Raw genomic sequence first — 72,089 nt, forward strand, 5'->3', positions numbered from 1 at the left:
CTCTTTGCAATACTGAAGAAAGGAGTATGTTCTGAGTGGTGTTTGGCATTTAAGTCTCATTTTGGATTTCTTTTGTTTTTGCATCTGTAGATTCTATGCAGCAAACTTTGTTGAAATTCAGAAGTGTTTGTAATGGCGTGGGACTCTATGTTGTATAAGACAGCAGTTGCAGAAAGTGGTTTTTATGGTAAAAAGTGCTCTGGATACGTGCTCGTTTCGAGGTCAGCCATTGCAAGTTTTTTAAGAGCGCAATCAACGTCAAGTTGCAGAAATGCCTCCGTTAGCGTTTGTTGGCAGGTGCGTGACTTTTTCATTGGACGTCAGCTCTGTGTCGTTTATGAAGGTTCTGTATTGCTCTTGTCGATATGGAAGAAAGGGGTATGATCTGAGCGTTGTTAGACATTTGTGCCTTTTGACAAAGTGGATTGTTTCAGGAGCTTTTCTGGAATGCCTTGTGGCAATCCAATAATGGAAAGATGAGCCCAGGACCAATGGAGCAGGTCCCGGCTAGGAAAAGTCATCAAATGTCACGTAAACGTTAAAGCCCACAGAATTCAACTACACAAAACCATTATAGAGAAGAGGCGCAGCAGAATGGAATGCAGATTGAGTTTCGATAAATAGTTAAGACTATATTTTCAGGGATCATTTTTATAGTTCTTTGCTTGGAAATGTGTTTCGAAAGTGCTTGTCTCCCAACCCACGATGAAGAATCATGATGCTCTTTTCTGGGTGTGAATTGGGCGCAGAGCAGCGACTTTGGTTGTGAGCTCTGTGTTGTTGATGAACGTTCTGTATTGCTCTTTGCAATACTGAAGAAAGGAGTATGTTCTGAGTGGTGTTTGGCATTTAAGTCTCATTTTGGATTTCTTTTGTTTTTGCATCTGTAGATTCTATGCAGCAAACTTTGTTGAAATTCAGAAGTGTTTGTAATGGCGTGGGACTCTATGTTGTATAAGACAGCAGTTGCAGAAAGTGGGTTTTATGGTAAAAAGTGCTCTGGATACGTGCTCGTTTCGAGGTCAGCCATTGCAAGTTTTTTAAGAGCGCAATCAACGTCAAGTTGCAGAAATGCCTCCGTTAGCGTTTGTTGGCAGGTGCGTGACTTTTTCATTGGACGTCAGCTCTGTCGTTTATGAAGGTTCTGTATTGCTCTTGTCGATATGGAAGAAAGGGGTATGATCTGAGCGTTGTTAGACATTTGTGCCTTTTGAGAAAGTGGATTGTTTCAGGAGCTTTTCTGGAATGCCTTGTGGCAATCCAATAATGGAAAGAGGAGCCCAGGACCAATGGAGCAGGTCCCGGCTAGGAAAAGTCATCAAATGTCACGTAAATGTTAAAGCCCACAGAATTCAACTACACAAAACCATTTTAGAGAAGAGGCGCAGCAGAATGGAATGCAGATTGAGTTTCAATAAATCGTTAAGACTATATTTTCAGGGATCATTTCTATAGTTCTTTGCTTGGAAATGTGTTTCGAAAGTGCTTGTCTCCCAACCCACGATGAAGAATCATGATGCTCTTTTCTGGGTGTGAATTGGGCGCAGAGCAGCGACTTTGGTTGTGAGCTCTGTGTTGTTGATGAACGTTCTGTGTTGCTCTTTGCAATACTGAAGGAAGGAGCATGTTCTGAGTGGTGTTTGGCATTTAAGTCTCATTTTGGATTTCTTTTGTTGTTGCATCTGTAGATCCTATGCAGCAAACTTTGTTGAAATTCAGAACTGTTTGCAATGACGTGGGACTGTATTTTGTGTAAGACAGCAGTTGCAGAAAGTGGGGTTTATGGTAAAAAGTGCTCTGAATACGTGCTCGTTTCGAGGTCAGCCATTGCAAGTTTTTTAAGAGCGCAATCAACGTCAAGTTGCAGAAATGCCTCCGTTAGCATTTGTTGGCAGGTGCGTGACTTTTTCATTGGACGTCAGCTCTGTGTCGTTTATGAAGGTTCTGTATTGCTCTTGTCGATATGGAAGAAAGGGGTATGATCTGAGCGTTGTTAGACATTTGTGCCTTTTGAGAAAGTGGATTGTTTCAGGAGCTTTTCTGGAATGCCTTGTGGCAATCCAATAATGGAAAGAGGAGCCCAGGACCAATGGAGCAGGTCCCGGCTAGGAAAAGTCATCAAATGTCACGTAAATGTTAAAGCCCACAGAATTCAACTACACAAAACCATTTTAGAGAAGAGGCGCAGCAGAATGGAATGCAGATTGAGTTTCGATAAATCGTTAAGACTATATTTTCAGGGATCATTTCTGTAGTTCTTTGCTTGGAAATGTGTTTCGAAAGTGCTTGTCTCCCAACCCACGATGAAGAATCATGATGCTCTTTTCTGGGTGTGAATTGGGCGCAGAGCAGCGACTTTGGTTGTGAGCTCTGTGTTGTTGATGAACGTTCTGTGTTGCTCTTTGCAATACTGAAAGAAGGAGCATGTTCTGAGTGGTGTTTGGCATTTAAGTCTCATTTTGGAATTCTTTTGTTGTTGCATCTGTAGATCCTATGCAGCAGACTTTGTTGAAATTCAGAACTGTTTGCAATGACGTGGGACTGTATTTTGTGTAAGACAGCAGTTGCAGAAAGTGGGGTTTATGGTAAAAAGTGCTCTGAATACGTGCTCGTTTCGAGGTCAGCCATTGCAAGTTTTATAAGAGCGCAATCAACGTCAAGTTGCAGAAATGCCTCCGTTAGCGTTTGTTGGCAGGTGCGTGACTTTTTCATTGGACGTCAGCTCTGTGTCGTTTATGAAGGTTCTGTATTGCTCTTGTCGATATGGAAGAAAGGGGTATGATCTGAGCGTTGTTAGACATTTGTGCCTTTTGAGAAAGTGGATTGTTTCAGGAGCTTTTCTGGAATGCCTTGTGGCAATCCAATAATGGAAAGAGGAGCCCAGGACCAATGGAGCAGGTCCCGGCTAGGAAAAGTCATCAAATGTCACGTAAATGTTAAAGCCCACAGAATTCAACTACACAAAACCATTTTAGAGAAGAGGCGCAGCAGAATGGAATGCAGATTGAGTTTCAATAAATCGTTAAGACTATATTTTCAGGAATCATTTCTATAGTTCTTTGTTTGAAAATGTGTTTCGAAAGTGCTTGTCTCCCAACCCACGATGAAGAATCATGATGCTCTTTTCTGGGTGTGAATTGGGCGCAGAGCAGCGACTTTGGTTGTGAGCTCTGTGTTGTTGATGAACGTTCTGTGTTGCTCTTTGCAATACTGAAGAAAGGAGCATGTTCTGAGTGGTGTTTGGCATTTAAGTCTCATTTTGGAATTCTTTTGTTGTTGCATCTGTAGATCCTATGCAGCAAACTTTGTTGAAATTCAGAACTGTTTGCAATGACGTGGGACTGTATTTTGTGTAAGACAGCAGTTGCAGAAAGTGGGGTTTATGGTAAAAAGTGCTCTGAATACGTGCTCGTTTCGAGGTCAGCCATTGCAAGTTTTATAAGAGCGCAATCAACGTCAAGTTGCAGAAATGCCTCCGTTAGCGTTTGTTGGCAGGTGCGTGACTTTTTCATTGGACGTCAGCTCTGTGTCGTTTATGAAGGTTCTGTATTGCTCTTGTCGATATGGAAGAAAGGGGTATGATCTGAGCGTTGTTAGACATTTGTGCCTTTTGAGAAAGTGGATTGTTTCAGGAGCTTTTCTGGAATGCCTTGTGGCAATCCAATAATGGAAAGAGGAGCCCAGGACCAATGGAGCAGGTCCCGGCTAGGAAAAGTCATCAAATGTCACGTAAACGTTAAAGCCCACAGAATTCAACTACACAAAACCATTTTAGAGAAGAGGCGCAGCAGAATGGAATGCAGATTGAGTTTCGATAAATCGTTAAGACTATATTTTCAGGGATCATTTCTATAGTTCTTTGCTTGGAAATGTGTTTCGAAAGTGCTTGTCTCCCAACCCACGATGAAGAATCATGATGCTCTTTTCTGGGTGTGAATTGGGCGCAGAGCAGCGACTTTGGTTGTGAGCTCTGCGTTGTTGATGAACGTTCTGTATTGCTCTTTGCAATACTGAAGAAAGGAGCATGTTCTGAGTGGTGTTTGGCATTTAAGTCTCATTTTGGAATTCTTTTGTTGTTGCATCTGTAGATCCTATGCAGCAAACTTTGTTGAAATTCAGAACTGTTTGCAATGACGTGGGACTGTATTTTGTGTAAGACAGCGGTTGCAGAAAGTGGGGTTTATGGTAAAAAGTGCTCTGAATACGTGCTCGTTTCGAGGTCAGCCATTGCAAGTTTTTTAAGAGCGCAATCAACGTCAAGTTGCAGAAATGCCTCCGTTAGCGTTTGTTGGCAGGTGCGTGACTTTTTCATTGGACGTCAGCTCTGTGTCGTTTATGAAGGTTCTGTATTGCTCTTGTCGATATGGAAGAAAGGGGTATGATCTGAGCGTTGTTAGACATTTGTGCCTTTTGAGAAAGTGGATTGTTTCAGGAGCTTTTCTGGAATGCCTTGTGGCAATCCAATAATGGAAAGAGGAGCCCAGGACCAATGGAGCAGGTCCCGGCTAGGAAAAGTCATCAAATGTCACGTAAACGTTAAAGCCCACAGAATTCAACTGCACAAAACCATTTTAGAGAAGAGGCGCAGCAGAATGGAATGCAGATTGAGTTTCGATAAATAGTTAAGACTATATTTTCAGGGATCATTTCTATAGTTCTTTGCTTGGAAATGTGTTTTGAAAGTGCTTGTCTCCCAACCCACGATGAAGAATCATGATGCTTTTTTTCTGGGTGTGAATTGGGCGCAGAGCAGCGACTTTGGTTGTGAGCTCTGCGTTGTTGATGAACGTTCTGTATTGCTCTTTGCAATACTGAAGGAAGGAGCATGTTCTGAGTGGTGTTTGGCATTTAAGTCTCATTTTGGATTTCTTTTGTTTTTGCATCTGTAGATTCTATGCAGCAAACTTTGTTGAAATTCAGAAGTGTTTGTAATGGCGTGGGACTGTATGTTGTATAAGACAGCAGTTGCAGAAAGTGGGTTTTATGGTAAAAAGTGCTCTGGATACGTGCTCGTTTCGAGGTCAGCCATTGCAAGTTTTTTAAGAGCGCAATCAACGTCAAGTTGCAGAAATGCCTCCGTTAGCGTTTGTTGGCAGGTGCGTGACTTTTTCATTGGACGTCAGCTCTGTGTCGTTTATGAAGGTTCTGTATTGCTCTTGTCGATATGGAAGAAAGGGGTATGATCTGAGCGTTGTTAGACATTTGTGCCTTTTGAGAAAGTGGATTGTTTCAGGAGCTTTTCTGGAATGCCTTGTGGCAATCCAATAATGGAAAGAGGAGCCCAGGACCAATGGAGCAGGTCCCGGCTAGGAAAAGTCATCAAATGTCACGTAAATGTTAAAGCCCACAGAATTCAACTACACAAAACCATTTTAGAGAAGAGGCGCAGCAGAATGGAATGCAGATTGAGTTTCGATAAATCGTTAAGACTATATTTTCAGGGATCATTTCTGTAGTTCTTTGCTTGGAAATGTGTTTCGAAAGTGCTTGTCTCCCAACCCACGATGAAGAATCATGATGCTCTTTTCTGGGTGTGAATTGGGTGCAGAGCAGCGACTTTGGTTGTGAGCTCTGTGTTGTTGATGAACGTTCTGTGTTGCTCTTTGCAATACTGAAAGAAGGAGCATGTTCTGAGTGGTGTTTGGCATTTAAGTCTCATTTTGGAATTCTTTTGTTGTTGCATCTGTAGATCCTATGCAGCAGACTTTGTTGAAATTCAGAACTGTTTGCAATGACGTGGGACTGTATTTTGTGTAAGACAGCAGTTGCAGAAAGTGGGGTTTATGGTAAAAAGTGCTCTGAATACGTGCTCGTTTCGAGGTCAGCCATTGCAAGTTTTATAAGAGCGCAATCAACGTCAAGTTGCAGAAATGCCTCCGTTAGCGTTTGTTGGCAGGTGCGTGACTTTTTCATTGGACGTCAGCTCTGTGTCGTTTATGAAGGTTCTGTATTGCTCTTGTCGATATGGAAGAAAGGGGTATGATCTGAGCGTTGTTAGACATTTGTGCCTTTTGAGAAAGTGGATTGTTTCAGGAGCTTTTCTGGAATGCCTTGTGGCAATCCAATAATGGAAAGAGGAGCCCAGGACCAATGGAGCAGGTCCCGGCTAGGAAAAGTCATCAAATGTCACGTAAACGTTAAAGCCCACAGAATTCAACTACACAAAACCATTTTAGAGAAGAGGCGCAGCAGAATGGAATGCAGATTGAGTTTCGATAAATCGTTAAGACTATATTTTCAGGGATCATTTCTATAGTTCTTTGCTTGGAAATGTGTTTCGAAAGTGCTTGTCTCCCAACCCACGATGAAGAATCATGATGCTCTTTTCTGGGTGTGAATTGGGCGCAGAGCAGCGACTTTGGTTGTGAGCTCTGCGTTGTTGATGAACGTTCTGTATTGCTCTTTGCAATACTGAAGAAAGGAGCATGTTCTGAGTGGTGTTTGGCATTTAATTCTCATTTTGGAATTCTTTTGTTGTTGCATCTGTAGATCCTATGCAGCAAACTTTGTTGAAATTCAGAACTGTTTGCAATGACGTGGGACTGTATTTTGTGTAAGACAGCAGTTGCAGAAAGTGGGGTTTATGGTAAAAAGTGCTCTGAATACGTGCTCGTTTCGAGGTCAGCCATTGCAAGTTTTTTAAGAGCGCAATCAACGTCAAGTTGCAGAAATGCCTCCGTTAGCGTTTGTTGGCAGGTGCGTGACTTTTTCATTGGACGTCAGCTCTGTGTCGTTTATGAAGGTTCTGTATTGCTCTTGTCGATATGGAAGAAAGGGGTATGATCTGAGCGTTGTTAGACATTTGTGCCTTTTGAGAAAGTGGATTGTTTCAGGAGCTTTTCTGGAATGCCTTGTGGCAATCCAATAATGGAAAGAGGAGCCCAGGACCAATGGAGCAGGTCCCGGCTAGGAAAAGTCATCAAATGTCACGTAAACGTTAAAGCCCACAGAATTCAACTACACAAAACCATTTTAGAGAAGAGGCGCAGCAGAATGGAATGCAGATTGAGTTTCGATAAATTGTTAAGACTATATTTTCAGGGATCATTTCTATAGTTCTTTGCTTGGAAATGTGTTTCGAAAGTGCTTGTCTCCCAACCCACGATGAAGAATCATGATGCTCTTTTCTGGGTGTGAATTGGGCGCAGAGCAGCGACTTTGGTTGTGAGCTCTGTGTTGTTGATGAACGTTCTGTATTGCTCTTCGCAATACTGAAGAAAGGAGTATGTTCTGAGTGGTGTTTGGCATTTAAGTCTCATTTTGGATTTCTTTTGTTTTTGCATCTATAGATTCTATGCAGCAAACTTTGTTGAAATTCAGAAGTGTTTGTAATGGCGTGGGACTCTATGTTGTATAAGACAGCAGTTGCAGAAAGTGGGTTTTATGGTAAAAAGTGCTCTGGATACGTGCTCGTTTCGAGGTCAGCCATTGCAAGTTTTTTAAGAGCGCAATCAACGTCAAGTTGCAGAAATGCCTCCGTTAGCGTTTGTTGGCAGGTGCGTGACTTTTTCATTGGACGTCAGCTCTGTGTCGTTTATGAAGGTTCTGTATTGCTCTTGTCGATATGGAAGAAAGGGGTATGATCTGAGCGTTGTTAGACATTTGTGCCTTTTGACAAAGTGGATTGTTTCAGGAGCTTTTCTGGAATGCCTTGTGGCAATCCAATAATGGAAAGAGGAGCCCAGGACCAATGGAGCAGGTCCCGGCTAGGAAAAGTCATCAAATGTCACGTAAATGTTAAAGCCCACAGAATTCAACTACACAAAACCATTTTAGAGAAGAGGCGCAGCAGAATGGAATGCAGATTGAGTTTCGATAAATCGTTAAGACTATATTTTCAGGGATCATTTCTATAGTTCTTTGCTTGGAAATGTGTTTTGAAAGTGCTTGTCTCCCAACCCACGATGAAGAATCATGATGCTCTTTTCTGGGTGTGAATTGGGCGCAGAGCAGCGACTTTGGTTGTGAGCTCTGTGTTGTTGATGAACGTTCTGTATTGCTCTTCGCAATACTGAAGAAAGGAGTATGTTCTGAGTGGTGTTTGGCATTTAAGTCTCATTTTGGATTTCTTTTGTTTTTGCATCTGTAGATTCTATGCAGCAAACTTTGTTGAAATTCAGAAGTGTTTGTAATGGCGTGGGACTCTATGTTGTATAAGACAGCAGTTGCAGAAAGTGGGTTTTATGGTAAAAAGTGCTCTGGATACGTGCTCGTTTCGAGGTCAGCCATTGCAAGTTTTTTAAGAGCGCAATCAACGTCAAGTTGCAGAAATGCCTCCGTTAGCGTTTGTTGGCAGGTGCGTGACTTTTTCATTGGACGTCAGCTCTGTGTCGTTTATGAAGGTTCTGTATTGCTCTTGTCGATATGGAAGAAAGGGGTATGATCTGAGCGTTGTTAGACATTTGTGCCTTTTGACAAAGTGGATTGTTTCAGGAGCTTTTCTGGAATGCCTTGTGGCAATCCAATAATGGAAAGAGGAGCCCAGGACCAATGGAGCAGGTCCCGGCTAGGAAAAGTCATCAAATGTCACGTAAATGTTAAAGCCCACAGAATTCAACTACACAAAACCATTTTAGAGAAGAGGCGCAGCAGAATGGAATGCAGATTGAGTTTCGATAAATCGTTAAGACTATATTTTCAGGGATCATTTCTATAGTTCTTTGCTTGGAAATGTGTTTTGAAAGTGCTTGTCTCCCAACCCACGATGAAGAATCATGATGCTCTTTTCTGGGTGTGAATTGGGCGCAGAGCAGCGACTTTGGTTGTGAGCTCTGTGTTGTTGATGAACGTTCTGTATTGCTCTTCGCAATACTGAAGAAAGGAGTATGTTCTGAGTGGTGTTTGGCATTTAAGTCTCATTTTGGATTTCTTTTGTTTTTGCATCTGTAGATTCTATGCAGCAAACTTTGTTGAAATTCAGAAGTGTTTGTAATGGCGTGGGACTCTATGTTGTATAAGACAGCAGTTGCAGAAAGTGGGTTTTATGGTAAAAAGTGCTCTGGATACGTGCTCGTTTCGAGGTCAGCCATTGCAAGTTTTTTAAGAGCGCAATCAACGTCAAGTTGCAGAAATGCCTCCGTTAGCGTTTGTTGGCAGGTGCGTGACTTTTTCATTGGACGTCAGCTCTGTGTCGTTTATGAAGGTTCTGTATTGCTCTTGTCGATATGGAAGAAAGGGGTATGATCTGAGCGTTGTTAGACATTTGTGCCTTTTGAGAAAGTGGATTGTTTCAGGAGCTTTTCTGGAATGCCTTGTGGCAATCCAATAATGGAAAGAGGAGCCCAGGACCAATGGAGCAGGTCCCGGCTAGGAAAAGTCATCAAATGTCACGTAAACGTTAAAGCCCACAGAATTCAACTACACAAAACCATTTTAGAGAAGAGGCGCAGCAGAATGGAATGCAGATTGAGTTTCGATAAATCGTTAAGACTATATTTTCAGGGATCGTTTTTATAGTTCTTTGCTTGGAAATGTGTTTCGAAAGTGCTTGTCTCCCAACCCACAATGAAGAATCATGATGCTCTTTTCTGGGTGTGAATTGGGCGCAGAGCAGCGACTTTGGTTGTGAGCTCTGCGTTGTTGATGAACGTTCTGTATTGCTCTTTGCAATACTGAAGAAAGGAGCATGTTCTGAGTGGTGTTTGGCATTTAAGTCTCATTTTGGAATTCTTTTGTTATTGCATCTGTAGATCCTATGCAGCAAACTTTGTTGAAATTCAGAACTGTTTGCAATGACGTGGGACTGTATTTTGTGTAAGACAGCAGTTGCAGAAAGTGGGGTTTATGGTAAAAAGTGCTCTGAATACGTGCTCGTTTCGAGGTCAGCCATTGCAAGTTTTTTAAGAGTGCAATCAAAGTCAAGTTGCAGAAATGCCTCCGTTAGCGTTTGTTGGCAGGTGCGTGACTTTTTCATTGGACGTCAGCTCTGTGTCGTTTATGAAGGTTCTGTATTGCTCTTGTCGATATGGAAGAAAGGGGTATGATCTGAGCGTTGTTAGACATTTGTGCCTTTTGAGAAAGTGGATTGTTTCAGGAGCTTTTCTGGAATGCCTTGTGGCAATCCAATAATGGAAAGAGGAGCCCAGGACCAATGGAGCAGGTCCCGGCTAGGAAAAGTCATCAAATGTCACGTAAACGTTAAAGCCCACAGAATTCAACTACACAAAACCATTTTAGAGAAGAGGCGCAGCAGAATGGAATGCAGATTGAGTTTCGATAAATCGTTAAGACTATATTTTCAGGGATCATTTCTATAGTTCTTTGCTTGGAAATGTGTTTCGAAAGTGCTTGTCTCCCAACCCACGATGAAGAATCATGATGCTCTTTTCTGGGTGTGAATTGGGCGCAGAGCAGCGACTTTGGTTGTGAGCTCTGCGTTGTTGATGAACGTTCTGTATTGCTCTTTGCAATACTGAAGAAAGGAGCATGTTCTGAGTGGTGTTTGGCATTTAAGTCTCATTTTGGATTTCTTTTGTTTTTGCATCTGTAGATTCTATGCAGCAAACTTTGTTGAAATTCAGAAGTGTTTGTAATGGCGTGGGACTCTATGTTGTATAAGACAGCAGTTGCAGAAAGTGGGTTTTATGGTAAAAAGTGCTCTGGATACGTGCTCGTTTCGAGGTCAGCCATTGCAAGTTTTTTAAGAGCGCAATCAACGTCAAGTTGCAGAAATGCCTCCGTTAGCGTTTGTTGGCAGGTGCGTGACTTTTTCATTGGACGTCAGCTCTGTGTCGTTTATGAAGGTTCTGTATTGCTCTTGTCGATATGGAAGAAAGGGGTATGATCTGAGCGTTGTTAGACATTTGTGCCTTTTGACAAAGTGGATTGTTTCAGGAGCTTTTCTGGAATGCCTTGTGGCAATCCAATAATGGAAAGATGAGCCCAGGACCAATGGAGCAGGTCCCGGCTAGGAAAAGTCATCAAATGTCACGTAAACGTTAAAGCCCACAGAATTCAACTACACAAAACCATTTTAGAGAAGAGGCGCAGCAGAATGGAATGCAGATTGAGTTTCGATAAATCGTTAAGACTATATTTTCAGGGATCATTTCTATAGTTCTTTGCTTGGAAATGTGTTTCGAAAGTGCTTGTCTCCCAACCCACGATGAAGAATCATGATGCTCTTTTCTGGGTGTGAATTGGGCGCAGAGCAGCGACTTTGGTTGTGAGCTCTGCGTTGTTGATGAACGTTCTGTATTGCTCTTTGCAATACTGAAGAAAGGAGCATGTTCTGAGTGGTGTTTGGCATTTAAGGCTCATTTTGGAATTCTTTTGTTGTTGCATCTGTAGATCCTATGCAGCAAACTTTGTTGAAATTCAGAACTGTTTGTAATGGCGTGGGACTGTATGTTGTGTAAGACAGCAGTTGCAGAAAGTGAGTTTTATGGCAAAAAGTGCTCTGGATACGTGCTCGTTTCGAGGTCAGCCATTGCAAGTTTTTTAAGAGCACAGTCAACGTCAAGTTGCAGAAATGCCTCCGTTAGCGTTTGTTGGCAGGTGCGTGACTTTTTCATTGGACGTCAGCTCTGTGTCTTTATGAAGGTTCTGTATTGCTCTTGTCGATATGGAAGAAAGGGGTATGATCTGAGCGTTGTTAGACATTTGTGCCTTTTGAGAAAGTGGATTGTTTCAGGAGCTTTTCTGAAGCACACGTTGTGAGCTCTGGGTTGTTGATGAATGTTTTGTATTGCTTTTTGCATTATTGAAGAATGATTAACTGGAACAAATGTTAACATAAGTTAACACAATTAGTTGATAAACTATCAGAATAGTAAAAAAAAATATATTAAATTCAGATTCTAACCATATATTTCTTTATGTAGGAGCATTAATTCAATCACTGTCACCACCACTTCAGACAACAGATTCCCCAGGCTCTCCTGACATTGACAATGGTAAGTTCAGTGTCAGATATAGTGCTAATTTAGTTCATTATACTGATATGTGCTTTTTGAAAGTATTTTGTGACTAAATATCTTCTGTATGTTTTTAGTACCATCAACCTTGCTGACATTGCAACAACAATAACCTGCTAATGATGGAAACACCACTCACTTCGTCCACATGCAGCAGTATTGATCTTGACAAAGGTACTACAAGTTTCCTATTGTCTGACGACGCTGCAAAATGGCCCAGGATTTTTAAAGATCATGAGCGCTGTGAATTTAAAAAAAAAAAGGCTCCTTCCAATTAACCGATGCAGCGTTTCCACAAAATGTAAAAAGTTCCTTGATGATTCACAAAAGACAATTATGAGGTTTTAATAAAAATTTGAGAGAAAATCAAGAGATATACTGTAGGTATACTCTAAGAGGTATACTCTATCAGGACATATGCAGTATTCTGCTATGCATGCACACTGTTTGGTAAATGTGAAAATGCTCTCAGCAAAGGTGGATTTCGCACATGGAAGAATTCAAAGGAAGTCATGGAAGTATTCAAAGGCACATGCTGATAATATGGAAAGCTGGCATAATCTTCAGAAGAGTTTGCTAACTAAAACAACCATTGATCAAGTCCATCAAGATTTAATGCAGCTTGAAGTGCAATTGCCATCACCTGCCATCTATCTGAGCGGTTCATGCGGCTGCAGTCCGATCTACCCGGTGCATGGGGTGAGTCTCTGTAAAAATTAGAGCACAACACTCCCTTACTTCCCGATGTGATGTAATCCTTGCTCTCAGCTCGTCTAGTTTATTTTCCAAAGACTGCACGTTAGCTAACAAAAGGCTGGGTAGTGGTGGCCGGTTAGCGCGGGCTTTTATCAATGTTATCACTAAACATGTTTAAAATGTTTTTAGAGAGTGTTATCCTACCTATTAGGAGAACATTCTGGTAACAAAAATAAAATTAGCAACAGAAAACATTACAAGAACAACATAATGCTCTCAAAACATTCATAGAACAATAACATTTCTAGCTGGGATGAGCTCATATTGTGGCCATAGTATGAGCACACAGTGAGTGCGCTGTGAGGTTACAGTTTTAGCTCACTGTGACCTCACATTGCTTACATTGTGACCACATGGTGAGATCACTGTGAGATCAAAGTGTTGACTGGGCAGATAAGGTCCAGTTCTGGTTTTCTTTGCTCTTGGCTGACATGTGGCATTGCTATGGCCTGCTTGTGGCCCAGATCTGGCAAACAGGAGCAGTCTGCCCAAGGGCCGTCATTCCACGCTGCATGTGGGCCAGATCATCTTTCCACGTGTGGCCGGATCTGGGCCGACACAATGTTGCTATGTGGGACAATGATTGTAAAAATCGATTTACAGCTCATTGAATATAATGTTGGTGTATTTTCAATATATAAGTAAGGCAAATTTCAAACTGTAAGGATAAAGATGTAATGATGTAAAAAAAAAAGAAGAAAAAAAAAGATTAGTAAGTAGGTTGTTTTGTTAAGTCTGTAAAAAGACTGGGTGATGCAGGTAGTGGAGTGAAGTGTCCTTTGCAATGTTACCTATTTTATTCATTGTTGTAACAAACCTCCGACAGAAGAGGGCGAGATTTCACTAAAAACGGCCATGTGGCTCTGAGCACTGTCCAGTTGTTCTGAATCAGCTGCTGGTTATTATTGGCTGCTGGGACGCCGCTTTATAACGCATGTTCCCCGACCATCTGCCGACCTCACTCATGTTGCGCCAGGCTTTCAGCTCCTCCCGTGTCGCGCGCGCGCAGCAGCGGATCATCGCTCCTCTGTTATTAGCTGATGGACTTGGACTCAGTGGGTGAACCCAGAACACTCTTCTCTTCAGACACACTCAAAATAAAAGTGTCTTCTAACGAGAACACGTGAGACTCTTACGTTTTCTAATTACTTCTTCTTAGGTCAAGAAAGCGCTGGTGTTTCCTTCACGCGGTCTCGGGGAAGAGATTAGAGGCCATCTGTCGCTTGACAAAGAGTAACACAAAATACTTGCTTTCAAAAATGCGTTTACATGTCGAACCTGTCCGAAACACGCGGGATAGTGATGCTGATACTGGAACACACCGAGCCATCATCGTGCTTACACTGGATAGCCGTGTCCCAAGAACGATACGAACAGGTATTGTTGCATGTTTTCTGGTAAATCAAGCCCATGACTAATTTGAACAATCATTGTCAGAGGGGACAGAGACAGAAAATGGCACTATTCCAAATGAATGAATGAGTCATATACCATTACATTTGTTGATTAAAGGATCGGACTACAAGTTCATTTTGTACTTAAATAATTTCAGATACAAAATTATGATTATGCTTTATTTCAAATGCTGCCAAAATGATAATCAATCAAAATGAGATTGTCATATGTACACTGTAAAAATTGCCAGGAATTTACAGGATTAAAGAGTGTTATTTTACAATGAATTACTGTAGTAATTTACTGTGAAATCAATGCATGCTGGGACATTTTCTTACAAATGACTGTAAATCAAAAAAAAAATTGAAATTGCTGTGAAAGTAATGCAATTATTAACCTGGAGTAATTAATTTCATAACTGGCAGCAGTTTCACCTGTAGTGCGCAGTATGAACACAGTGGGCTGATCATAATTAAAATAGGCACACCGTTAAAAGTTTTAGGGTGAAATTACATTATATTGCAGGTTAATAATTGCATTAATTTCACAGTAAGACTTCTCTTGTATCTAACTGTACTGTGCACTCTTTGAAATTTGATGTAAAATCTACTGTAGTGGTCGACCAATATAGATTTTTTGATGGCTGACCGATATCTTAGAGAGCAGGGTTGCCGATATAAAGCCAATATACTGTATATATAATATATAATAATATTTAATATATAATAATATAAATAACCTCACACTGATTTACAAAGAGTAAAAACATCAAACACAATTGCTAAAACACAATTTAGCCTATTTTACATATATTCTGTACATTACTTATTACCAATTTTCATATTTACTAAATTAGAAATAAATAATTAGAAAATTACAAATAAACAAATTGTTGAAATATATGATTAAAAAGGAAATAAACAGTGTAACTAACAGGGTACTCGTAATCTGTTAATTTGTGCAAACTAGGAATAATGTTTTTCAAATAAAGACGAGATAACACTAATTTTACATAGAGCACAGTGGAACTGACATGAATATGACAGTGGACAACTGAATATAGCACAGTATAGTTTGAAATCAAGGGTTTTATTTGCTGAACTCTCCTGTCCGTATGCAGTTCACACGGACTGACCGTTACACATGTTTTTATGCAGTCTACAAATACACACTTCAGAAGATCTCACAGCTGGATTCGACTTAGAGTTGTTTGTGAGGTTTGTGAAATGACATATTATTAGATATTTAAAGACTTGTTGAAATTATATAAATGCTATTTTTTTAATGCTAAGGATAGATGAGAATGTATTTTAGTGTTTTCCTTTATATTACTAATAATTTAAGGATAGTTCACCAAAAAATTAAATTTCTGTAATTAATTACTCACTCTCATGTAGTTTCAGACCCATAAGACTTTCATTCATCTTCGCAACACAAATGATATCTAACTACGCAACTACCAGTTTGACGCTTCAAAAAGTTTATAAATAGCATTTGCACAATTAAGAGCATGATCATATAATGCAACGCTAGCCAAAGGATGACAGAAAAACATGGATGCTGCGTTAATTGCGTTAAATATTTGTGACACATTAAATTGAAAAAAAATGATTGCATGCGTTACCGAGTTCATTTTGACAGCCCTACTCCTTACATCAAAACAGTAATCTGATTACATAATGCACGTTAGGCTACTCTTAATGCTTACTTTACTTGTTACATCAAAAAAGAGATTTGAAAACACCTGATCGCTAGTTTTTCCACAGTCTGAAAACATCAATAGGTCAATGTACACTCAAAAAAAATTTTTTTGCCTCTTGTTCAATTAAATTAACTAAAATAAGCTAAAGCAACATGATTTTTTAACATTTTGTCACAACTTAATTTATTTGTGTTCAATCAACCTAATATATTTATAACTGAAGTTTACTTAACTTGTGTAAAAACTATATGAATCGTTTTTGTTAACAACTATCTGGGCAGTGTAGTTCCCAGCTTGTTTGCAAGAGACTGCATTAGGAAGGTCAGTTTAGGTCAAAAGTGTTATTTACAGGGTTTTTCAGTAAATAGAAAGATGTTGTTAGTTGATGTTAGTGTTAAATGTTCAGTTATGTTAGAAACTTAGAGGACTTTCTGTAATGTTTTTGAATTTTGTGGTTACCATTATGTGGAAGAGTGGCAACTGTGTAACTGTGGGCACTCAGTATTCATTATAGGCAAGTATTAAATCATACACTTAGAACTGCATAAGTGAATGTATTACTACTATGTAAAAAGTGGCTTTAATTTAATTGAACACAAGTATTTTACTTTTATTGGAAGTATCTGTAGAATCAAATTGGCTAAAATTATAATGTTGGAAATTTTATCTAGGCAGGACAAAATTAAACATATCCCCAGAGTTAGATTAACTCTGCTCAGAGAACATTTGGTCCCACTCTAAAGAGTGTTAAAGTAACTCTGAATTAGAGTTAAAGTTAATGAGATAATTCAGTGATTAATTAAGTGATGAACACCTGCTGGTAACAAGCAGAATCACAGAAGGAAAGAGAAACACAAGAACTACAACTGACTTCAGCCACAGCCTTCATGAAATCAACTGAAGTTAAAAGAAGACATTAAATCTCTCAAGATCACAGCAAAGGAGGATTAAACTCTTTTTGGATTAAACAGCATTACCAGCTTCACTTATTACTACCCAGATTTACTTTATTTCTGTCATGCAGCTATATAAGTTATTATTGAGAATTAACTGAGGTTTAGATGTTGTTGTTTTATTTAAATGTTTTGTCACCATTGTGGTGATCAGCGTTTCCTTTAGTTGGGCAGTTTGACTCTCTGGCTTTTTCATGTGAGTTTGTGGTCTTTATAACAGTGTTCATCAAAACACATAATCTATTGCAAGGAAAGCCAGAAATAAAGATAATCAGGTGGTATAGTTTTCAGCATCATTAGGTAGAATAATTCACTAATATTTTCCCTGACCAAAACTGGTTATTTGTTATTAATAGATTTGATTTACCAATGTTATTTTTTTTGCAACAAATCAGACATCCTGAATTAATATTTAAAGAAATCTCCAGACACACACAGACATCAAGAATCAGCATATGAATCTCAACAATGGTGACATGCTTCATGCCGCAATGCATGCTGGGAGTCACCAAAGTGTCACACTTATGGCTCCCAGCATGCATTGCAGCATGAAAGCATGTCACCGTTGTTGAGATTCATATGCTGATTCTTGATGTCTGTGGATTCCTTTATGAGAGAAAGTATTAATGATGAGTATTTTCTATTACTAAAAAGTATCCCCTTTTGGTCAGGGATAAGATTAGTGACTTATTGTATTTTATGAATTATTTCACCTGATCATATTTGTTCCCAGCTTTCCTTGCAACAAATTATGTGTTTTTGGTAAGCAATGCATGCGTACTCCAAATGACATAGCGCTGAACATGATGCAAATATATTTAAATTTTGCTTATCCAAAAAACTAACACATCTGGCAAGAAATGTTGTCCTAGCATTAACCTTCCCTAAAATGTTCATAGCCATACTTGTACCACTTAAATCATTGCCCAAAACACATCCAAGATAATTAACAGTGGTTCTATTTGATATTACACAATCCCCTACCTTGATAGATAAGTTGGGAGCTTTGTTCAGTTTACTTTTCGTCCCAAATAATATGGATTCAGTTTTACCTAAATGCAATAAAAGTGTATTATCAGAGAGCCAGTCTCTTACCCTACAAAGCTCCTCACCTAATATCACTTGTATTTTGAGAACATCCTTGTCTGAAACCAGTAGAGCAGAGTCATCAGCATATAAAACAAATTATAGTCACAAACAGCTTGCATGTCATTTATCTATAAGATAAATAAAATCATCACTTAATTAATCACTTTATTATCTCATTAACTTTAGCTCTGATTCAGAGTTACTTTAACAATCTTTAGAGGGGGACCAAATGTTCTCTGATCAGAGTTAATTTAACTCTGGGGATTTTGCTTGACAAAACTTAATCTAGAATGACAATTTTTTTTTAGTAGTCTTGACTAAATTAATTTAATTTCATACAACAAGATTACAACAAATCATTTCAAACAAATTAGGTTTTGTTGGAAAAATGTAATTCAATTTCGTGGAAAAGATTTCCTTTAATTTAATTAAGTTTGTTCAACAGCTTAATTTTTTGAGTGTTGATTTCTTTTTAAGAAACTTAACTTGCTCCATGATTAAAGCCAACTTAAATACTTTTGTCCATCTAATGAATAACAGCTAGTCTTTTGAACTTAAAAAAATCTCATCAAGGCAACTATAGAATGTTTAGCCTTTAGTAATGCAAGTAGCAACAGTCCTTGTTTCTTAAAACCATGTTTGATTTTCAAAGCTTAAACTTGAGACTAACATTTTATCCATTTTACCTAGGCAAATTACACAAAAAGTTGCAATGAGATGCACATATATACCTCAACCCACAAATCTCAAACATGGTGACAATCAACAATTGTAATTCAGTAAAAATATGAATTCTGATTCATATGACAGCTAAATAACAGTGATAGCAGCAGCATAAATAAAAAAATAAAAAATGTTTTTTTAAGTGGTCTGAATGTCTGTATTTTTAACGAAATTTAGCAGTTTTGTAAAAACAAGTGAAATCATTGTAAAATTTTACTGCATATATTTTTTACACTGTAGGTTCCACTGCTCTGCCCCCCACAATCCATTACAATGTGCAATCATGTTCAGTATTTGAGATCGACAGTAAGGTACTGGTGAAATTTCATTGTAAATGTACAGCAGTTTTTTTATGCAAGTAGTTCAATCTGTCTTCATTACTCTCGTTGACTGGACTCTTCATCTATAATGCTCAGTGAAATTAGATCAAGAAAATTCTACAGATCAATACTGAGTTGGAGATCAGATTATACAGTGAATAATGATGTGTAACTGGGCTGCGATCTATATGAGGGGATCTGGTTGTTGTTTTTAAAGGAAGTGAAGTGTGGAATGTTTCATTTCTAACTTTCTCCTATTCCACTGGTAAACAGTAAAGTGTCCTCATCATAGTGCTGTTTCGGTCGTTAGATTCAATAAATTATGAAAAACATAGATATTTAAAGTGAACCTATTATGCGTTTTTGAATATTACCTTTCATGCAGTGTGTAATATAGTTGTTTATGAATGTAAAAGGTCTGCAAAGTTTTAAAGATCAAAATGCACGATAAATGTATTTATTGTCTCCTAAAAGTAAGTACCAATACTGAACTGCCGAAACAAGTCATCAGTAATTCCAGTCTTACCTTCTGCTTGAACCTATGTAGGTTTGTAATACATTTGATTAATGCCAGCCTATGGTCTTCACTGACTGTTTGCAAACAACGTCTATGTTGACCCTCAAACGCTGTAGTTATATCTGAGACTGGAAGAGTTTGGTTCATGTTGTCGACATGTCGAGAAGATGCAGTTTTCAGCTCTGCGAATCCATTTTGCATTCACTTCAAAAAGATGAAGACTCTCGCTTGAAATGATACTATAAAACGATGCCGTTGGCCCATCACTGTGTATCAAGTGCTGAGGACGATCTGGAGCTGAAATTCAGATATGGTAATGAGCATTACGTTTCCAAGATACACGGTGGTAAAATCACTACATACACAATTATATCATTATATTATTTACAATATACAGCATGGTCTTCAATTATATTTTTAGAGGGAGACAACCCTCAGATGGGGTAGGTCCTGACCTGCCCGTGACCCCAATAACACACCTCCCCCCCACCAGAGATTTCTACCTATGTCTGTTTTTTTTTTCACCCAAAAATGAAAATGCATCATCATCGTTTACTCATCCTCATGTCATTCCAAGCCCATATGATTTTATTTCTTCTATTGAAGAAAAGCAGAAAAGTGATACAGCCTTAGACAAAACAAACTACTAAAGAAACTTCTAAAGAAGTTTGCATTGTAAGTGGGAGACTTATAAAAAATATATAAAACCTTGTAGATATAAAACCACTGACTGGTTGGATAATGCTTTGATCCAATCATACGATTTCCTATTACAGTTTTTTTCGATTGCTAAACGACAGTGAGCACAACTGGAGCTACATGTGCAAAACTCTAACTACAGTCTGCACTACCAACAGTCACCTGAGCTAAACAGCTCACATCAGCTGCAAAACTCACTCCAAGCAACACAACTCTTAACACACGGCTCAAACACTGCACAACCCTCACTGAGATAACACACACTGTCACTCAGAACACACTGAGAGGAAAAACACTAGCATCAAACACCAATACAGAAAATACTAACTTTTCATCTTTACAGTTTGAACAATTTCAGTGACTTCATACAAAGTAATATTTTCTTCAAAGAAAAGAGTGACATTCTTTCACATGATTTATTTACATTTTTTCTCAATTGTTTACACACAAATACTGGTACTTGAGACACAATGACGACAACATGTAACTCATTCACCAACCCCTGAACCAATTCTGCTAAACTACAAGCACAATTCCTGCTTTACACTCAAACTGCAGTTCTAAAACACACCTTTTTCAAAACACTACACACAGTTCTCTGCTTTTGGCACAATTTTCATGCAGAAAATCTCTTGTTTTCACAAGGAACACACTGCCATTCAAATATACACACTGACTCATCACATGGGCAAACACCCGTCACACAGGTTTACAATTAGCAATCAGAGCTTTAGCATAAAAGAGCGACAGGTGAGCTCTTCAATGGAGCAATGGATGCCAACAGTGGATTTGTTTTTTTTTACTGTAACTGTATACAGTCAGTTCTTCTGTTGTTTTGTATGTAGACCACTGTATGAACAACTTTGTGTTGGTTGGGATGTACACTGTGTACATTGTTTTTGTGGGAAAAATAAAATATATTTGTTACCGTGTATTTGTGTGTTCTGAGTATAAAAACAATATTCTCAAATATTTTACAACACACTTATGTATGTACTGTCTGTAGTAAGTGTAACACTGAACAAAAAAAGGCCTAAGTCATTATGATGAATGGAGAAGAAGTGTTTTCCATTCATCATAGTGTTTTACATTGAGCACATCAGTGTTCAACTGGTTCTTATAAATGTCCATTCATGTGATGGTGTGTGTGTGTCATCTGAAAACAAAATACCATTTTGAGAAGAAATAACATTGTTTTGAATGTAAAGTTTCATTTTGCAGGAGAATTGAGGGGTTTTGCCCATTGTGTGTGTGTTTTTTGATTTGTGTGTAGAGTTCTGAGAATATGAGGCATGCTTTCAGAAAATGTGTGTAAACAATCGAGAAAAACTGTAAATGTTTAGAACATAACAATTCTTTAAGGTAAATGAAAATTAGCAGTTTGCTTCAATAGTCTGTAGTAATTTACGGAATTACAGTAATGAGAGAAAAAAGGTAGAAACTAAAAGTACATACTGTTATTCGAACAAATAATTGAGGGGCTCATCCTGCCTCTCTCTCGCATCAGGCCACAGTCAGCAGTGTTTGAAAGGCACAAGGCTGAAATCTATTCTGTTTTGAATGTGTGGTTCACAGTTTTGACAGCAGTGTGTTGTAAATCCACAGTGTTGTGCAGATTGTGGTTAAAGTCATGGGATAAGTGTGTAGAGTTTTGAAAACTGTGTTCAAGCAATGAAAAACTAGAGTTTGGTCCACATGAACTGCTGCTGTGCAGACTGTAGTTCGAGTTTTGCACATGTGACTCCAGTTGTGCCCACTGTCATTTAGCAATCGAAAAAAACTGTAAGTCAGTAAAGAGAATCCCAATATGATGACATGATGGATTCACTGTTATAATGCAATTAGCCATCCAGTTCTTTATTATAGATCATTGGACAGTAGAAAACACCCATGATGGGGTTCACATTGTAGGAGCAATAGTGTCAGTGAACACGCTATGCTGCATGTCGTTCCTCCTTAAATAATATGAAAATATGAAACCAAGGACTATTGTCATGAGATGAGAACCTTAGAAGTGAAGCCATAGCAGGTCTTTGTGTTTAGTAGTGTGACTCATCTCTTGTGAACATCAGCTAAGTGCTCCATCAGACACAGAATACCCATTATTTATGAGGAGAGCAAGATCATTTTGTTTTTGTTTTTGTTTGTGCGTGCATGCGTGTGTGTGTGTGTTGAGTGGGCATCCTCTGTAATGGCACTGCATTTTATGACTTGTAAGACATGATTTATTGTGTGTTAAAAACATTAAACTCTCTTCCAATGAAATGCTGTTAAGTAATGTGTGTGTTGTGAGCTAATAAAGATGCAGACTTTAGTTTGATGTAAGTGGGTTCTTAGTCAATGCATAAGTGACAGGAAATGTCTACGTGAATAATGTTCATGCATGTATGTGTGTGTGTGTCTATGCAGGCTGAGGAAGGCTGTGTGATGGAGGGTGATGGTCTTTCACAGCAGCAGTGGCTGAGGCAGAGGCTTTTACTGGCTAGCCTGGCGCTCGGAAGCCTACTCTTACTGGTGGCCAGAGTGGGCACTTTAGATAGGTAATGTAGCATTCATTCACAGAGAAACTCAAATCCCATAAATGCATGTTTATTCAGTAATAGACCCCTTCCTCCTGTGTACTTTTAGAAATTAAACACTTTTCACATTTGTGATTCATCCATTAACAACATGCCAAATTTATGTAATGTCTTTAAGTATTTGGTGCTGTGATGAACACCATAGCGAATACAAAAATTTGAATGTTTGTTTGAAACATTTTATAGTTCAGAAACAGAAAGCAGGGAAGCTGCTTTGTTTACGGGCTTACCGGGGTATTGGCTGCATTTCTGTTGTTCATTAAGCGCCATCTACTGTCAGAGAGTGAATGTGCATTTTTATTCAGCCCATCTCCTTGCCTCATTCATGCTTATCATCTGTCTTGGGCTTGTTTACATTCACATTCTTCGTTGACACGTAGTGTTGTACATTTTAACTGGTTGATGGGGGGAAATCTAAATAACTAATAATAAGGAATTATCTTGTAGTGCCTACAATAACAATACTGTACATCTTCATTATTGTGATGTATTGTATTACGTATATCGACGCAACGGCACAACACTAAAATGATAATCAAAATTTGTATGCAAACTTGCGTTCTTCACGCCAACTTGAACACTTGCCACTGTGACCTTTGGCTTGCTTAGTTGGGGACACTTAATTTTCAACAATAATATTGATCTGCCTGCATTGACACATTTATATGATAACTGAACTAAGCTGGACGATGACATCACTGTTTTCTCCAGAGCAGCTAAATTAATCACTTTTTTACAAAAAAAATTAAGCTGAACTATGATGCTATTTTCTTCTAGATCTGATGTACAGCAGAAACAAACTTTGTTGCATTATTTTCCGGTTATCTCTGTAAAGCTGCTTTGAAACAATCAGTATTGTAAAAAAGCACTATATAAATAAAGGTGACTTGACTTGAGCCAAATACAAGAAATACATCATGTAAATAGACAAGTGGTCGAATGCAAAGACCGCATATTGGTACAGGCCCTGTATAATGAGAGCCATTTGTAAATCAGGAAACATTAGAAGAAGTTACAGAACCAGAATTAATGTGACCTTTATGTAAAAGTAAATCTGTTTAATTGAAATGACCTATTGGGACATAAACATGTTTTATTCTCTCATTGCAGGCTGCAGTTGATCTGCCCCATTAAGGTCAGAATGCCTCCTGCTGGTGTGTCATGGGAGACTCCTTTACATACGTTCCAGCACAAACACACTCATCGTCTCAAGCTGCACAGGACCAACCACACAATGGAGAAACTACAGATGCACCTCCTCATTAAGCAGCTGCCCAGAGCCATCATCATTGGCGTGAGGAAAGGTGGAACACGTGCGTTGCTGGAGATGCTCAGTCTTCACCCTGATGTTGTCAAGGCCTCCCAGGAGGTCCACTTTTTCGACAATGACCAGAACTACGCCCGCGGCATTGACTGGTACCGCGAAAAGATGCCCTTCTCTTTTCCTCACCAAATAACTATTGAGAAGAGTCCTGCATATTTCATCACTGAGGAGGTGCCTGAGAGGATCTTTAAGATGAATTCCTCCATTAAACTTTTGGTGATTGTGCGTGAGCCCACCACCCGCGCTGTTTCTGACTACACACAGGTCCTGGAAGGGAAAGAGCGCAAGAACAAAATGTATGACAAGTTTGAGGAACTTGTGATTGATACCAACACTTCTGAGGTGAACACAAAGTACAAGGCTGTACGGACAAGCATCTACACCAAGTACCTAGAACACTGGTTAAAGTTCTTCCCTGTGGAGCAATTTCATGTAGTTGATGGAGACCGCCTCATCATAGACCCACTGCCAGAACTTAAGCTTGTTGAGCATTTCTTAAACCTTCCCTCGTGGATCAGTCAGTACAATCTGTACTTTAATGCCACACGTGGGTTCTTCTGTCTGCGATATAACTTCATATTTAACAAGTGCCTAGCGGGCAGTAAGGGACGGATCCATCCGGGTGTAGACCCTTCCGTCAAGGAAAAACTGCAACGCTTTTTCCACCCATTTAACCAGAAGTTCTATCAGATCACTGGCAGGACATTCAACTGGCCCAGAGGATTCCAATAACATCTGACTTTAAGACACTTAGCATATTTTTTTCTAAAATATGTTTTTATTATTATTATTATTATTATGCTTTTCTTGCATGGAAATGTGACAAAATGTGACAAAGCATTGCAGTAAAAAATTAAAAATAAGCATTATGCCTGAGGGGCTCAATGTTGTACACTTTTGGGGGAGATAAACCCATGAATGGCACACTAATAGTAGTCAATGAACAATAACTTGGGTTAAGAGAATGTATTTTACCAAAAAATTCTTACATACTTAACATTTAAACATCCTCAATATAAGTTTGCACGTCCTTCCAAAAATCTTTTAATCTTTCCAAGGCATGCTTGACATAAAAACAAAAAACTAGATGTTTGACAATATGATCTGATGTTGTCCCACCGCCACAGTACTTCTCACTGCTGTACATTTGTACGTTTTTTTTGTTTGTTTTTTTTTCATACCTCTGCCATTTAAACAAATAATAATAATAAAATGGCAAGCATGTCAACTATTAACGAGTCAGTTGATGAAAGGTGAAAGAATAAGCAAGGCTTGATTTGAACCCAAACTGAAAATACAAGGTTATTACTGCCCCCATGTGGTGGAGATATAAAACATAGTCCAGGATCAATATTAAGAATTAAAGTTTTATTTCACTAAGTGAATACACATCTGTAAACATTATTCATCTGTTGAATTACTAAAAATATATTAAATATATACTTCAACCTTCAATTACAAATGCAGAATAAGAACTATTATGTATTTAACATACATAATATTTGTAGGCCTACTTTTTTGGTCTGTATTTGAATTGTACACATACAGTTCAAAGGTTTGGGGTTGGTTAGATGTTAATGTTTTTAACTCTCTTATGTCCATCAAGGCTGTGAAACATTATTACAATTGAATTGTAAAACATTATTACAATTTAAATAACTGTTTTCTATTTTAATATCTTTTAAAATGGAATTCATTCATGATGGCAAAGCTGAATTTTCAGCATCATTTCTCCAGTCTTCAGTGTCACATGATCCTTCAGAAATCATTCTGATCTGCTGATCACCAAACATTATTTTTGTGGAAACTCTGAAAATGTAATAGTTACTGTCCCACACTTTTGAATGGTAGTGTATATTTTATCCTCTTAAAAAAAAAAAAAAAGAGAAATAGAATCACAGTCTGTAAATTAACCTCAAAGAAACTATTTAGATCTGAACATATTTAAAAATCACTATAACTGTACAATACATCTAATAATTACAGTCTTCACTAAGGCCTGAATGAGAGTCTAGACTCAATGTGCCTTTACTGTCACATAAAACTTAACGCTGTAAGCAAATGTACTGTATGTAATGGACTTTGAGCATTCCTCCCTTTGAGCCAGTAATGCTGTAAGGCCGACAGGCAGTGACTCATTCGCTGTTCAATCCGGCTACGCTGCTACCTGATCCATATATGCGTCGCCCAGACTCTATATAATGATTCCTCAATAGTTTAAACTTCATGGTGCCAGCATGAGTGCAAGTAAAGTGACAGTAAACTACCATGATTTTGCTGGCATACAGTATACGCACAGAAACAAATAAAGAAATGCCTACATAGACTGAATAGACACAAAAAAACACTATCAGAAGGCTCAGAGTATACATATGATTTAAAGCTGAATTGTGTTGTTGTTTGTGCAAAATTGGTTTCTAGTTTAAAAAAACAGAACTGCATAAATTATGATTGTTTTCTAACAACATCCATCCCACTCCTTCGCCAGTTTGTCACTGGTCGACAGAGAAGATAGTACCGCCACATACTCATGCTATTGATCTGTCTAAAACCAACAGAACAGTTTCCAGGTAAATCAACCAATGAATGGGTTACCTACAGTTGTCTCTGTACATTAATCTGGGATGGGAGAAAGTATTTAAACATCTAAATAGCTACACGAATCAGCTTAAACGAATGCCGTTTGTTCATAAAAACACTCAATGGTAAGTACATTGAGCATATTAAATGTGTTCATTGAGAATACATAAAGGCATTTTGTTCATTTTATACTACAACGGCATCTCAGGCGTGCTTGTCAAAACCCAGTACTTGAATCATCTGCGGTTATATTAAGCTGGAAGTGTGGAAGTAGTAGTGTCTTTTAGTAGCGGTTTGCATCATCGTAAGAGCTGACATCAATATCAAAGAAGTCCTCGAGTTTCCACTGCAGAGTCTCAAAGGTAGGTCTGTCTGCAGGGACATTCTTCCAGCAGTCGCACATGATTTCATACAAACATTTTGGGCAGTTTAGAGGGCATGACATCCTGTAGCCTTTGGGCAACTGTTGTACCACCTGATAGTTTGTCATGGCTGGAGAAAGAGAGAAAATCAACATCATTACTCTTCAATACTTTGACAAGGTCCAACATAATTATAGAATGTAACAATAGTTCTCAGTGGGGTGGGGGGTGTTGATATTGTCAAGGTCAGAAGGGGAAAAGTTGCAAATAATAAATGAAACTAATCAAATAGAGAGACTTATCAACTTTTTAAAAAGGAGGTGAAATCACTCCCCGTCTCTTGTTGACGTCAACGGAAATGCATCCAATCAAACTCTATAGTATATTTTGGTACAAATTGATCCATCACATGGTACAGGGCCAGGCTAGCCAAATTAAGTAGATGGACAGCATGATATGTCCTCGTTCTCAAAACACATGTACAAAATACTCTCAATACTCCCGATCACATTTTTTGTGATGCAAAAGTCGCAAGAGTGTTCACACCATGAGAGAGGCGGATGTGAAAAGCTCAGCAGTGGCAGCGGTGTCTCGATCTTCACCGGACTAGAGGAAAATAATAATGCTGGTATAAGGTGCGTGTAATTCAAATTATTTTATTATATAACTCCCGAAAGGGCTTGACATTAACACCCGTCAATCCGCCAGATGCGAGTGTATTTCAGCGGTGGAGTGTAACGCATGTATTGAGCATAATTTTACTCATTCCCGCAGATTTTGTTTTCAAAAACACCTTTACTGATCAGCAGGTTCAACATGGTTAGGGTTAGGGGTCAGTGTAGGGGAGGGCTTTAGGGATAGGGACAAGTAATGTCAGAATATCATAAATCTAAGTGGTCAAATAAAGATATCTACTGTAATTTCAGAGATTAATCAGACTCAGAATCAGATAAATCAGCCTCAGCATTATCAACATCCCCAAAAAGTGCAATAATATATCATAAAGACGTACTTGGGTAAGGCATTTGTCCAAAAGTCATAATTTCATACAGTAGGATCCCAAAAGACCAGACGTCAGATTTGATGGTAAATTTGTTCTCGAGCATGGCCTCGGGTGCAGTCCATTTCACTGGAAACTTGGCTCCTTCTTTGGCCTCATAAACGTTCTCACCACTGTCCTCAGTGTCCATCTAAAGGGAACATGCAGTGGGGAAATTAAAAGTACCGTTTTTTGTATTCTTTATATACAGTCAGGGCATACACTATTGCAGTGGTTCTCAACTGGTTTGCATCAGAACCCAGATTTCATATTGGACATCAATTGGTGGTTTGTTTATTGTACAAAAGTAAACAAGAATGTCCTTCAAATGAATTGGATAGAGCCAACAGCATGCAAATTTATTAAAATGACAGAAGCTGAATAGGGAAATTAACCGTTTTGTAAATGAATAACAGCAGAATTGGATTAGCACTGGGCCAAATATTGAAATATACAACCTTTGATGTCACAGCAAAAGCAAAAGCTGTCCGCGACACTATCATGACAGACGCGTGAGCCATTTTTGGGTTTAAGAACCACTGCCCTACAGGCAAGCTAAGGAAGTCAAGCCTTCTTATAAAAATTGAGACTATTTCTCACCTGAATAACTCGTGCCAGGCCAAAGTCGGCAACCTTGCACACATTGTTATCTCCCACCAGAACGTTTCGCGCTGCAAGATCTCTGTGAATGTAGTTCTGCAACTCTAAGTACGCCATGCCAGCAGCCACTTGTGCTGCCATTTCTATCAGATCAGACATTTGCAGAGAAGCACCTCTGTCTTCTGTATGAGAGAAAGATAGAGAGAGAATATGCAATAAATACAATCGATGTATTACCGAGGCATACAGTTAACACACATCAAATGAAGAGGGCTGCAGACCCTCCATCAACATTTTTGTCTGAAATGAATCCATGACTGTGATGTGGGTCATCATAACCTCAGCAGCACTGTCAAAGAGAACAGCGTTTTGCATGCTTCTATAATCAGGTACTCTACTGAATTAAAAATGAAATATTTGACTGCACAAAAAATATGACATAAAAAGTAGGACATGTGGTATGCGTAATATTTATATTTTGTTTTATTCACAAATTAACTGCAGCTTCAAATTAAGCTAACCTCAAGAACCTATTGCTTATTAATAACCTTTATGAAATATGCTATAATTCAATATGGATAATTCAAATAAATAAAGATTTTTAAAATAACAATAACAAAACACTCTGGGCCCTAAGAATCTTCTTCTTACCATACATTGCTGGGTACAAAAACATGACAAATAAACAAATCTACACAAAAACAACAAAAACAAATACACTTAACTGTAAACTCACATTATTTAACATCTTAAACGCCACTAAACATCTAATTTTTCCGCACCTCTGATTATATGCATTATTTCATGATTCATGATCATCTGTCTGATTCACAAAGGTATTGATGTTAAGTTTACTTTTTATAGCTTCCTTTGATTGTATGTATTGGTAGCGTTCTTTTTTTTCTGGAATATTATATTTCTTTTGTAATTGACTCATGTATGACTTCTGAACATTTTCAAAATTATCTTTTAAGTTTAATATTCTTTTCTCTTTCATTTTTGGGAAGAGAAAAGATTTTTTGTTGATAGTAAACAATGATGTTCCATAATGGTGTCAAACTGGTGAGGAGGCGAGATGAAAAAGACTGTTAGTTTTCCACCACGCTAATAATGTCGTACTCATATTAAGGTATTTAAAACGATTATGTTTCTTAATGTTGATGTCAATAAAAGGGATATTATTTATTGGTATCTCTTGAATTAATGAGTGTTCTGTATCTTTCCAAGCTAAAACTAAATCACTAGACCCATATTTAATGTACTTTAACTGTATTGCTAAGAAATAGTAGTAAAAATGAGGTGCATTTAACTCTCCGAAAGGTTTGGGTTTTCTTTAAGGTTGTCAAGTCAAGTCAAGTCACCTTCATTTAACACAATATACATTCTTTCAAAGCAACTTTACAGTGATAATAGGAAATTAAAGTAACAGAGATTGTTTTGGCTTTACAGCAGCTCTAAAATAAAGTTATTGTCCATAAAGAATAAAGAATAAATTTATTGTCCAGCTAAAGTTTTGATTGATTCACTTCCGTTGCAAAGATCATTAGTTATTAACTTAGGGGCCGCTTACACGACACCGTTCTAATAGAAAACCCTTAATGCGGTCCGACCTGCTCATCTGCACAACAACAGTGCCTGGTGGCTCGAGAACGCAAACCTTGAAAGAGGTTCCAAGGTGCAAGCATTGAAAATCATCTCCGCATAAACTTCAAAAACTCCAATCTGTGAAAACACTGACAGTGTGTGAATGTGTATTACGTGTTTAGCCTATTGATATGCTTGTTTGAATAAATATGTGCGCACGCAGTAGTCTTTCTTTACAAATTGACCTCAACAAATTACTTGTCTGGCCTTAAAATTCAGAATTCAGAATTTTTTGTCGCTTCCGCATATCCATGTGAACTGGAATCATTTTGACAACGTTTTATCTGTACAGAGGTAGGAGAAGGATCTACCGCCAGCAGTCGATTTTGATATTCTAGGTATTATCAACTGGTCGGAATTTTGAGATCGCAATAGACGTGAAGGACTATAATGCGTTAAGAGCTCGCTCAAGTACTGCGGTGAACCATTTAGTGCTTTGTAAGTAATCAGCAATATTTTTAAAATCTATACAATGTTTAATAGGGAGCCAGTGCAGTGTTGACAGAACTGGGCTAATATGGTCATACTTCCTGGTTCTGGTAAGAACTCGAGCTGCTGCGTTTTGGACCAGCTGTAGTTTGTTTATTAAGCGTGCAGGGCAACCACCCAATAGAGCATTACAATAATCTAGCCTTGATGTCATGAATGCATGAACTAACTGTTACATGTTTGTCATTGAAAGCATATGTTGTAATTTAGATATATTTTTAAGATGGAAGAATGCAGTTTTACAGATACTAGAAACGTGGCTTTCAAATGAAAGATTGGTATCAAAGAGCACACCCCGGTTCCTAACCAACGACGTAGAATTGACAGAGCAGCCATCAGGTGTTAGACAATTGTTAGACACATTATTGGACAAAAGGGTTTTTTTGTACAGAGGTTTTCTGTCCAATAATTAGAAACACTGTTTTTTCAGAATTAAGTAGTAGGAAATTACTAGTCATCCAGTTTTATACATTGCGTTAATTTTGTGAATTGGTAAGTTGCGTCAGGGCGTAAAGAAATATAGAGCTGAGTATCATCAGCATAACAGTGAAAACTAATGCCATGCTTCCTAATGATATCTCCCAAGGGTAGCATGTACAGAGTGAACAGTACTGAGCCTTGTGGTACTCCATCTTGAACTTGTGATCGATAAGACATCTCTTAATTTACTGCAACAAACTGATAACGGTCTGTAAAAAGTATGATTTAAACCATGCTAATGCAATTCCACTAATGCCAACATAATTTTTGAGTGATTTTAAAAGAATGTTGTATTCAGTGGTATCAAATGCAGCACTAAGATCGAGTGACACTAATAGAGATGTGAGTTTGATTCTTGGTTTCCGTCCTTTCCAGTAGAAGGTATTAACAATTGTATTGAGAAAAAGAAAACAGCTAGAGTGGGGGAAAACAGGGGTCATAGAAGAAAGGTAATTAATTTTTGGTAAGATATTCATTTTAATGGAATATATTCTGGCCATCAAAGAGATGGGGGGATTGTTCCATTTGTCTAGGTCTAGACTTTAATTCAAACACAACTAATACAAAAGCTGCAGACATTAACTGATGCATTAAGACCTGGGTCAGTAAACCAAGAATGTGTCCATTTTTCTTATTTTGTTTAAAGATCATATTTTCCAATTACTACATTTACTATCCTTCAGAAATTAAGACATTTTATGGTCCCTCTTATTTTGATTAAAACATAAATAAAATTTGCAGATTCTGCAAGGTGACCGCAACTGTATTATACCTGCTACTAACGGCATTCATGATTGACATTAAAAATATGACAAGGAAGCATAATAGCCTGTGTAAACTGTGTTCCTCCCTCTCTCCAACACCGTGTCTGTAAATGACCCCTTCTGACAACAAAGCAGTGCTTTACTGGTAACTAAGCTATTCATAGGTTGATTTCTCAACCTATTTTGTTCAAATCAACAAGCAATGTTATCTCAACCAATTGTATTGTTTGAAATTTTAAAGTCTGACCAATGGAAAAGCCTGTTTTAACAAACAAACTTCAATGGCCTATTATCTTTATAAAATGACAGCAACAACAATATTATATGTTTGTATGTATTATCCATAATAATCACATACAATAATATACTGTGTATCAGCCTAAAAAACACAGAATTCAACATCAGTTATTGTGTACATCACAATTACAGCTGATGCTAATTATGAAACTTATTGATTAAAGCCTGCTCCTGTTGTGTCAACATTTTGTATTTCATTTAGCTTTTTTTGTGTATAATTGAATAAATTTTTCATAGAATTTCATCCAAAAACTTGTACTGTACAAGAATATGGTATACAGTTACCCTACATAAAAGGTGGGGTATTTTAATGTAAATTCTATCAATCCAAAATGAATAATCATATTGAGGGAAATACCTGACAATTATGATTTTTGTCATGCAGACGTGCAGCACATGTGTGTCTTACTTTTCAGATAATCTAGAAGGCTTCCGTGGTTCATGAGCTCTGTGATGATGTAGATGGGCTCTTCCCTAGTGCAGACAGCATATAGCTGGATTAGTTTGGGGTGACGGAGTTTCTTCATCATCTGAGCTTCTCGCAGGAAGTCTTTTGGATCCATAGTTCCTATAACACATACAGAAGCCCATCAGGTATGTTTGGAGTTATGTCTATCATACATATGTGTATCCATCTTGTCTCTGTTTGTGTATGTACCTGGTTTGAGTGTCTTGACTGCAACAGCTGTTGTGTCATTCCATCTGCCTTCAAAGACCTCCCCAAACTGCCCCGCTCCCAACTTCCTCAGGAGTTTTAAAGAGGAACGTGAGATCTCCCAATGATCCACAGTGTTATAAGACAGACCATGAGTTTCTGGAGCTATTGTCTAGAAACACAAACAAAAGCAAGGAAATATGTATTGGATTGAATATTCATTTGAAAATTGAATTGAATAGCTCCCTGACGTACTATTCTAATAGGTCAGTTGCTGTATTCTGAGGTCAAATATTTTTGTATAATTTCATCATTGTATCACATTCTTCGAACAAATAAATATCTCAAATTAATATATCATGTCATTGTATTTATGTATGTATCAAGTACGAGAAAGAACAATATTTTACTCAATAATACTCACCGATTATTTTTGCAAAAAAAAAAACTTTCAAACTTTTCTTTGACAGAACAAATTATGGATGTAATAGAGAATGTTACACACTTTTTTGCAGGGTTCTGCCAAACGAACACAGAGACCATCTTCATATCTGGAGTAGTTCTCCACTAGATCTCTCAGTGTGGTGAAATTCTGAGTCCTTGACACATAGTAGCCACCACTATCCAACTTTCTGATCTTATAATGCTTTACTTTTCCTTGGTGCAGCACTACAAAAGAGACAGAGAGCACGTCAAGAAACCCAGTACAGAACTCATGATGAAAGTTGGACTAATAAGAAAACATAAATAGCTTTTTCAAAGTAACCAGTGCAGGGAACAGCTACTTTTAAATGTAATGCGCAACAATATTACATTACTCCCTAAAAAGTAACTGATTGCATTACTTAGTTCATTTTTATGAAAAGTATTGCGTTGCATTATTTTCGCAATACTTTTTCTCAGCTGGGCTAGGCTTGCTTGCTTGTTTTTAATAACAAAAAACAAACAAATTTGAAGAAAAAAATAATAATACATTTTTTGGCAAATGTAAAGGCCCTTTCTCACCATAATGAATAAGCATCAAATGAATAAGCATCAGGCTGAAGGAAATGCAACTTCACAGCCTGTACAGTAGAGGGTGTAGCTCAAACAAATAAAGTTTAGAACTCTTATTTTAGCAATAAAAAATGAAACACAAATGTGATGTTTAACTAAAGTCATTCATTTTTGCTTATTAATATGGCTGAATTGGATCACATTGCTCACATACATTCTAGTCCTGATTTTGCTGTACCACAACAGAGAAATAAACCTTTATATCTAAAGGCATTAAAATGAACGATTGCAACCATGGGATTGTAGATTGAGATTTCTATTCATTGCAGAAAGTGTTCAGCCTTATATTAAAAAAACGCTTTTGGACTTGAAATAGTAATAATTACCTTTACTCTATAACCACAGTACTCCAATACTGAACTACACAGACCAGTATACTAGTAGTTCTCAAACTTTTAGATGGCAAACCACTTTAACAATAAAACAAATATTGTGATCTACCCAACTGATCTACTCTGGGGGAAACCAGACATTCAATCCACTGTTAAGGCCCGTTCACACCAAGGATGATATAACGGTAACAAAAAAGAAAATAGTTTTTCTTAAGATAATTGTCTAAATTTAAAAAGAATAGTCCACATCACAACTTTAATTATAATGGCACAGAGGAACAATATTGTTGGAATCAACTTCAAAACAGTTTTCTTCAGCTGATTAAAAAAATAAAAACTTTGATAGCTAATCAGAACCCATCCTGCTTTAATGCTCTTGCTTAATAATTTTCCTGTCAAATGTCTCAGTCATATAATATAATATGTAATACTAAGTAAGTAAGTAATAATTTATAACAGTTTTTTACAAACATAAAACAGATTGAAATCTCACAAAATGTACAGTATACAAAAAGTATGCTATACATACAATAAACAAACAAAGGGAAAAACATTTTGCAGCCTGCACTGTAAACTGTGCCGGAGATACACGTCACCATTATCACATATCACCATTTCTTTTCTTTTTTTTAATCAATATAAATATTTTGAATATACTACCGATTTGTGAAACGTTCAACCGTTCGGCAAGTTTGTGTCATGTGCTGACAATAAAGAGTAGTTTAAAATCACAATTAACTGTCTACTCTACACCTTTCACTCAGCAGAAAAAAAAATAAAGAAATAAAGATTTAACATTAATCGTGATAAGTATCGATATCGACTGATATGAACAATTTTAACATGAAAATATTCTTGACCATATTGCCCAGCCCTAATTTACAGTTATCTTTATAGTTACTGTTCTTGGTGTGAATGGCCCTTCAATCAATAAAACATTATCTGAGAACAAAGTGCACACTCTCAAATCTAGAAATATAGTGATAATATTTCATTGGTGGACTGAGGAATTAGGCTGTGCTCCTTGTGTAGTTTGAGATCTGTGATACAGGGAGTGGCACTGAAAGCTCAGGATACATTCAAGTGTTAATAAGTTGGTGAGTAATCACTAATCAATGACACTGACTGTTGCTATAAATAGGCACCTTGAGCAGAGTCTACATCACAAGTTTACCTCATGATCTTTAAATGTCAATTCTGTTGAAGATTATGAGCAATTAAAAAAACATGTGAAATGACGCTAAGACTCCGGAATGAGGAAATACTTGTTTATATTTCTTGTCACTAATCAGGAAGCACATATATCAGCCTTGGTTTGAAAAAACATTTAAAATTATTTAACTTAAGTTCTGCTTTTGATGACAGATAAATCTTTTAACCCAACATCCACATTTTAGCATGAAACAAATGCAAATTACTGACTGGAAAAATTCTCATACTGGTAAGATGAGATGAAAATAATGATCACATCATGTTGATTGCTGCTGGTATGTATATATTTAATTAAAAAACGAATGAAAATGAGTCGTTACATGGGCAGTGTCCCGCGGTGGCTGTATACAAAGCGCACAATGACGGAGAATCAGTGCAAAGTCTTCATTGTATAAATTAAATATAATTAATCTTTGTTAAAGCTACAAAAGTGATTTTCTCTTTGTATTTTGTTGTTTGATTAACATTAATGACTCAGCAGGAATATTAGGCTGCTGTCACTTTAAGCCCGAATGCACAGATCCAATATGATATGCATCCGTAGTCTTTCTCAGTCGTTTACAATCACGTAAGCCATGGCCGACTGTTTATAACGACACTCGCTGAGAAAGGCATTTCAAGATCATTTTGCGTGTATGTGTCCGTTCGAGCACAATTAGACAAGAAAGAGAACTGCATTCGGTTCAGAATTGAGTTCCCTTTTGCATCTTTGTGTGCTCAAACGGTTTGAAATTGCTTGAATGTTTAAACTGACAGGACCTAAAACCAGGGCTGCCAACTCTCACGCATTGAGCGTGAGACTCACGCAATTGACACTTTTCACACGCTCTCACGCCACACATCCATTTTCTCACGCACAGAAAAATTGTGGAGCAAAGAGGTACTTTTAATATTAAACTAATTCTCAGCTCTTAGATTCCGTCAATTTTATTACGAAATTCAGACAAAAATACGTTTGGCGCTTGTAAATGTGACGTGACAGATCGCTATAGCGCCTCAGTTCAAGTGCACGTGAACCGATCATCTGTTACTTTTTATTTAAAGATGGAGTACAACTTACCGAAAGTATACATAATATCGACCAATTAGTGTTTTTCAACCACGGAAAGAGGTCAATATAACAGCAGGAGAACTATTATGTCACATTACGTTACATTTACCTCAGGAAAGCCATTTAACGACCATAGCATGTTAATTGAATAGAAAAAATAGCTAGAGAGGAGATTTTGCTGAGCACTATATTACATATTTATTATATTTTTACTTATGTCATTAAATAATTGTTATTATAACAAAAACTGCATTATATTTAATTTAATGTTATTTTTAACCTTTAATAATACCAGCAGATTGGGCCCTCTATTTTTACAGCATTAGGTGAGATTATTTTTTTAAATAAAATTTAAAATAAACATGTATCCAAATTAGTCAATATTGAATCAAAATCGGAATCAAATCACAAGAATGGAATTGAAATCTTGAATTTTTTGTCAAGCAATAATAAAAACTGTATCCTATATCAGTCATTGTACAATGTAAACATTGTAACATGTTGTCACTAAACTTCATAAAATTCTATTTAGTTACCAAATGTTTTGACAATCGCAATTACACTTATTGTGATGCAATATTTGTTTTTACATTTCGCATTTTGCATTTCGAACCGTGGTGCCTAGTCTGTACAGCTCAACTACCATCCCTATACTTGACATGACTAACAGGGAACATTCTCATTACGTTCTGGCAAGGTTCTCTCACAGTTATGAACAAACGTTCTTCCAGTAATATTACTAGAACATTTGTTCAATTTTATCTGGTCCTCAAATAATGTTATCAAAATGTTAGCACAGAAACTTTACATTGTTTGTAGAAGGTTTTTTAAATGTCCTCATAATGTTGGGAGAAAACGTTCTTCGAACAACATTCTTTGAACATCCTTTAAACATTTAGAAGGTTGTGTATGCGACTGTAAAAGAACATCTTGGAACATGGGAAAGTTATGTAGCCTGTCCCATTGTTGTTGTTCCTAGCTTTTCTCTTAAATTTATGTAAAGGTTATGAAAGTGTTAGAACAAACACTTTCAAAACAATGTTCATGAAATCACCATATATTGTCATTAGTATTTGATGAATGTTCTCATAATGTTTGCAGAAAGCATTCTTTGAAAAACATTTTTCGATTGTCCTTTAAATATTAAAAATCACTAACTCGTTGGCTTAAAAATGGCTTAAAGTTGGATCTTACACAGCAAATCCCTGTGGACATATGAACACTGCCACAGTACAGAGTGTTAGATGTAACACTGAAGCAGTGTTCATTTTAAACAAATCTTTAATGTGACTCGTGTACAACGAGGTGTCTCAGAAAGTGATTCCTTCATTTTGTGTTGAGCGCTTTTGTATTTACACTGTCTGAATCGTTCCCTATCCCCTATATAGTGCATCATGTGCCATTCTGGGGCACTTTAGATTCTAGAGAGCATTTGATTGAAAAATCTGAAAATCTGATGAGAAGCTGAGTGATGTCATCAAAATAATGTATCCATATTGGCGGAAGTGAGAGACTAAACGTTTTGAATGCTTATATCTTATAAATGCGAATTTTGTCATTGTTTTGGAGCACACTAGCTTATTGATGACATTCATACGAAAAGCCAAAAAAACTTTAATTTTGATTTCATGGTGACATTAAAGGGGTGGTTGAATATGATTTCACTTTAGTTAGTGTGTAATGTTGCTGTTTGAGCATAAACAACATCTGCAAATTTACATCGCTCAAAGTTCAAATCAAAGGGAGATATTTGCTTTTAAAGAAATTGCTTTTTAAGGACTACAACAAACGGCTGGTAGAGACTACACGAGCTTCCTCCTGGGTAAGTGACATCACTAACCCTAAAATTTACATAAACCCCGCCCCCGGAACATGATTTATAGATTATCAAGACAGAATATGCTGATCAATGACTAGAAATGTTGTCTACATGTTGTCACTTCTTCTTGAGTCTTTCCATCTTTCTGAATCTGGTTTGAACATGAAAAGCCCAAAAGCTTTTGAAATTTCCAGTGCATGTGTGTGTGAGGTAAAAGGACACAAGCTCTTGAAGCTCCGCCCTCTGTGCCGGGAGCAGCAGCTCATTTGCATTTAAAGGAACACACACAAAAACGGTGCGTTTTTGCTCACCCTCAAAAAGTGACAACTTTAACATGCTATATAAAAATATCTGTGGGGTATTTTGAGCTAAAACACTCTGGGGACATCAAAGACTTATTTTCTTACATTATCTTGTGAAAAGGGCATTATACCACCCCTTTAAGGAAACTAAGCATTTTTATGATCTTGAAATGTTAAAGATTTTTATTTTCTTGGAATGTTACAAATCAACATTCATACAGTACAAATAAGTTGAAAGAATGTTTCAAGCACTTGCATTTAGGGTTGTCACGATTCCTCAATTAAATTCAAGTACTCGTTTTCAAAAAATCTTCGATTGCAATTTGCCCCTGCTGATTAACTGGAAAAAAATACCGGAAGTGGCGCATTCCATGGACGAGAATCCGTGAACCGTATTATTAGACCGTTTTCAAAGACTGCAGCTCAGTTAACAAGCTCCATCTCTGCTGTTGCTGCTGCTTATAACGTTCATCTGGGAACGCAACGAGCACTATTTCACCAGATTTGTAATGTAAAACATTCATAAACCTAAGCTAACACAGGAGAACACATCAGTGTTTCCTAATATGCAAACTGTTGTTTATTGTGATTTAAAAATTAAAGTTTAAACCCTCGCTCTGTGTTTGAATGTTTTGATGTTCAAGAAATTACAGTAGCTATAACATTTCTATTCTATTCTTTTAGTTTACATATACTAAAATAAAGTATTTTCCATGTGGTAAATATATATATAACCTATTAATTGATTGAATTTACAGAAAAGGTACTATATCGTGATATATTTCGTTATCGGGATATGAGATGACTTATATTGTGATATGAGATTTTGGTCATATCGCCCAGCCCTAATCGTTAGTGACAGCCCTACTTGCATTGCCAAACAGTAACTTTGACAAAACATCATATTTGAGAGCAATAGTTCTTTTTAGAGATTTTTATTTTTATTTTTTTATTTGATGTCAAAAAACAATCCCATAATAACATGTATAGTTTCACAGCTGCACGTGTGAATATTATTAAGGAATTCAAAATAGGTTAATGTACCTGAGAGTGAGAGTTCTCCTGCCTGGCTTTCACAGTTTCTTATTAGAAAAGCTCCATTGCTGTTTTCTGGAGACATCAACATCTTCTCGGCATCCAAGCGCTTCGTTTCTGGAAAATACCATCTGCGGTGGAAGAGCAGCACAACGTTATTTGAGCTTGATATCGCCCAATATTAGAGGTCACACAATAAAATTTACTTTTCCTTTTTCCTTTGGTGTTCTGAAATCTTTGTACTAAAAACTGGTGTGTAATGGCTAACACAATATTTAGTAATGCAATATTTAGCCCAGTGTTTCTTTCATATGTTAGACTGGTAATTCACACTTCTGTTGTTGCTTATGAGTTCGCAAGATTGTTACTTTACCTATTCAGCTTTTGCCATGTTAAAAAATTGGCAAATTGCTAGGCCTGTGCCGTTCCTGATAATGTTAATACATTTCAATGTTTGATTTAAAGGACAATTAAGTTTACTTCTGTACGAATTATTAATGTGTTGGTTGCCACTTCATATCCAGTATAAGGCCCTGTTCACACCAGGGGCCTGTGCCATGATGCTAGTTGAACAAACTCAGGGTTGCAGAATTAGTTTTGAGTTGACAAAACCAAACCAATTCAACCGGGCTTTGTTGGTACTATGATGCTGATCATCAACTTTCTCTGTCAACTCAGGCTTTGATCCTGAGTTTAGGAGTTTAGGTGTGACGTCAGCAGCCAACAGCCAATCACATGCTGAGAAAGAGTGAAACTGCGATTCATTTCTCTCTTCTGCCGAATATTACGAGATTGAAAAATAGGCTATTAACAATTTAAACAAATTCACACAGCAAGAAGAAAATAGCTGTCTATGAAAGAGGACAACTAAAAGAAAAAGTCTTGCTATATCAGTGCAAGTAAAAGTTGTGAAGTTAGTTAGCTGATAAAGGTATAGAGAGAATTGAACATTTAAGCTCACATGTAGTAATTTTATAGCTTTATCTATTGATTCTAAAGTGTATTTATATTACCTTTATATATTTATTAATTTAAACTGTGCGTAATATTAATTGACAAACTAAAATTGTACGTGTGTGATCGATTAAGGGTATACAAAATTATTATTCTAAATAAGCATTACTAAAAGCCAGAAGATTTTGTCTTTAAAAATCATTTTCTATGTAGTGATCTTTAATTTGAAGAAGAAACAGGTGGAGTGACTTTATCGCATCAGACATGTGTCACTTTGCTCACAGCTGATTGGTCCAAGTTTGGTTTGCATCCTCTTACCTGGAACATCACCTGACCCGGACCAGGTTAGCCGTGGAGCGTAAGTTACTATGGCAATGAACACTGCTAAAAGCCAAACCACTTTCATGGTGCCTAAAACCCAGGGTTGGCGCAAACTACACTGAAACATATCGGGCTAGCCACCTTCACCGGCTTCATGGTATAGGCCTCGGGTATTAAGATGTGTTTTGGTCGATCGGATCACAAGTGGATGACGCTAAATACAGGATTGCTTTCATAGTGTAAACGCTCATGTGGTGGAATGCGTTCAAACAGCCACAAAAGACCGTCTTCTCTTTGTCTACTGATCTAATGCATTATGGGAAGCGCGCTAGCCAGACAGGATTTAAACTTCGTCGGCTGAGGAACCAAGTTTGGTTTGAAGATGAAAAACGTACACAATGTTCTCTTCTCATCATTTCTGATTTCTAACACACACTCACAGTGTTTGGCTGGTCTTGTGTCTGTCAGAGCAGAAACTAAAGCTGCTGCTCTTTCCCGTCGTCTCTGGTCACATTCATATGAAAATTGCTCAAGCTTTTTTGTCCATCAGATTGAAAGATCTGAAAAAACCCAAACATTTACCCGCCCATAAACCCTTCCCTCGAAGAAATCAGGACAGAAGTGTTTGAAAGTGGACAAAAGAGCCGGATTAAACACCAGATGTAAACGGGAATGTGTCTCCCTCGTCTACTTGTGATCCGAATTGACTAAAACACATCTTAATACCAGGTGTAAACAGGGCCTAATATCATGCGTTCTGAACTTCTAAGCAAAGTCAGCTGAGAACCACGGCAGGTCTAAAACAATTGGGCAAGTTCAAACAAAGACTATAAAATTCTTATTATATCATAAACTAACCTTTGGTTTCCTCAGTTCTTATGATTGTTGACATATACACATTGCAGAGACTTGTGTCCAGCAGGTTTTAGTAATGTCTGAATCTTTAGCTAAGCATTTGCTGACACATGATGCTGTCACCTACCAGCAGTACAATGAACTGTAATAAAGTCTTGTCAACAGACTACATTTGACTGAAAGTATGTCAAATAGCTACAAAACAAATTTACACTAAAGCACATTACGTAGTTGGTGGCAGAACCAGAAAAACTGGAAAGTAGGCTACATACATACGACAGAAACTATTCAGTGTGCCAAAATGACAAAGCATACTAGCCTTAAGTGAGAGATAACATCACACACAACAAATGTTGATCATTATCAGAATTACAAGTATAGCATAATAAAATAAAAATGTTAAACAATTTATTTCAATTTACTTATTGAAAGTGTGTTTTTTTTTGTTTTTTTATCAGTTTATGGCACTTATAGTGCACAGAGCTTAGGAATCATTAACAGGCTCAATACTTCCTGGTTATCCACTGAACATTAACCAGCTTCCCTTAAAGAATCAACAGACAATAGAAATAGAATCTGCCGCCAGGAATCCTCATACTATTGCTGAATGCAGAGTTGGTTTCAATTACTCTTAGGACGTCCAGGGTGTCTATGCATGCATTACAAATACAATACACTCTTATACATTACAAAAGCGCTTCTCAAACCTGTCCCCATTATTGCACATGTTGGATATCCCCCTTATCAGACACACCCAATTCAAGTCTTGCAGTCTGTTCTAATGTGCTGATGAGTTGAATCAGAAGTGTTAGGTGAGAGACACATTCAAAATATGCAGTGGTCGGGGTCCCTCCCTATTATACAGGACAACGAGGACAGGTTTGAGAAGCACTGCATTACAATACCGGTTATACAATTAGGCTACTTCATACAGTGCCAGTTGTTTGTACTGCTGGTATGAATTAAAAAGAGATGACTAATTATGTTGTCATGCTCATGTCATGTGCATTGAGAAAGGCAGGAGACCATTTCTGACTAGGGGTGTAACAATACAAAACCCAAAATGAAAATTTCTGTGTGAGAGTTTTACTGTCTGTTCTACATTAAACTACTATAGCCTATACATTGTTGAATAATGTATAATAATGCAATGGGGGGATATTTGTGGGTCCTGATAATGCCAAATGTCTTATGTTACCAGTAAAAAGTGGCTTACTTTATTTTAAATATATCTAGTCAGTGACAGAGTGCAAGCATACAGTATTCGTCTAAAATAATTCTGTATTTTTAGCTTCAGAATCATTTTTTATTATTATTCTGGGGTCACCATTGTCCTGTGCTTTGGGTCCAAGCCTATTTATTTACACCCACAATGTAATACCAAATTTAGCATTTTAATCAACAGTACGTTTTTTGTTAACCTTTAACCATACGTCTGGGAGTATCGCAATAATATCGTACCGTGATAAATCGAATCGTCACATGTATCGTTTACACCCCTATTTCTAACCATAACTCATTCAGGGAAATACTTCCTAACAAAACCACAATGTGATCCCCTGTATCCCAACTAATCTTTAAAAAATACAATCACATGTAGGCTATTAAATCACTTTAAAGATATTTAAGACAGACATAGGCTACAGTTTCAGGGTTTCCACAGAAACTTACGGTTCAGCATCGAGGCTTTCCACAGGTACAACATAGTTAGCAGGAATGTATCCCTCTTTGTTCGCCGAAATCCCGGTGATTCCTCTCGCCATCCACCAGTCATCGCCTTTAGTGAGAGGCTCCAGTTTATCCCCTGCGTTAAAGCTCAGGTCATCATCCGTGCGCGCCGTGTAGTCGTACAGCGCGACGTAAACGTAGCCGGGTTTCTCCACAGGTGTCGGCGGTAACTCCCGGACAGGAGCCCTCGCAAACTCATTCTTTATCACTTCAATACGCGGTTTCACAGGGGCAGGTGAGGTGTCATCCGCAGGGTCTCTGAAACACGAGAAAGTGCTCTGACAGCACAATAAAACCCTTTCTCTCAAGTCTTCCATCGTGAAATTGTTCATCAGTCCCGTATGTGTAGCCTAGATCAAGTTAAATTGAAGCAGTATATCGCATTTCAGTGATCCATAGGGTCAATCTCATTCTAGTGGATGTTGAGTGGACTTGAGACGAAGCGTTTCGTCCATTCTGTGAGCTTGAGAAACCACTTTGACCGCTGTCACGAGATGGCACAGCCCTGTCGAGAGGGACGAAGGTGATTTATTGCTTGCAGTCAAAAAAATCTGTTCGCATTTCCTGGTCACATTATTCCTCAAACGCCATTCAAGATCTTTCTCCGCTCCGCGATCCTGTCGAGGCAGATATCGTTTTACACAAACTTATTATTTAGCCTACTTAAAACTTGAGAATTTTTATGTTAGAGTTAGTGACACACATTGTCGTGCTTAGATATGATTCTGAGACAGGTTGTTCCTTCAAAACGCCCTCAGGACAGAGTCTCCAAAGGCATTACGCAATGAGTAATACAGTGGCTAGTTTACAAGCTTGAAGCTAAATTAAAACACGACAACATTACTAAATTAAATCAAATGTCGTTAAATGACATCAACTTAATTCTAAAAAATCAAGTCATTTGTAGGCTGCAGTTTGCATGCCTTTGTTATTTAGAAACTCCTGATTCAATAGCCACATTGATGATTTGTTTGACTATTAGGTAGCCAACTTCAAGCAAAGCAAAATAAGGGGAAATCTTGGTTCTTTATAGGAAAATAAGGGACATTCAAAATATTTGTACTGTACCACATAGTGCATTGTCTGTAGTTGAGGAAAAAAGTCTCTCTTTTTTTAACCTGAATTTTACCTTAAAACTGATTTTTTACCTTTACGTGAAAACACATTTGGTTTGCTTAAACAATTTAATAAAAAAAAATAATAATAATAATATTAATGTCACACTAAAATGTCACACTTTATTGTCAATATAAAATTGACTTCACAATTATAAGGAACAGAATCTGCTTTTTTAAGTGCGTGTTGTTCTTTTTTATTATTTTACCTTAATAAACTCAGCTGTAATGAAAAGTACAGGCTGCTCAACTTATTTTTTCATAAACAGAGCAACTGATGAAATGTTCCTGTAGTATGGTAAATTTAGAAATGTTTTTTTCTTTCTTTCTTATATGTGACCCTGGACCACAAAAGCAGTCACATGGGTCAATTTTATATTGACTGAATAAATTTATAGCTGAATAAATAAGCTTTCCATTAATGTATGGTTTGTTAGTATCGGGCAGTATTGGCCGAGATACAACTATTTGAAAATCTGGAATCTGAGGGTGCAAAAAAATCGAAACATTGAGAAAATGGCCTTTAAAGTTGTACACTTATATTCGCGATTGTGCTGCATTCACTCACAAAAATAAATGTTTTATATATCTATGGTAGGAAATTTACAAAATATCTTCATGGAACATGATGAAGCATAAAAGAAAAAACGATAATTTTGACGCATACAATGTATTGTTGGTTATTTGCCACAAATATACCCGTGCGACTTATGACTGGTTTTGTGATCCAGGGTCACACATTATTAACCATACAAACAAAAGTGCAAAAAATCACCAGATCATTAAAGTGCATAAAATGATTTAAACTTTTTATACAAATATTTTTCCCCATGAGTATGTGTCATAAAGTACAGTTTTGTCAAATTTACAACATGGTGTGTGTCAGACACACATAGGCTACACACACGAACAGGTTTCCATGTTAGGCTACCACCAGTATTCTTCGAAATATTTTGTATGTTCCACAAACATCATTAAACTTGAGTAGTAGGCTAGGCCTAACTGTTTGCTACAATCAGCTAGCAGCTGTTTCTTTATCATTTCAAGTTTATTGAACCTTTCAGACAATCATCTGGTTGTCATGAGAACAAATTGTCCCTTGCTGCTGCCCCCTGCTGTCTGATTTAAACCATGCAATGTTGTCACAGAACTCTAGAACTGCAAAGGCGGGAACTGAGTGAGTCTCGCGCTGAACACTGAAGTGATGATAAGAAAGAATAGAGAGAGACAAACATGCAGTAACAAACCGAAAACTCATTCTAACACATTTATTAGCCTAGGATTCATAGTCAGATTATTAATGTGAATAAACCTGGAAAGAGGCCTGAATCTTTCTTGCAATGATTTTCAATTTCAGGGAAGAACACATTCCTATTTTTAGGTTGTTAATGGAACTCATATTAACACTATTGTTTTTATTTGTATTGTCCTGGGATGATTTTCAATTTTAGGTAAGAAAACAAACCTATTTTAGGTTGTAAGATAGAATTCATAATTAACACTATTTTTTCCTATATGGTTTTGATATATTTCAACATCAAACAGGAACATTTGGTGGAACGCAGGAGATGAAAAGTTGAAGGAGGCTTGAATCCTTCTTCTATTTCAAGTACAAGAACATCCTTGACGTTACAGGTGACAATCCCACTCCTGCCATCTTGTGAAACAAGATAAAAAATAAAAAAAAACATAAATTGATTCAGTCATCATCACTTCATTATTTACAATTCTATTGCCGTTTTACACTGTGACTAACATTAGCTACGTTTACACACTTTTTGTTTCAATCCGAGATGACGAGCGCATGAAGCTTTGTGCCATTTATCATGCGCATATATTTATCAAGAAGTAAAATTACATCATCATGTTATTGCAAAGTAAAAATGAGTTGTGTGCAATATACTGTAAATGTACCTGATGGAGTACTAATGTTAAATTGGATGACGTCATAACTGGATGAAGACAGCCTTACTATAATGAGCAGGGTTACACGGGTTCAGTCATCCTTAGAAATGCATCACCCATTATGTGTGTTATATATGGCTTGTGTTGTATGGCCTTGAAAATTTCCTTCAAAGGGTATGTGGGATTACAAATTTGAGAATCTGTTTAAGATCTGATTATCCTCCTTTATTATAGCCTAATATCAAATGATAAACTAAGGTGAAGTACATTGTATTTAGCATTTATGGTTAAAGGATTCTGTTAAGCAAAGATTTTATCAAGAGGTTCCTGCCAGTCCTGTTCTCTTTATTGTAAGTCAAATGAGTCAGATTACTGAGACTCTCACCTTTTGTCTTTAATGGCTTTAATGTCCCATTCTTCGAATAGTTATGCTGATTGGATTAGGATTTGTAGAGTCTGGGGCGAGTTTCTATAACTTACTTTTTGCATGCTTTGTTTAAGGTTGTCACCCAGGTGCTTTGTTTCCACTTGTAAGGACTGCCCCCTAAAATGTGCACAAAGTATAGTTTCCTTAAAGGGGTGGTTGAATATGATTTCACTTTTCTAACTTTAGTTAGTGTGTAATGTTGCTGTTTGAGCATAAACAACATCTGCAAAGTTACAACGCTCAAAGTTCAAATCAAAGGGAGATATTTGCTTTTAAAGAAATTGCTTTTTAAGGACTACAACAAACGACTGGTCGGGACTACACAAGCTTCCTCCCGGGTTAGTGACATCACTAACCCTAAAATTTACATAAACCCCGCCCCCGGAACATGATTTATAGATTATCAAGACAGAATATGCTGATCAATGACTAGAAGATAACTACACATAAGTTACATAAATTCACCAACTAACCATTCAGAAATGTTGTCTACATGTCGTCACTTCTTCTTGAGTCTTTCCATCTTTCTGACTCTGGTTTGAACATGAAAAGGCTAAAAGTTTTAGAAATTTCCAGTGCATGCACTGTAAGAAATGATTCTGTGGTCATGTAGATTTGAATTAATGTTTTTGGTTAAAATGTATTCAATATAATTGTGTTTTTGATTTTGAAGCAAATATTTAATTAAATTTCAAATAAAAATGTTTAGAATAAAATCTACCCATTGTAGTTAAATAAAACTTAAGCATTATATTTATCTAATCCCAAATTGAGAGAATATTGATTGAATTCAAATTAATGCAATCAGGCAAATTTTAATTGAAAAGCACTTCCTGTCAAAGTGCGCCTTTTTTTTTAAAAAATGCAGCAGGCTACCTAGTAGCCACAAGACATTTGAGAAGAGTAGGCTATACCAGTGGTTCCCAAACCTGTCCTGCCGGCACCCCAACACTGCACGTTTTCTTTGTCTCCCTAATCAAACACACCTGATTCAACTCATCAGCTCATTATCACATGGGTTAATGAGCTGATGAGTTGAATCAGGTGTGTTTGATTAGGGAGACAAAGAAAATGTGCAGTGTTGGGGTGCCGGCAGGACAGGTTTGGGAACCACTGGGCTATACAGACAGTGAATGTTCGTCTTCTTCCACATTGCTCATCTTGCAAAATTTAACTGGTTGACTAAGGTAAGAAAACTTCTTATGTTATCACTGGGCTAGTAAGAAGAACGCATGTAGTGGTATATTACAATATAGTTATCACAGAAAGAGACTTAAAATATGAACACAGCATTATACATTTTGGAAGAATTCTTATGTATCGGAGTCAAACTTTTATTTTGAAGGATTCCATAAAGAGAAAAATTTGGGGTTATCGCTGGAAGAGCATCTTATATTTCAGACGGCACTTGACACACTTCCTTTAGCTTTACTTCCCGTGTGTGGAGCTCGTCTTCCCGAGGCAGGTAACGTAACTTCTCTCTGTTGTTTCACTGTTTTGTTGCAACTTGCAAATGTGAAGGTAACTTAGCTAAATCCACGTGAAGTCAGTCTATTAACAGTGTTACGCTTTAGAGCCGCAATTTTATTTATTTTAATGCATAAATCTGTTAATTTTAGTGTGGTAATGTCCATCCATAGCGGCTAGCACTTTAGTTAGTTAACTTAGCTAACGTAACTTTAGCAGGAGGGGAGGATGCTTAACATGGCACAAACTTTCTCATTTTACAGCTAAAATTTTCTGAAAACATTTTAGTAACAGAATACTGTTTCATATCTGATTTGCAAAAAGTACATTTTGATGCAAATTTTATTTGTTATTTGGTGATTTGATTTCATTGAGTAATAGTAGTACGTTTTGAAAGTTTGTTTTAACCTATTTTCATTTTGGGCCTAAGGTTTTGGCCATTTGGCACGTTGTTGGGTGTGGAAGGTTACTAATGTGATTGCTTTATCTGTAAATTAAATTGATGATTTTTTTCAGAATTTCTTTGATCTGAATATTTTTTTGTAATGCATCTTTATGGTCTTAAAATGTCTTTAAAAGGTCTTAAATTTGACTTATTGTAACCTGCATGAACCCTGTACAAAAACATCAAAATAGAGAAGAAAACAAAACAAAGAATAATTTGACACCAAGGCCTGCAAGAAAATAAAATCTAATACAATAGATTTATAAGCTATGAAAACTATAATGAATGTATTTTCTAGTAAAGTGATATGCTTGCAGTATATTTCTGACAGTTTTATACTAAGACAATAACAATTTCTTGTTGCAGGACACTGAGAACTTGGAGGAACTTGGGGTCATAATGGCCATTACTGTGACCCCAAAGCCTGGAGCTTCTACAAGCAACAGCCCAAAGAACATTGGGATCGTCATAGAGTCATCACAGGACTTGGATACAGGACTCTGTTCTCCTTGGCTTGACCTACGCGCTGAATCTCGATTAGAGACAGCTGAAGTACACCTTTGAGGTGTTCTTGGAACTGAATGATTCAAAGCTTTCGAACAAAGTCCAGTCCCTCAAGAGCAAACTTCAGGCTTGAAATGAGACTGTATTGCAGTGCAGACTTTTGTGCTACACAATGTCCATCTTCCACAGAGCTTGAGAACTGCACATTTGAAAGTGCTATGTTTGTAAGTTGGCACTGATTTGTCCCACGAATCTCGTGACATTTCAATTGTTGTAAGTTGAAAGTACAAATGAACTTTTATGCACTTTTATAATTTATGTTTTGGCACATGCCATTATGGAGTATTTTTCATTAAGATCTTTATTGCTTTTTTTTATTATTTTTTTATAGTTGAAGTCAGCATTCTGTCCTTTTCAAATGTCTGGTTTGAAATGCAAGATCCAACTTCTGGCTTGAAATGAGACTGTGGTTGTAGTGTACAATGATGTGCTACAGTGTGTTGAAAGCACAAAAGTGAATTGTTAATAAATTTGAGTATTTAAGTTCTGTACTTTCTGGCCCATATTATTCATAAGAAAGGAATATTTAGATTTAATTAATTGCATTGATTAAATTCAAATCAATGTGTAGATGATGATGATTACTCAATTATATGTAGAATTAAATTAATTTTTATTAGTACTTTTTACACATTAGGGAGTTTATCTTTTTAAAATCAACTCAATATTTTTGTTTAGGTTATAATTAATTTATATAATTAATCTATTCAAATCTACTCATATTAAATGGATAACTATTAAAGGTCTCATTTAATTAAAATGTACTCGATACCAAACCTTGTGAAATTTAATTAATAATATTGCTTGTAATCTGTTGCCTCATTTTTATTGAGTAGATATGGTGTATCTTTTCTTACAGTGTGTGTGTGTGAGGTAAAAATGGACAGTATGAGCCTTTTTCCATGTTAAAAGGAAAAAGTGATATAAAGTCATTGGATATCTTTAATGTTTTTTTATTATTTATTTTTTTAATGTGACTGGGTATGTTTAGGCTATAGGCATGAAGTCATAATTAAAAAAAAAAAAGAAAAAAAGCGAACAATATGGATCATATATTCCATATCTCTGTTACTTTGTGGAGAAGAGGAGTAAAATACATGATTGTTAGGAAATGATTGTTACAATTTTTTAAGTTATAATTTATAGACATTTTTAGGAAGAAATAATTTACCTGTTGAGAGTATGTTGACAGTCTGTGTAGTAACTGTAGTTGTAATAGCGAAGCTCCAGAAAATCCGTAATGAGGAGGCTTTGACAGTTACAGATTTGAAAAACAAAAAGGCAGGAATAAAGAACCTATAAACTCTAACACAAAGAACCATTTCAACATATAAAAGGTTCTTCAGGACGTTATGGTTCTAAATAGAACTCTTACTATAAGGAACCTTTAAAGAACCATCTTTTTTTAGAGTGTATGGCCTGGAAAATGAAAATTCTGCCATCATTTAATCACCCTCATGTCGTTCCAAACCTGCAAGACTTTCTTGTCTTAAAAGTTTTGTGAGCGAATGCAAAGGTTTTTCAAGCTAACGCAAAATGTCTTATGAGCAGAAATAATTTCTAAAGCCTCTGAAGATGGTCTAACTTCACTAGATCAAAACAGCTGTAAAGGCCCACTGAAGTGCCTTGGTAAGCGCAGCTTTGTATGATGCGTTGATGTAATTTCCACTGAAACAGGAAGCTAAGGTGGGACATATTGAATGGCTCCTCCCCCTTTTCAAATAGCCAATAGCGTTTAGTTTATCTCACAGACTGCAAGTTGTACTTGACAGCAACATGGAAGCGAATCCGAGCGATGATGATACGTTAGATTCTAGAGAGCATTTGATTGGAAAGAAGATGTGATGAGAAGCTGAAGTCCGCGGTGATATCACAAAAATCTGTGATCCATTTTAGTGGAAGTGAGGGACTGTAAGTTTTGAATGCTTATATCTCCTAAATGCACATTTTGTCATTGTTGTGAAGCACACCAGCTTATTCATCACCTTAGGGCTAACAAATTCATACTAAAAGCTAAATAACTTAAATTTAGATTTCAGGGGGCCTTTAAACTAAATAGAATTCTGTAAATGCTTCCTCAGGTCAGGTCAAGTTATACATTTATGATCATGCTTCCTTACTCAGATAAGTTAACTTCACATAGAGATACAAAGTTAACTTATTGCAATCTCTGCTCAGTTTAGGTCAATTTTAAAGTGTGCATTAAATATGACAATGGGACATAATAGCCTACATTAATTTTTGTTTGTTTTTATTGGAATGTAACATAGGGGCAACTAAATTAACAACACAATAAACACACACACACAGAATATAAAACCTAATATGATTATTATATTGCACTAAATGGACATGGGCAGAAACACAAAACATGATGGAAGTTTAGTTTCCAAAGAGAAAAGAAAAATTATTTACACACATCTGCACTGTTGTGTTTTCGTGTTTTATGGGGACTTTCCATATAGACATGGAAATTAAATTTTGATTTGCTTAGTTGGGGACACTTAATATTCAATATTCAAATATTGATCTGCCTGCATTGACACCATTATATGAGAACTGAGCTAAGCTGGACAATGACATCACTGTTTTCTCCAGAGCGGCTGTATAGATAAATGAACTAAATTAATAACTTTTTACAACAGAAATGAACCATTACTGAACTTAAGCTATACTATGATGCTATTTTCTTCTAGATCTGCTGTAGGCTACAGCTGAAACACACTTTGTTGCATTATTTTCCTGTTATCACTATAAAGCTGTTACAATCTGTATTGTAAAAAAAACTTTATAAATAAAGGTGACTTGACATGATTATTATGTTCAAACTGTATTCTATCCCCTTACACTAACCCTACCCATCACATAACACTTTCTACATTTTTACATTTTCAAAAAAAATCACTTAGTATGATTTATATATATTCATATTTAAATATATGAAACATATTGTTTTCCTCATGGGGACCAAAAAATGTCCCCAAGGATTTCGGAAATTGCCATCTTTGTGGGGACATTTTGTCCTCATAAGGTAGGCCTACAGGGTTTACCTGGAAAACACTTTGCTTTTGTAGGCTAATCAATGAGTGGAAAACCCACAGCATATTCTCGAGAATAATGATTTATTTTTATTTTCCAGTGCACAGCTTCATCCATGCATAACTGACAAATGTTCAATAATTAGAAGTGTAGTGCGACTGTCCATTTTGTTCACGTTATTACGGTAACAACACCCGGAAATGCGCGAATATTCAGATATTAATACGTTCGTGTCTTGTGTAAGCAAGAAAGATACAAAGACCCGTTGTTTATAATGTTATAACCGGCACCGGAGTGTTTCCGCGTTAAATGCCGAGACGCGTTTTGCGGGTGACTGCGCCTTCCGTGAGCCGTTTCTAAACGCGGCTTGTAGTCTTTTGTGACACTGTTGTCGCCGCTGTCCCACGTGTTGCAGAACAGACAAATACATTGCAGACTGCCGCCACCGAGCGAGCTGCTGCATCGACAGCTGGAAGTCATCGCAAGACATCACGATTCTGTAATCTTACAGTTCACATAACCATTCCTTCTAAAGGCTGTACAATGAGCGAATTCTTCTCGCTGTCGGAGTGTGATGTGATCGGCTTTGATTTGGACCACACGCTCTGTCGATACTATCTGAAGGAGACCTCCAGGGTGAGTCGTGCTGGCATCATGCATATCATCACACAGCCGACCTTACACGCAGAATATGGCTGACACATGGTTATAATAAATCAGAATCGGAAATATGTGTTCTGTTTGCGTTACATTACTGGAACAGTCGCGTGTTGATGCGCGGATCTAAAATATCGATCTGTTCGGCAGGCCTCGTTAAAACACATTGAGAATGTGAGAGGAGTGTTTACTTTATCTGGCATTCTAGGAGGACGTTCATGCATCGCATCTGGCGTGTAGTTTACCTATAATAGCTCGAGATGATGCTTCAGTTATGGTTAGGCCTGACATCTTCATGTCACTGTACCTCATGTTAGTACTTACATTTATTCCTTCTTCTGTCTGTGTGCAGCTGATCTATGAGAGTTTTGCAGGGTATCTTGTGGAACACAAGGGATATGATAAAGATCTACTTAATTTAACACCTGCCGATTGGGATTTCTGGTGAGTTGTTTCAGCAATGCGCACACACACATGAAGTCATTAAAATGGGCAAGAATATCTGCATTGAAACCATGTGTTTAATGCCCAGACTTAACAATTAGACATTTACTATGACACACGCAAATCTCTCTCTCTCTCTCTCTCTCTCTCTCTCTCTCTCTCTCTCTCTCTCTCTCTCTCTCACACACACACACACACACACACACACACACACACACACACACACATATTCTGTCTCTCACACACACATTCTCTCTCTCTCTCTCTCTCTCTCTCTCTCTCTCTCTCTCTCTCTCTCTACACACCTGATTCACATCATGAGCTCATTAGGAGCTTTATGCTTGTTAGGAACGTTTTTTTTGTGTGTGTGTAAGTTTTGCGGTTGGTGACCTAATAAAATATTAAAACTCATTAAAACTAATTATGTCATCCTGGTATGGTGGACTCGTTCTCTTGTTTCATACAAACGCAGCTGCTGCCATTTTAGCTATTGTTTTGTACACTGTTGGATTATTTATTTATATAAATCTTATAAGATAAAAAACAGGTATGATTTTAAAACAGTTTAATCTCAAATCAATATCTCTTATCACCATAATTATTTATGTGGTGAAATACCATGTAATTAGTGGGTTGACTGTATACCGCATCTCTTAAATGTCTGTCTAGTTTGAACTTGCCGCTCTGCAACTCCTCTCTCCACGGAAACTTTGCATTTAAAGAGCCAATAAAATATTTCGACTCCGATCAGTATTTAGCGTCTAATTATTTACTTATGTGGCAAGTAGCCGTGTAACAAGTGGGATAATGTACATCCAACCGGCTGTTATCACAGAATAACTCCTTCAGTTCAGGCTGATGGAAGACCTGATCAAGTCCTGATCACCCTGTCGGGGTTTATTCTGAGATAACAATCGGCTGGTTGTACATTATCCCTTACTTATTGCGTAACAGACAACAACGTTGTCAAAACAATCCCCATTCACATGGATCTGCGAAAACGACTAGAAATGCTGTGTTATTCATGCCAGGCCAGTAGTTGGCGATGTCACTATGTAAAGAAACACTACGTGCCTATAGACTGAACACGTAATACGCATGCGGATGATGTGGTCACCATTTTCACAAATTCGCACGGAAATTTATACAGAAATGAAACGATAAATTGATAGTTTTCAAAATCTTGTACTTTGAAACCCGTTTTCAAAATTTTGTTTTCAGGCCCCAAAACACTGTTGTCGTGTAAATGAATGGCCAAAACACATACAAAGTTTTAATTTTTTAGGTGAAAATGGTGTTGTGCAAATGGCCCCTCAATCAGCTCCCTAGGTCATGAATCAGTATATCGTGTACATGAATTTTGGGCACTGGTAAGGACAGTAAAGGCTCCAATACACTCACGGCGAAGTTCTTTTTGGTTCTCTGTTTAGGGGTAAAATGAAATTTGAAATACATTAGCAGAGATGAACTGTTATCGAACATCTGACGCCGCCCACACTGCTGAGAGCAACGGTTAGATGAATATGTAAATCTGTGCTGTGCGCTTTGAGCTCTGCAATTTAGCAGTCTAGTAAAGTCACGTCACGTTTATTTATAAAGCACTTTATACAATAGATTGCTTGAAATCAAGCAGCTTTACCGTGTTAAACATGAAAAACAGTGTTAGTGTCTCGTTTCATCAGAAGTACAACTTAATTTTCTACCATAAAGCAGCTCCTCCAATGTGTTCATTTCTTTTACTGGTATTTATGAAACTGGTATTTATGAACCACAGCAGAGCTGATATTTTTCTATATAATAAATACTTTATTACATTTACCTACCAACATTTCAGTCGTAAAATAATTATAAATATTGGCTGCATCCAAAATCTTAAAAAATATTGCATTCGGAGAATGCATTCCAAGGTAAAAAGTCATCAAGGCATTGATTCTGAAGGTATTAATTGATTCTTAAAAAATTCTGAAGGTATCTCAGATGTATCCTTCACTGCCTTTGATATCCCCTGTGCTTGCCATTCCATGATTTATGTTTCAACGCTTCAGAACTTCCGTTAAGGGAATATATTGAGCATCGATGGTCCCTGGTTAATCACGGTGCATTGTGGGACTATTTAGGGAGCGAATGTTTCAGTGCACTGGAAGATATTTTGCGATTGAGACAGCCCTTCAAATTGCCAACTCCCGGATCAGTGCCCTGACTACTGAAATAGGGAGCTGATTGAGACAGATTTATAATTATTCATTAATGGTTCAACATGGTCATAAGCTCAAACTCAGAGTAACCCAAGCATGCAAACTCTTCACCATTGGTGAAAATCACCATTTTGATAGCAGAATCGGTTGCCTAAGTTGATGCGCAAACACATTTTTGACACTTGTTGTTCTGGATGCATTTGTTAGACTACAATAGTGGCCAGTTGTGTATTAAAAAGGTCCAATTACATAACTGAAATTGTGCATCTGAATTCTGCAGCAGGGCTTCTACATCTATGCAGGAGCGCTGCAGATTTTGATTAAGTTTTTTTTCTTTGATAACTATTTATTATTATTTTGAAGATATAAATACAAAATACTATGTATACATTAAACAGCAGCAGCTGGATGTTAACTACATTTAAGACTGTTACATGAAGAAAAAAATAAATTCTTAATGTTAATGCTTTAAAAAGAATATTTGTTTGTAAAAATATGTAAGTTATGTAATGTTATTGTCAATATGATTATTATAAAACAAATAAGAGCCAGTGAATTCACACTTGGCATGTTTGGTTGGATTAAAACGAATCCTGGTGCGATTGCTCTGTTAGTGCGGTTCATTTGAATAAGTGTGAACCCATCGATCTGAACCCTGGTGCACACCAAACAAGCGGACCGAATGCACTGAAAAGATGGGTCTCGATCTGCTTTCAGACGAACTTTGGTGCGGTTCAACTGAAATATGAATGCAACACGGACCAAAGACATGTAAACAAACCAAAAACAGGACATGATGTCACAAGATGCAACCCTTTTTTTCTGCAAGAAATTCCTAGTAAAGTATTTCCTAATGTATAATAGTCTCATCTTTTTCACCCCTAGTGAGTTCGTATTCACTCACTCACCCATTTTTCATATGGTCAGCTCCATTAAAGCTGTGTGGACTGGAAGTTTAAACATCTCAAGAACATGGCTTATGTTCAAAATTGAAATACGAACAAATCGATTCTTGTTTCAAGCAGGTATTCTTGTATATTGTGAAAATTATATTAATTGGGTATTAATATATCCATAAGCTTGTCGTTTATGTAAGCTGTTTGTTTCCAAACAAATAAGTTGTTACCCTTGTATGAGCTTGTTTGTCTCTCTAGTACACAAACACAGTTGCTTGTTGTCATGTGACCAGTTTTAAAGGTCTTGTGGTGGACCTTGAGGAGGGTAACCTGGTCAAGCTGGCAGAGGATGGTACTGTCTTGCGGTGAGTCAATTTTAATATGCTGTGTGTATTTGAATGATTACTCATTTTACATTTTATTGCTAATTTTTTCTAAAGAAAAAAAGGGGTAATTTGTACTGTGCATAGTGAAATATCTAAACCGCTAACCTGTTCGATTAAGATTTTAATCTATTTAAAACACTCTTATTTGTAGGGCAACTCATGGCACTAAAAACCTGAGTACTGATGACATCATAAAGCATTATGGTCCAAAAAGAGAATGGAAACATTTTAATAGCCTTAATACCTCATACACACGATCTGGTAAGGCTGCTTTTTTTCAGCTAGTTCATTTTATAATTTCTGATGACAATATAACAATCATTCACTTATTGTATTTGAGGATTTTTTAAAATTATATATTTATTATCAATTGCAGTTTTACAGTGTTTTATCATATTTTCAAATAACTGTCTTTACCTAAATATGTGATTTAGTTCACTCATTTGTTGCAGCAAAATACTATTTTTATGACAACTATTTTGACCTCCCTGGTGCCCTTCTCTGTGCAAGAGTGGTGGATATGTTGCATAAGGTAATACTAATTTAATTAATTCAGTGCTTTTCAAAAAATCTATATTTCTATTTCAAATTAGAAATAGCATTTGTTAATTTAGCTGTATTGTGAATGTTAAATTGTATAACAAAAATGTATGTTGTCATTTGCTAATGTTTTCATTTAAAATGAATTCATTGATTTATTTTATTTTATTTTATTTATTTTTTTAACCCTAGCAAGGAGTCGAAATCACATCTGACTTGTGGAAAGACATTGTTGCTGCAATTGACCATAATTACAACACATCTGCATTTCGGGGTATGTAGAAAAAACCCTCTTATACCCTCTTATTATTTGTAATCAGTATTTAAAAATGTAATTTAATTTTGATATTGTATAATGTCTATAAAGGTCTTACACCATGTCTACACCAGACGCGACAAAGCAACCGTTGTATATCCACTTGTTGTGTCAGAAGTAGTGCAAGCGCTTGAAGTTTATCAGAAATAAAAACGGGGTATCAGTTTACAGTTGGGAATTTGTCATGTTGTTCTCATCCAGTGTAGACAGCATCACTGATTATAATGGGTTCTATTTGCTATCAGAACAACATTTTAAAATTAGCCTAAGATATTGTTGCTTAACTTTTACAAAGATAAGGTCAAAGTAAGCACTTTCTTTGGGAAAACTTTAACCTTTTGCTGCAGTCAAACACAAACAGCAACACTGGCACTGAAACTTTATTTGTATTGATTATTATGATGCACACCTTGTGACATTACAGAGTTAAAAGAGGAAAAAAACAACGACTCACAATTATAATTATTCACTTGGAAATCCATTTAATTCAAAACCTGGCTCACTTAATTTGTCTTAAAGAGCCTGTGTCTTCAAAGCATACTCAACACAGGAAACTTATGCTAAAATGTGGGCTCAGGAAAAAGTAATATACATAGCAAAATTCAATACATAACCATCAGTTCAGGTTCTAGGCAAATGCAATAGGTCTGTTGTCTAATTTCTTGGATAATTTTTATTGGTGTTCCTTAATAATTGAGATCATCAAAATATTTTCATACAAGGTCTTCTTTAGATCAACAAGCTACAGACAATTTTTCTAAATTAGTCTTCATTTTCTACTCTGCATGACTTTATCTCAGGGAAACATGAAAATGAGTATAAATGCAGACAATTTTTGAATTAGAAAGATTGAGGTTTTCTTGAGTGTGTTTATCACGTTGTGGCAATCAAGAAACCAGAGAAAGAACAGTGAACATTTTCATCAGCATAAATGCCATTGGACTGGTCATCTGGAACCTGGATGAACACTGTGTCATGAGAATGCAGCATAAGGACAGCACTGCCAGACATCTGGTCAAGGAAACCTTTGTTGTACTCATCATAAGAGAACAGGACTGGCTCACTGTTTTTGTAAAGTGCTACCAATGCATTTGCTCCATTGACATGCATATGGAAAGAAAAGTAGTAAAGTCCTGGAACCTGACAGGTGAATATGCCAGTGTTAGGATCATAGTGGTTCTCTCCATTGTACACAATTTGGTTGAATGCAATTGGTGATCCAGCATTAGGATAAGCTGTGGTAAGAAGAGCTGTGAATGCTGACATGGGTGCTTTCATCAGCTCGTGACTAACAGGCATTACCATCTCATGGGATTTAATTGGCATGCTTTTCTCGTGGTGGTAAACCATCTCGCCTGGGGGGCCAGGTGCCCCAGGAGGTCCTGGTTTACCTGGGTGACCATCATGACCTCTGGCACCAGGGACACCAGGAGGACCCTGAGGTCCAGAAATTCCCTTCGATGTGAGCCCTGCAGGGCCAGGGGGGCCTGGAAGTCCTGGGTGTCCCTTAAGCCCTGGTGGACCTATTGGTCCTGATGGACCTATTGGTCCTCTTGCTCCAGGGATACCATCTTCACCCCTTCCACCTGGTTGCCCTTGAAGTCCTGGATGTCCCTTATCACCTGGTGGCCCTTTGGTACCGGGGATACCTGGAGCACCGGTAAATCCTGGTTCACCCTTGGAACCTTGATGTCCCATATGGCCCATTGGGCCTGGAGGACCTGCTGCACCTGGAAGACCAGGTTTTCCTGAGAAGCCTTGTGCCCCTTGTTCACCCTTTGCACCTCTTGCGCCTGGTGCCCCAACCATACCAATGTCACCTTTAGCTCCCTGTGGACCTGCTTCTCCTTGGAATCCCCTGGAACCTTGAGGACCAGCTTGACCTATTGGGCCAATAGCACCTGGATGACCTGTGTGACCTATTGGCCCTGGTTCTCCCTTTTGGCCAGTTGTACCTGAGGTTCCTGGCACTCCACGATCTCCTGGCAGTCCAGGTGATCCAGGTTTGCCAGTACCTGGCAGACCTGGAGCGCCTGGCTGTCCTGCTGGTCCTTGAGGACCTTTTTGTCCCATTGACCCAGGCATTCCTGGAGCGCCATTCTGGCCTGGTTTTCCTGGTGCTCCTATTCCAGGTGCCCCTGTATGACCCTTTGGACCTGGTATGCCCATAGGACCTGGTGACCCATCCCTACCTGGCATTCCTGACTTTCCAGGCTCTCCAGGAAATCCACTTGGTCCTGGTTTTCCAATTCCAGGCTGACCGGGCTGACCAGAAGGACCCTGAGGTCCCATTGGGCCTGGGCTACCAGGTCCTCCTGGAATACCATGGCCAGGTTCTCCTTTCTGGCCTGGCAGTCCAGGAATTCCAGGATGACCCTTTGGGCCTGTTTCTCCACGTGGGCCCATTGATCCGGGAAGACCATGTGGTCCAGGCTTTCCAGGAGAAGAAAGGCCAGAAGGTCCAGGGCTTCCAGGTGATCCTGGCGCTCCTCTTGCACCTTGGGGTCCTGCAGGCCCTTGGTGTCCCTTCTCGCCTGGATATCCAGGTGCACCTGGTTTTCCAGGTGAACCTGGGCTTCCAGGTTTACCAGGTGAAGAGTATCCTGCTGGACCTGGTGGTCCAGGTGGACCAATTGGACCGGTGTGTCCAACACCATTCTTTCCAGGCATTCCTGGTGCGCCAGGTGGGCCGGGGGGGCCAGGTTCACCTGGGGAACCTGGAATACCAGGTTCACCAGCAACAGCTACAAATAAGACAAAAATATAAGATAATTCACACACAACATTACAATATAATGTAATAAATATAATAAAAATTCTAAAATTGCTTGTAAGACATTCCTTAACATACACCTTTGGCTCAGTAGCATGGCACTGACTTAAATCTGACATTTGACAAGCTAAAATTTCATTTAATTTCATTTCAAGCTACATTTACGTTTTAAAGTACATTATTAATTAGAGACTGATCTGATTGATTGGTTTGCTATCTCAGCCACATTTGTAGACCAAAAATAAATATATTTTAATTAGAATAATAAGTGATAATAAGTGAATAAGTAAAGTTTATTTAAAATTGATTCAATCTCTTGGAGAGAGAGTGTGTTGGTTTGACTATGCTAGTCCAAAATGGCCTCACTATTCAAAAATGTACTCAGTAAAATACTGAAACCTGTTAAACACTGAATAGTCAGCTTATCCTCAATAGTTAAAGTGGCTTATAAATTGGCCAAATCATATTTTTGTTTAAATCTAGTGTTTTGCAAAAAATGTAAGGGTCAAGTTAGTCGATATAAAACATTCAACTGATATAAAAACAATGGATATATCCTCACTAATATAGTAAAGAAAATGTGTGTGTGTGTTAATGTTTGTAATTTGCAGCCCACTTTGGTTTAAGAATGATTGACGAGAGAACTTTAACTTTTAAATGTATGCTATGTGGTGATTATCATGATATGAAACCCCCTGCACAAGTTTTTTTTATTTTTTTATTTTTTATTTTTTTATAAAATAGGCTGTTTAGTTAATTCTATGTAGTCATAGGTGCTGCACGGTTGGACTGGATTGTTTGATAATCTCGAAAATGCAGGGAATAGCCAGTTTTTCAACAACAACAAATTTCAATTTGAAACCGTGCTTGTCCAGAAACTAATGGTATAATTTAACACCACAGTATGGGTTATTTTGGGTATGCCTGTTATATAAAGTGGTTACCTCTGTTTTGGTTATTAGTGTAAGTAGTGGATTATATAATCTGTGGTGTATACCATCTGAAAAGTAATTAACTAACAGTATTTGTAGTCTTTGCAAAAAAACTTTATTTGGTAAAGTTAATGTATTCTGGGCAATATATGCAGCTTAGCAATTAAAGAGGGGCTAGATATATAAAGAGTTGCTTGATATATGTTGACTGAAAATAGTTTTGTGTACTCTTAAATGACCTGAGTGACTGAAGCTCATCTAATTTGTTGCAAAGAGGCTCATCCAATTTATTAATATTCATTTATGTACATATATTAGGCACCCTATGTATCTCAATGGTGCACCTTCTGCTGTTATTATACATATTGTGACTCATTCCACATTACAATTATGAAATGCATTAAGTATATATGGACCAAATGTAAACTCACTGTGAGATTTTGTAGGATAAGGCTGTTTCTTCACATGATAGTATCTGTCAGGGGTCGCCTCAGCCAGTACCACAAGGAGAAGGAGAATGCTTGTTACCCGGAGGTCCATTTTCTGAAGCTAAGCCTGTAAAGAAATTATGAAATGAGAGCAATGATGAATGAGTGACACAGAAACATCTCCTCATAGCATTTAAAAAATGGGCATTATAAAGAAGCATGTTGTCTCGGTATATCTAAACATGCTGTATAAAATTAACATAAATAACAAATGACTACAGAAAGCATCAAGTACATGTGTAACCACTCAGAAAACACCCCAGAAGACTTAATAAATGTGTCCCAGGAGCTCACTGACACGCATTCAAAGTAGCATCTAAAAGATCTTCTCCTCACACCCATTCCAGCAACACCACACACTCCCAAACCAGCATTATTCGGCCGCAGAAAGCTATAGAGGCAAGTGTCTGTACCCACCAGTAGGCCGGAGCTCCAGAAGTCAGAGGGGGTCAGGCTGCTGTCCCGACCAATCTGTATATTTGTACGTTTCCAACTCCTGTAAGTCCGTGGTACTCCTGTTCACAGAAGTGGATTCTTCTATTTATACCAAATTTGCTTCTCCAGCAGCACCCAAAATCTCCCTCCCTCCTCGTGTGATGTCAGTTTTAATGAAGGGTATGGTGTCCCTTGTGAGTGCATGGCAATTCGGCATAATTCGGTAGTTCACATAATTTTTATCTGTGGTCATGCTTTCTTTTGATCCATACAGGCAAAATGGTAACACTTTACAATAAGGTTCATTAGTTAACATTAGTTAATATATTAACTAACATGAACTAACCATGAGCAATACATTTGTTACTGTATTTGTTAATCTTTGTTAATGTTGGTTAATACAAATACAGCTGTTTGTTCATGTTAGTTCACAGTGCATTAACTAATGTTAACAATATTTTAATAAAGTATTAGTAAATGTTGAAATTAACATTAACAAAGAATATTAAATGCTGTATAAGTGCAGTTCATTATTAGTTCATGCTAACTGATGTAGTTAACTAATGAACCTTATTGTAAAGTGTAACTGGCAAAATAAATAAATAAAAATACAAAAAAGTAAAGGATGTTACACTATTAAATGGTGTTCTCTAATGGCACATGTTTTTTGTGTGTTATGCATATTTTGTAAAACTTTAACTGAGTTTGTGCATTATTTTGTGAAACTCAGATGTGTGCCTTCTATACCTTAAAAATGGTTAGGGTGCAAAAAAGTATGGGTATTAAAAATGATTTTGCTGAACCTTTAAAAAATAAGATGACTGGTTAGAAGAATAGCCTTTGTCTGTGTATGTTTTGCCTTTTAGATGTATTCCTTTGATCCATTCTTTTGAAACCACAGCTTAGAGTATGCGTGGAAGTGTGGTTAATTCTACTCTGAAACAGCAGAGGGCAGAATTGAAGTCCTTTTTGTCCTCATGTGGGAACAGTGGGCTGCACCAGCCATGGGGTCGTGATTATGGTTATTTTTAGAATTTTGATGACAGGAAAGTGTCAGAGAAACAAATCTGGTGAAGTGGAGTTCTGTGCTTGTCATTATGGTTAATACATGGCTGTCAATCACATGTTCCAATCATTTGCCTGTGCTGTTTGTCTTTGTGGAGTTTTCGCACAGTTTTAAAATTAGTTAGTAAAACAGACCATAAGATTTACAGTAACACCATGCAAGTATTACTATTTTAATATGAAATGTTGTGTAATAATTTAGTGGTCTTATTATATTTAATTGGCAGATTATGCCATTTTGGTTTGCACCAGTTTATTTTGAATCTTTTTTATTTTTTTAATTAATAATCAGTAAGTTCAAACCTGTAATTTTGAAGCAAAAAAGTTTGCCATTTGGCATGATTTCTATGCATCCAGTATATTTTATTACAATTTTTCTTGAGTATCTGATTTAGAAGCCGTTCAGTTTTACGACCCACAGCTGACCACCAGCAGAACTATGTTCCTCCTGACAACCACATTTAGTAAAATAACAGATCTGAAGAGTTGGAAGTCTCTCTTTCAGTCAGTTCCTGATGCTGTCTCTTGAACCAGTAGAGAAGACCGCACAGTGGAGTTCATGTTTACTTCTTTTGATGACAATTTTGGTTGGCTTATCAATTTAAGCATTCCAGTCTAAAAATAATGTTTTTTTTGTTGTTGTTGCTTTTTTTTGTGATTCAGTAAGAAACATTTGCTTGTGCATCTGAAAGGGGTGTGTTTGTTTTTGTTTATTTGTGTTTTCAGTTCTGGAACACTTTGTAGACAATATTTTTTATTTTTTTAAAGTTTTATTTTTGGGCTTTTGCTTTTTTTTTTAAATAGGACAGTTTGAGAGAGACAGAAAGCAGGAGTGAAGGGAACAGGATCAGGAAAGTACCTCAAAACCTCAAAAGCCATTTTGTGCAATATGACTGAATGCTGTACGGGTGTCTATAAGGGTGTCACGTTATATGGTCGATAACTAGAAAATTAAAGTGCCGTAATACTATTTGGTGGTGATTATTTGGTAGTAATATTACATCATGCTGATAATTTTGACCAAAATGTTCATCGACAATCAGTTCTGGTACTTAAGAGAGACAACTCTCAGTTAATGTTAATTTCAACATTTAATAATACATTGTTAAAATCAAAAGTTTGAACTATTATTTAGTGGACCTGAGCTAACATGAACTAACAATGATCAGTTGTATTTTTTTAACTAATGTTAACAAAGAATAATAACTTGTGTAACAATGAGCAATAGCTACATTTGTAAATGCTAATGCATTAACTAACGTTAACTAATGAGACCTTATTGTAAAGTGTTGCCTATAATGTTCTTCACAATTCTTTTGCACTTTAATCTGTTTGAAACATTTGTTTCCTTTATAAATGTTTTGCTTTATTTTTTTTATCTTATAACATAAATACAATAAAGTATTTTTGTTATAAGATAAAAAGTTAATAAACATGCTATAGACCTTATGCGCCAGAGAAACGTGTGCACAGCCATCTTTAGAATTTTGTCTTTTAACTTCCGTTTTTGCGGTAGTTCTGTATATTTCTATGGCATCGCTATCAAAGAATAATTAGCTGGTGAAGTGGATTTACTTACTGTAGATTTAACGAAAGTTATCATGAACATTGTAATGTTTTAAAGCAGATGTCTTAACAAGTTTCAGTTGATTTTAAAATGAGCAGTTCATTCATAAATGCATAAGATCGATGCGCAAATACAAATCGGAAGTCAAAAGACAATGAGCGCAGCGCTGAAAAGGGGCGGGGCTACATAAGGTCTACAGTATGACAACACTTTTTTTGCAACTTATTTAAATATCGTGAAAATACTGTATACTGTGATAAAAGCTTCAGCAATTATCGCAACATGAACATTTTATACCGTCACATCCCTAATTGTATGTATATACTCACTTTATTTGCTTTTATTTTAGAACACTTAATGATTATCTAATCAAAACAAAACATGTATTACAATCAAATGCGTTTCTGATTTCTGTCGGCTGCATGAACATATCAGTTTGCTTTTTCACATCACTAGCTTTAAATATGTAACTTTGCTGCATAATGAATGCATAAAAGCGACCAGCTGGATATAAACTAATGCGAATAGATGGGAACAATCGTGACATTAAACATTTGGGTTGGGCTTGTGTGTGTTTTTGTCACATTTGATGTACTATTTTTAACATCTTTTGAGCCTCTATGGCAAACATATTGCTGTTCTCCACTAATGCAGCATCTAGTCAACAAATTAATAACTTTGTAATTATATGGAAACGCGTACGGTAGTGTACTGTATACATACCGTTTCATTGTCTGTTTTAAATCTGCATCTGAAGTGTCCCGCTCACGTGTCAAAATAAACTCCACGAGCTGTCAGTGATTTCGCCTCTAGAGGACGCTCTCGTACTGTGTAATGACAGCAGACCGACCCTTCTCAGCCACAGCAATTGACCCAACCCGGAAAAACTATCGGTATGGATTATTGTTCTGATTGTAGTTATCGGTGCTGATTAATCGGCAAAATAAATCAGTCAGTCAACCTCTATTTTAATCACAGTCATCTACTTTAAGTAATAATGTGCCATTTTCACTGTAGCATCTGGTTTCGCTTATTACTTCTTGACACGTAAATAGAATATCTAAAATGGCACATCTTGCAGCAGATGATCAGATGCTAACTAGAAACATGTTTTAACCATTGTTTTCCTATTGTAGTTATTATGCTTATGGAAGTATTTCTGATGAGCGTCTGTAAACGAGTTCAAGTATGTGTGCACACACATAACGTGCATAAACAGTCTATCTGCCAGCCTAAATATTATACAATGTACACTACTGTTCAAAAGTTTGAAATCATTAAGATTTTTTGCCATGTTTTCATGCTCACCAAGGGTGCATTTATTTGATCAAAAATACAGTAATGCTGTAAAAACATTACATTACATATAAATGAACTCTATTATATATTCATCTACTTTAATAATATAATTTATTCCTGTAATGGCAAAGCTGAATTTGTATCATTAATAATCCAGTCTTCAGTGTAACATGATCCTTTGGAAATCATTCTAATGTGCTGATTCAAAATGTATTTTATTATTATCTTATGCTGAAAACAGTTGTGCTGCTAAGTGTTTTTGTGGAAAGTTAATACTGTTTTTACTGTATTTATTTTTATCAAATAAAGCTTTTGGTGAGCATAAGACAAAAAAAAAAAAAAAAAATTCTTGATTCCAAACTTTGTTTCTATTGTGTGTGTGCTGTTGTTTTATGTTTGTTACATTTACCAAATTTAAATTATTGTTACATGTGTTTTAAGTTCTATTCTGTTTAGTGCTTTAATGATTATAAATACTGGGAGAAATGAACATGATACAATTTATGCTAGTTTAATGTATTATATTTTCCATTTAAATCAGCATATTATCGGTAATACAGTCCCACTGAGTAGTTTTCCCATTCATTAGATAGCAGCTTCATTGTAGGGGGTTAAAAGTAAAATAGGAAATTGTCGGTATCTTTATCGACCACAACAGCTGTGAATTATCGGAATCTGCCCTACACTCCTAATACAAATGGACACTGAAGATTCCCTGTGATACCAAAACTTTGATAATCTCTTGACTGATTCAAGAAGCAGAAGCAGACCAGACAGGGTTCTCATAATGAGTTCTGCTGTGGTTCACCCAGGGCCGTCAAGAGCTGTCTGGTGAGGTAATCTACCTCTCTGATGTGGTCTTCCGATGAGCTTCTGTCTTTAGTGAAGAGGTGGTGTTGGAAAAACGTAATGCTCATTTACTAAGCTTCTATATATAGTAAAACACACCACTGTCACTTTCCATATGTGATACCATGTGATTTCCATATGTGTGCTTGCACTATGTTGAATCCCAACAGTTGCATAGCTACGTCTGTTTAAGCCCATTGTCTAACTTAACCATTATGGAACAAAAACAAAAATGTCTCAAACCAGTAGTCTACACATATAGGAGTGTCTCGTATAAAATGATCTCATAGGCCATTTGTTACAAGCACTGACTATGTTGTACCGCCCATATTCACATAAAATAAACAGAAAGATAAGCTCATGATTTCAGCAGTCACAAAGCACAAGACATTACAAGTCAATGGAGCATGTGGATGCTTTTTCTGCATAAAGTGAACAATGCAAATCAGTGTACTGGATGATTTATGAATATGTGTTGTCTCATGTTTACATGTCATCTGGTTGTTTGTCAACGTGGTTAAAATAGAAACCAGGACTGGATAGTATCTTGTTGGTACAGTATCTAGATTATGCAGATTATAAATGAAAGAGTTCCAAAAATTTGTCTGGGATCAAGTTCAATCAAGGGTAACGCATAAAGCTCTGAACCAGGAGTCACCATGGAAATGCTAAGAAGCACACCATACTTATTTTGTTTAACGGCAATTTACATTCTTAGTGCATATCGCCACCTACTGGGTGGTTGTACTATAATTGTTTTTATCTTGTCTTTAGTCTTTAAAGTCAGCATGAAATGGAAGTTGTGATAGTCTTTTCTTCCCTTTGTGACGTATATCCAAGAAAATGTAGGATGGGACTTTTGTCCATGGGGAATTGATTCGGATGGTTGGCTAGTTGTGGTTTGCTATTGGTGGATCTCTTGTGAGTGACAGGTTGTGCCGCCCTCATGCCAGTAAAAAACGTCATCAGAGAAGAGATGTTGCTGCAAGAGGAAGAAGTTGTTATTTTGATTAAAGATTACAAGGGCACATGAATAAAAAAATTAAAAAAGATGTGTCAATTTAGATTTCATTGTGAAATCTTGAGTCATTTTTCTATTAACTGTAAACAAGACTTAAACTGTTTGGCTGATTCTAAATAAATAAATAAATAAATAGGAAAGATTGATTGATGAAAAAAAAGTGATAATATGGCTGTTGTTACGGAATGAGACTCACAAGAAGGAGATGGAGTTAACAAAGTTTATTGAGACAACAAATGAGCGGATGAACTGAAAGCAGGTGAGTGGTAAGTGCAGTGATGGTTTGGAGAGCAGGATGCTGGCAGTGAATAGTCATACAGGTGAGATGACACTGGAGTGTAGATATAGTGTCTTAATAGACATTAGGTAGGGTAAGTAGTCCTCTTCCTACAAACGAGACTGGATAATGAACTGTGGTGGAGTGTGAGGCTAAATAGTGCCAGAGATGAGGGTGATGATGACGTGCAGGTGTGTGTGATTGGAGATGACGTGCAGGAGGGATGCTGGGAAGTGTAGTGCAGAGAATGGTGGCTAGGTGGAAATGAGACAGCTGTATTTAAGTATATTTTTTGTTAAGCCATTTTGTTTCCACATTTTTTGTAATGTGAGATGTTTCACATATGTATGTTTATTATAGAAGTGCATTATATAGAAAATGTCCTATTTAAAAAAAAAAAAAATGAATGCATATCCACAATGTGTGAGATGAGAATAAAATAGAGTACGTAGGTCTACATTAATCTGGATACATTTGAAAACGGCCTTTTCATTTCAAAATGCTCCATGTCCACACTAGCATTTCCAAAAGTGGCTCATCCAGATTGAAACATCTAAAAATGATTAAATCGCCTTACTCTGCATGTGTAAAACATGCTGAAAGTTCACAAGATGATAAAAAGAGAGCAAACATAATAAAGTTCTCACGCTATTCTTCTGGCATAATCATTTTATTAGCAAAATATCCCACTACTCAGTGTTGCGTCCAGGTCGCACTCAAAATCGCATAGTCTAAAAAAAAAATTGTCATCATGTTTTGCCGCAGCAATTACAAGTACATTTTCAGTCATCTTTGCAGGAATGCTATATGAAGACTGAACCAAGGAACATTTATCTTCAGCAACGCTATGAAAGCAAATGGCAGACACAACATTGCTGGTATAACCATGGATATCTATGGGTTCAATATGTGTCACGACTAAACATGCGTTTTCAAATACCTCCGTATTCACAGTCAGCACTAAAACAGCGTTTTCAAATTTATCCACTCGTGAGAACGTTTTGAAAAAGCTCCGTCTTCGTTGACAAAAACGCTGCCTCAATGTGGACGGAAGGCCAAAACGGAGAGAAAAAGATATGTTTTCAAACGAAAACGTATTAGCATAGACAAGGCCTGAAAGCTACCCCAGTGTTTTGTAACCGAGAAATGAGTTTATCCACTTACATATCCATAAGCTTACCCGAGTACGTCGCTTTACCTGCTTTCTGGAATAGGCCTTGGCACCAAGCCCCACTGCCCAACATCACCAATGCTCTTTTATGAATGGGGAAAAATCCCCTGTTATTGGAGCAAAGGGAAGACAGACTACAAATGGCATATACTTCATGTGTCATATACTGTTGACCTCTAGTTCTTTCTAAAAAAAAAAAAAACTGATTATGCTTAATTGGAATCATGATAGTTTTTAACATGGACAGAATGGGGAATTTCTTTTTTAGACATGTCTCTAGTACTACTACTTCTCCTTTCCACACTTTTTTGGGGTGTAGGCCGTCAACCAGGGCTCGCCAGGCATCTCTATCTTGGGCTTTCCTCTCGACCTCGCTCCAGGTGTAACCCATCTTTTTGCAGTCCACCTCGAGATCTCGGCACTAGGTGTTTCTTGGCCTTCCTCTTTTCCTTTTTCCTTGAGGATTCCAGGTCAGGGCTTGCCTTGTGATGTTTGATATTGGTTTCCTGAGGGTGTGGTCTATCCAGCGCCAGCGCCTCTTTGTGATTTCATCCTGTACTGGGATCTGTGATGTTTTGTGCCACTGGTCCCTGTTACTGATGGTATTTGGCCAGAGGATTTGGAGGATTTTTCTTAGACAGGTTTTGATGAAAGTCTGGACTTTGCTGATAATGTTCACATTTATCCTCCAAGTCTCAGCTCCATACAGAAGGACTGACTTGACATTGGTTTTGAAAAATATATATATTTTAGTTTTAGATGTCTTGCTTATTTGTTTGTTCATTTAAAAAGAGCTGGGAGGCAGATGATGCCTGGAAAAAAGAAAGACTAATGAAAGGCTGCTGAGTGTGGGAAAGCTGAAGATAGTGGAAAAGGTAAAGATAGATTTATAAATTGATATACATTTAACATTCAAATACACCCAGTGTGCCACTGAGGCATTTGTAATTTTATGGATGGAGGGATTGACGGAAGAGCTTCAGGCAGAGAGTTGTTGCAATTACAGGGATCAAAAGACAAACTGTGCCAAATCACAATCGGAAGAAGCTTAACCCAGCAATCCAGACACTCAGAATAGGAGCTGAGGCTCAGATGTGCCATCCACTCATGGCTTTCAGACATTAAGATATTTTGAAAAGCTCTTGCATTTATCTTGCATATTTACTTTGCATACTATTCTGCATTGACAGGGACCAGAATAGGGTGGATTTATGCTAAACCAGGAACTAAACTAGACACTGTAGAGAATCATCCATCTTTCTGTAGGGTTACCCAATGGTACGTCTTCCACAGTGTCACGGTTTACTGTCTTTACTCTTCGTCCAGTTCCTAAACACTGGGCTGCCACACACGTGACCGTGCCCACCCAAGTTAAAGAGGACCCACATGTGCTCAAAACATAAATGTTCATTTATCCTAGGCGCTGCTTGGCATGGAAGTGGTTCAGACTGCAGAGGAAACATTACTGCACAAAAGCACAGGGTCATGTTCAAATAAACACTTGAATGGACCTTATTCATGAAACACAAGCAGGATGGATTTCTGATTTATTCGTAAGGTCTACTAAAATGGATGAAAAAGTTTGTGTAAAAATGATTTTACATATACACAATTATTTGTTTTGCTCCTGTGTCATAAATAAGGCCAGTTGTGAAAAAATGAGTACATTTTTAAGATAAAGAGAGATATGAACACACACACACACACACACACTATATAGATATATAGATAGATGTGTATGTGCTTGTGTGTGTATTTATATATTCTCTGTAGACCTTGAAATCGCTGACCAGATTATTTTTTTTTTTTTTAGAGTTTACACACTTAGAAATTATCTTCATTGAAGTATAAAAAAAAATAAAAAAAAATCTTTTATATTTCCATCTGTTACACAAGTAGTGGAGTTAAATTGTCTGTGTCAATGATTTATTTTTCTTTTGGCTATTACTTTGACTTACTTAGACCTACTATTTAAAGAGACACTTAAGTGATTATTTTGGAAAAGTCATCAATGTTAAAAAGGTGAAGGTAAAACATTTTTTTTCCTCTCCTATTTTGGACCGACCCTCCAGCTTCTAAAGTCCAGAGACTGCATAAATGAAAACTTGTCTGAGAAAAGAATGATTGAGGGTATGTTGGGCTAGAGTCAAGAACTCTTAAAGATAGTGTTGACGCATCTTGCTTGCCAAAATGGATACTTCACATGTCCAGCAGTTGTTTCGTGTGCCAAGGCTGTTGCTGGCTGATGTGCTGCTTTTGTGTCCTGGGA

General features: G+C 37.2%; 4 protein-coding genes across 5 annotated transcripts in view; 2 read left to right on the forward strand and 2 right to left on the reverse strand.

The window, feature by feature from the left end:
• The first annotated feature begins 13,397 nt into the window (after positions 1-13,397).
• Positions 13,398-25,867, forward strand: LOC311068620 (heparan sulfate glucosamine 3-O-sulfotransferase 5-like). Of its 2 annotated transcripts, none has more exons than XM_084091192.1 (3): positions 13,398-14,048; positions 22,479-22,609; positions 23,759-25,867. In XM_084091192.1, the coding sequence occupies exons 1-3, from the start codon at positions 13,941-13,943 to the stop codon at positions 24,702-24,704; spliced, it is 1,185 nt and encodes a 394-aa protein (XP_083947318.1). In that variant the 5' UTR covers positions 13,398-13,940; the 3' UTR covers positions 24,705-25,867. The 2 variants fall into 2 exon arrangements, with proteins under 2 accessions (XP_083947318.1, XP_083947319.1); XM_084091193.1 differs by having other exon boundaries at positions 13,398-13,794.
• Positions 25,150-44,314, reverse strand: frk (fyn-related Src family tyrosine kinase). Its single transcript, XM_084091191.1, has 8 exons — positions 43,491-44,314; positions 39,699-39,820; positions 33,388-33,551; positions 32,886-33,054; positions 32,637-32,795; positions 28,554-28,735; positions 27,927-28,104; positions 25,150-27,044 (listed from the first exon to the last, which is right to left on the reverse strand). The coding sequence occupies exons 1-8, from the start codon at positions 43,877-43,879 to the stop codon at positions 26,836-26,838; spliced, it is 1,572 nt and encodes a 523-aa protein (XP_083947317.1). The 5' UTR covers positions 43,880-44,314; the 3' UTR covers positions 25,150-26,835.
• An 8,387-nt stretch (positions 44,315-52,701) lies between these two features.
• The window catches only part of nt5dc1 (5'-nucleotidase domain containing 1), a 61,471-nt gene continuing 42,083 nt past the window's right edge, over positions 52,702-72,089 (forward strand). Inside the window, exons 1-6 of the mRNA XM_084091196.1 lie at positions 52,702-53,145; positions 53,519-53,610; positions 56,995-57,066; positions 57,239-57,348; positions 57,540-57,619; positions 57,820-57,901. Of these exons, the coding sequence (XP_083947322.1) occupies positions 53,053-53,145; positions 53,519-53,610; positions 56,995-57,066; positions 57,239-57,348; positions 57,540-57,619; positions 57,820-57,901 (529 nt within the window). The 5' untranslated portion in view covers positions 52,702-53,052. The remainder of the gene's footprint in view (positions 53,146-53,518; positions 53,611-56,994; positions 57,067-57,238; positions 57,349-57,539; positions 57,620-57,819; positions 57,902-72,089) is intronic.
• col10a1b (collagen, type X, alpha 1b) lies at positions 58,265-62,720 on the reverse strand. The gene is made up of 3 exons (XM_084091195.1): positions 62,554-62,720; positions 62,080-62,203; positions 58,265-60,687 (listed from the first exon to the last, which is right to left on the reverse strand). Exons 2-3 carry the CDS (start codon positions 62,186-62,188, stop codon positions 58,817-58,819), a joined length of 1,980 nt encoding a protein of 659 aa, XP_083947321.1. The 5' UTR covers positions 62,189-62,203; positions 62,554-62,720; the 3' UTR covers positions 58,265-58,816.

The sequence above is a fragment of the Abramis brama genome (genome assembly GCF_963993115.1).
Source record: "Abramis brama genome assembly, chromosome: 18".
In the NCBI taxonomy this organism is placed as follows: domain Eukaryota; kingdom Metazoa; phylum Chordata; class Actinopteri; order Cypriniformes; family Leuciscidae; genus Abramis; species Abramis brama.

Coding starts and splice junctions, on each gene's coding strand:
- LOC311068620 (XM_084091192.1), top strand. CDS start 13,941: ATGTCGAACCTGTCCGAAACACGCGGGATAGTGATGCTGATACTGGAA. Junction 14,049..22,478: donor CCCAAGAACGATACGAACAG/GTATTGTTGCAT, acceptor GTGTCTATGCAG/GCTGAGGAAGGCTGTGTGAT. Junction 22,610..23,758: donor AGAGTGGGCACTTTAGATAG/GTAATGTAGCAT, acceptor CTCTCATTGCAG/GCTGCAGTTGATCTGCCCCA.
- frk (XM_084091191.1), bottom strand. CDS start 43,879: ATGAACAATTTCACGATGGAAGACTTGAGAGAAAGGGTTTTATTGTGC. Junction 33,055..33,387: donor TGGCAGAACCCTGCAAAAAA/GTGTGTAACATT, acceptor TTGTGTTTCTAG/ACAATAGCTCCAGAAACTCA. Junction 28,105..28,553: donor GCCTGGCACGAGTTATTCAG/GTGAGAAATAGT, acceptor TGTTCCCTTTAG/ATGGACACTGAGGACAGTGG.
- col10a1b (XM_084091195.1), bottom strand. CDS start 62,188: ATGGACCTCCGGGTAACAAGCATTCTCCTTCTCCTTGTGGTACTGGCT. Junction 60,688..62,079: donor TTATCCTACAAAATCTCACA/GTGAGTTTACAT, acceptor TCTTATTTGTAG/CTGTTGCTGGTGAACCTGGT.